We start from the raw sequence: 72,089 nt of genomic DNA, 5'->3' as shown, positions 1-72,089 counted from the left end.
AGTTTCTTATATAGTTTAGCATATACTTACCATGTGACCCAGCAATCTCATTACTACATAGTTACCCAAGAGCAATGAAAAGATACATTGAAAAAGAGTACTTGAATGTCAATACAAATTTATTCATAATTTCCAAAAGTTCAAAACAACTCAATATCCATAACTTGGTGGATAACCAAATTTTTGCATATCCATACAATGGAACATTATTCCACTATAAAATTAGATGCATTACTAATACACACATAGATAAGAAATAATCTCTACATCATTCTAGTAAGTGAAAGAAGTCAGAAACAAAAGACTGCTTACTGTAAATGTATATTCCATTTCTATTAAATGTCCAGAAAACACAAATCTATAGAGATGGAATATAGATCAAGGGTTGCTAGGAACTATGTTTGGTGAGCAAGGATTTACTATTAACGAGCACAAGAGAACTCCCTAGTGTAATGGAAATGTTTATATTATGAATATAATAAAAATGCACCAAACTGTACATAAATTGGCAAATTTTATTTTATGTAACTTCTACCTAAAAAAAGAATAATTAAATATAATTTTAAAGATGATTTCAGAGGGCTTCCACATATTTGGTAGATTAGAGGGGATCCATGTAATACCTGCCTAAATTTTGGGGCCATTCAAGTATGTTTTCTGCAAGGCATCCACATTGTACATCAGATACTCACAGACTTCTTCCTGCTTGTGACTATAGAAATAACTGACATGAATGAACATCAGGATATAGCTTGATCATATTACTATTTCTAATATGTGAGACTGCATAATACACAGTTCCATAATGTCTGAGTCTTGAGATGGAAGGCTCCAAATCTGGGGACTGGAATAATCTGAAGACTTGTCACTTATAGATCTGGCAATTGAAGCTGGCTGTTAGCTGGTCCCTGAATTGGAATTGCTGGCTGGCCAGAACACTTGTATGTGGTCTCTGTATTATAGTTCTGTTCCAACAGCAAGCACCGTGAGAGATTTACCAGGTAGAAATCACGTGGCCTTTAAAGACAAAAGTCATAATCACTTCTGTCCCAGTCTATTCATCATGGAAGTCACAAAGTCCTCCCTTGGTTCAAGGGGGGTGGGGGAGGAAATAAAAGCAGGCTCTTAATAGGAAGTGGCAAGGTTTTAGAAGAACTTGTAAGACTGGAAATACCATCATGGCTATTTTTGGAAAATACAATCTACCTTATCTTCCTATGAAGTGTCTGTGGAATATTACCCCAAACTGACCAAACATTTCACAATGGAAGCCTCAATTAATCCCAAATGGTATGAATAGCAGAGAACAATTTCATATCACATGGTGATAAAATTAAGGACAGAAGACAAAAAAGAAAAAGTCCTATGTGAAAGGAAAATAAACCATTTCTTAAATTACCTTGCATAAAAGTGAAAATTAAAGGAAAACTTTCATAATATCTAAACAAACTGATGATAAAAAAAAAAAACTTTCCGTAGGGTCTATAATACACAGTTAAAGACATGCCCAGAGGAGAACTCATTATCTTAATTTCTTATATGAAAACAAAAAATAGATGAAAAGAAATGAAAAGTACAGACCAATACTTCAATAATAAGAACTGCTTTCCAAAAAGAAAAGCTAAGGAAAGCACAAGAATGTGTTGTTGGAAAAAAAAAATAGAGCTTTATAAATTAGAAAACAAAAAACCTTAAAACAGAAAAAAAAATCTAAAATTGTTCTGTTTTTTTTGACTAATCTAATGAATTAAAAATTGGGGAAAAAGTTGTAAGAATTAATTCAGAAAAGTTAACACACTATAGTAGAAAATGAATGAACATCAGAAACTACTTTGTTAATTCAATTTAAATAAATTTAAGAATCTGTATAAAAATGATGATTCTCTAGGAAAATATAGATTTCCAAAATAGAGCCCAGATTAGTTTCTAACTAGATCAATTGCCAGAGAAGGATGTTGAAGAACAACACCTTTCTCCAGCCTATCCCTGCCAAAAACAGTGTCTTCAGATTCATAAGATTTTAGAGGGGAATTCTAAAACACTTCAAGGTACAGACAAATCTAATGTAATGTAAAATATTCCCAAGTTAGAAAAATAAGGTAAGTTTCTAAATCTTTTTTAATAAATGAGTGTAACATTTAATAAATTCTCTAAAAAGTACTAAAAAGAAAACTATAGTACAATTTAATTTATAAATGTTAAGGCAAAATCTCTGAATAAAATACTAGCAAAATGAATATATGATTACCCTGTAAATATTTAAAATACATTTAATAAAATGAAATTTAACATTCTTTTTTGTTTTGTTCTAGGGGAACTAACAATGCATGTAGAAAATAGAATGAAATAAGCATTAGAATCAGAAAGTAGGTACAATATTCTTTATTTGCTTGTGATATGATTCTTTATCTGGGAAATCCAAGAGAATCCACAGAAAAACTACTAAAATAATACTACAGTTTATTATGGTGTCAAGGGAAATATTAATATTCAGAAATCTATAACTGACAGACAGCTAGAAGATATAATAAAAGATACAACTCCATTTACACGAGCAGTAAAACAGACAACACAAGGAATGAGCAAAATCTCTAGGAAAAAAACTTTAGAATTCCACTGTGGAATATAAAACGATAGAAAATACATACTAATTAGAAAATACATACTACATATCTGGGTTTAAGAAAGAGTTTAATACCACAAAGGTGTTAATTCTCCCTCTGTTAATCTGTAGTTTTAGTGTGAACTGAATTAAAATGAAAGGAGGGTTTTTGTTTTCTGGTAAGGCAAGCTGATCCTACTGAAATCAGACTACGTCTTATGACGGCAGTGTTGTTCCAAGTCACTATTATATCTCATTGGGTCTACTGAAATAGCTTTCCACATGGACTTTCTGCTTCTACTCTTGCCCTCTTCCACTCTTGAAATGTGTTCTCTACAATAGTAAGAGTGTTTCTTTGACAGCATCAACCAGATGCCACTATTCCCTGGCTCCTGTGGCCTTCCTACACACTTAGAATATAATCCCAAGGTCTTAACACGGTCTGCAAGGCACTCTAGGACCTGGCTTCTAGCCCACTCTCTTTTCTACCACCAACGCATTTGTTCACTTTTCTCCAGTCCTGTTCCTCAAAAAATTGTTTCAAGCTCTCACTTATCAGCCTTTGCAGTTACTGTTCTATCTGCCAAGAATTATCTTACCTTATGTAGTCACATTCATTCTTATTTCAAAGGTCTTATTTCAAAGATCACCACTCAAAGAAATTGTCACTGCTCAAAGAAATTGTCACTGAAAACCCCATGAAAATATTGGTATTCATCCTGCTTTATTTTCCTCATATCATAGATCAATTTTCTTTGAGGTTGTCTCCCCTATAAGGAGGAGTATTTCCATGAGGTTAGAAACTCTTTTTTTCCAAACATTTAGAACAGTATTTGGCAACAGCAAATGCTCAATAAATACTGAATGAATGAGTAAAAAAATGAGAGTAATTCTGAAAAATAGCATATCATAAAACAACAGTGAAATGGCATACAGTACAACACAGATAGAAGGCTCAATCAATGGAATAAAATAGAAGACCCAAAAACTGACGCAAATACAAGTACAATTTAGTGTAATGACATTTCACATTAGGAGAAAAGGTTGGGTTTTAATGATTGGTATTTCATCAATGAATACCCATCTGGAACATCACAAAAATTAAATAGGTTCCTTATCTCATACCTTAAAACAAAATGTATTACATATGAAGTAAGTATTTAACTATAAAAAAGAAAAGAAAAAGACATGGTAGAGTTTTTCACCTCAGAAACAAGATGAGTTTTATAAATCAGATACAAACATAAAAATCTGCTCAACTGCATAATAATAAAGAATGTAATTTGACTGACAGAGGCATATTCTTATTCATCTATTCATTGGCAAACTTTTAAAAAATAATGATTCCACTCTGTGTTGGAAAGGATATAGGATATCAGGCACTTCATACTAAACTATAGGAAGTATAAATTGGACAAACTTCTATCTCCACAAGTTACCTTCTGCATGAAATTTGGAAGCAATTTGGCTATGTAGATAGCTCTGGCCCAGGGTCCCTCACAACTAGGTTGCAGTCAGCATAGTAGCCATGTAGTTGCAGTCATCTGAAGGCTTGACTAGGGCTGGATGATCCACTTCAAAATTTAAAAAGTGGCTCACGCAAGGCTGACAAGGGCGGGATGTTGGTGGGAATTCTCAGTTCCTCTCATGGAATCTTCTCTTAGGACTATTTGAGTATCTCATGATGTGGCAGCTGGCTTGCCCTAGTGTGACAGATCCAAAAGAGAGCAAGATGGAAGCTACAATATTGTTTCTGACTTAGATACTATAGTTCCATATGTTATTTTCTCAATGTCTGATTGGTCATACAGGTCAGAACTATTCAACATGGGAGGAGGCTACATGGAGTATATTTTCTAAGAGGAAAGGTCATTGAAGTTCATTTTGGAAGCCAGCTTCCACAGGACAGTTTGCAAAATATCTTTCAAAATAATAATTGCCCATAAAATACTGAAACAGGAATTCCACTTTAGCTATCTTCAGACATACACTGAAGTGTATAAAAGAATATATTCATTTTAGCATTGTTAGCAATAGGAAAAATTTGAAATAATCTAAATGTTAACTACTAAGGATCAGATAAAATAAATTATAATGCACCCATATATTGAAATGTGTGTGTGTGTGTGTGTTTAAAGGAGTAGAATCCTTTCATAAGATCCACAAGAAAAAGAAAAAAATAGTATTACCTTCAGGAAGAAGAAATGATGACCAAAGTGACAAGGGAAGAGAGGAAACTTATTTTTCACTCTTCCGTACCTCTTGTATTTTTTAACTATGTACATAAATTACTTAATTTAAGAAAGTGGAAAAACACATGAGTGCAATAACTATTGCAAAACATCTACTTATTCCCTAAACAAGCATATTTTGCACTCCATAGACCTTTATGCTTGATCTTAGCTAAAGGGCCAAGAAGCAATTTCATTGACATGTATGACTTTGTGGTTTGTATTTTAATGACACATTAATAAATTTTCTCTTTTTATTTTTGCTTGAAATTTCAACTCAATTCTTCTTTGAGATGTCAAGCTTCTTGAGTATATGATGGTCTGATTTATTTTGAATCTTCACATGTTCCCAGCCCACTATCAAGCACATAGGAGTTGCTCAATACGTATTTGTTGAAATCAGGGTTGCTCAACCTCAACACTATTGATATTTTGGGCCATATTAATTCTTTGTGTGTATGGTGGGGAAGGGGAGGAGTGACTAACCTGGTCATTTGGAATACTTAATGGCATCCCTGGACTCTTACCACTAATTGTCAGTTGCACATCCCAAGTGGTGGCAAACAAAAATGTTTCCAAACACTGTCAAATGTCCTCTCTAAACCAGACAACCGCTGGTTTAAATTAATGGCATATCCAATCTTGAGGCGTAGTTTCAGAATTTTTTAAAAAAAGCAAGCTGGATGTAGTTTGCATTTCATACAACAGTGTAATAACATGCTCAATATTACTGGCATAAGTGAATAGATTTGGAATATAGTATGTCATATACTATAAAGACTGAACTTTAATGCTTTTGTCATTATTGATTTATTTTTCTTAATTGTTCCTATAATTTTTTTTCATGCTAACTGATTTTTTAAAATATACTCTAAAGAAACTTAGATTACACAAAATGTTACACAGAAAAATATAAGGGATTCCCATGTGCCCCACTCCTCACACCTCCCACCTTTTCCCACATTAACAAGTTCTTTCATTAGTATGGTACAGTCATTACATATATATGATGAACACATTTGGAGCATTGCCACTAAGCATGGATTATAGTTTACATTATAGTTTACACTGTCTTCCACTCAATTCTGTAGGGTACAACAGGGTATATAATGGCCTGTATCTGTCTTTGCAATGTCACTCAGGACAACACCAAGTCCCAAAAATGCTTCTCTATTAAACCCATTTCTCCTTTCTTCCTGCCCTCAGCACCACCAGTGGCCACCATCTCCACATCAAATTCTTCCATTGCTAGAATCACAACATGTTTACAGCAGAACACCAATAAGTCTACTCTAGTCCATATTTTAATTACACATTAATACATTTTCTATTATTATTATTACTTGAACTTTCAACTCAATTCCCCAATCCTGAGGGTTCCAGGATGGCGATGCTCACTCCACCTCCAATTGAGAGGAGGCCTCGATTCCAAATGGCTGATAGATGGGATCTCTTGCTTGCAGTTGTAGACTCTTCAGTTCCTTGGTATGGGGGTTGTCTGTCCTCACCTCCTTGTAAGTTGTCCTGGGTGGGTCCAATGAACAGGAGAGTAGGTGGTGCAACTCCACGAGGCTCAGGGCCCAGCTAGCACGTGGACAGCCCAAATGTACCTGTAATTTTATATCAAGAAATGACCTTGCATAGGAAGGTAAAGAATTCAGAATTCCTCATTTGGTGAATCTGTATGATTTGCAACATGATGAAAATGATCTGTGAGATACATCATTTTTTCTTTCCCCTTTTTTTTAGATGATAATAATGATAGTAAAAATTGATTATTAGTACACCAAGAGTATGATTTGGAGTAAATATCCCATTCATTGATGCAGATCACTTCATCAAATAGGGATTAAACTTTATAAAGATTGATCATTCTAGCCAAAGAGTTAGTTCTGCATGATCTCTTTTAATTGATAACCAGTGGTTTACAAATCAGAAGTTTTCATCTGTGAAATTGAATAAAGGGCCTTACAGTGAGAATGATAGGCAAATATCTAAGAGAGATAATTGACATCTGACAAACAGCTTTAATGTGGGGGGGGAGGGCCTCCAAATTACATGGATAAGTGAATGAACAAATCTTTTCCTATCTTAAATTGTCATTTTGTTATTGAAAGTCTTTGTAGTAATTAGAGCATTTCACATCTCTCCTATTCAATCCATTTTTCTCCTTTATTTTTCTTCCACTAAAGAGAGAAGGAAGGAATGAGAGAAGGAGGAAAGAAAGGAGAGAGGGAGGGCAGGAAGGATGGAAAGGAAGTTTTTTGTAGTAGAATAAAATAAAGTTGCCAGTGATCTCTAGTCTACAAGATAAAATTAAATTAGTGGCCTAATTTTATAGTTTCTTTTCCTGTCTTTCCTCTAGAACAATTTAGCCAATATCAATAAAGCTCATTTTATAAAACACTTAAGAAATTAGCAAAAACTAACCAAGTTTATTTCATTTCCATACTGTAATTTGAAAAATGAGTTATGAAAAAGCACTATAGACAGACTTCTTAGTGTTGTGCAATCTAACTCCAAACACCATTGTCTTAAAACTTTCTGCTTCTTTTAATTATAAAATGTTTTGCATTGCTTTTTCTTATCTCTCTTGATACCTGAATATCTGCCAGCAAATACCAAATGTTTTTTTATATTTAGCAATATCCTCAGCATTTAAAGAAAATAAAGCTAAAATTATTTTCAATGTGTTTTTCATATATCTCTCAACCCTAACCTGGCTATGGTACAAAATATAAATATTATATACATTTTTAATACTAACTCCCATTTGTCTGCACCATCATTGTGTAACAGTTCATCTAGTTAGAAAAAAAACAAGAAGAGTGAATCAATAGATACCTAGTAATTCATTATTTTCTATTAACAGAGCATCATTACAACTTATCATTTCCCATTATTTACTTAATTAAAAGTCACCTACTTTTACAGTCTCACTGTTTATAAAACAAAAGAAGAACATTATGGAATCATTCTATCAAGGTAGTTCACCTATAATAACTAGAAATTTTCACTGAATCTATAATTCAGTAGATTGAGTGACAGGTCATTCATCAAGCTTTAAAGACAAAATAATTACTCAAGAATGAATATGCTTTGTGTGTTTTGAGGTAGAAATATTATGCTTTCTTTGAAAGCTAAATGTGATTTCACAGTAAATAATAGTGTCTACAACATGATCAACCTCAGATGAGTTGATCTTGGGGTCTGGATGAAGTTAAGTATATGTTTACATTGATGAAGCTAAATTTAATGTCTGAATAGTAATTCCAATTTATCTTTCTTTTTCCAAGAAAAACAAATGACATTAGGTATTATTCATTGGATCTTCAAGGACAAATATACTCAGTATTATAAAGTTATCCATTTCCCATTGTAATTTCTCTTATATTCATTTGAGCCAAATGAAATTGCCAATATTTGATCATTTTGACCTGCAGGAATTATAATTTCATATGGTTCAGTCTACTTGTATGAACAAGAAAGCTATAAACCTGAGATAAGAGAAAAAATAAAAGGTAAAGGAGAATGCTGGCTTAGCAAAGACAGACGAACCTCTTTAATTGTATTATATTCAAATTATTTGAAAAACAACTAGGGAAAACCATAAAAAGTATTAATCCAAATGGCTTTTACTTTGAATAACTTACATAAAACATAATGAGATTTAATAACGAATGCACATGTGATATGTAAATTTTACACTTTAGCTTGGTGTCATAACCACCAATCTAATGGATAAGAGATTAATAAATTAAAATTTTCTATTCAATGCTGAATAGTTAAGCATAATGCACTCAAAATTCTGATAATAATTTATTTAAATTAGCAAGTCATTTGCAAGGTAACAAATCTTTATTTTTCTTTAAAATTTGACAAAGGCAAGGCTTTATCACCCTATCATGATTTGGATTTTAAAATCATATTTCAGAGACAAATGGATGGCCTATGACTCCTTACATCACAAACTGCTGCAGCCAAAAATCTGGAAGCAATCTGGCATAGATTTATTAAGAATATGAATGTCCATAGTGAAGTAACAAAATAATTGATAAGGTTTGGATGATATAAAGGTCAATTATCTATGCAGATTTAGGATATTAACACTTGCCTGAGAAGAAGAAAAATGATGAAAATGCAATTTATCCCAGATTCAGTTTGATAACTTATAAACATAATATCAAACCAAATGAAATGTAATCAGGCAATTTGGGAAATACTGAATAGGGTAAGATCCTTGCAGTACAGTGTTCAAAGCTTCAAATATGGAATGTAAGTAACACATTATCCATTTCAAACATTTCTATTTGAGAGCTGAATTTTGGTTATTTCTCTAAAGGGCAGAATCACCTGGTAATGGTTGAGGTTGAGAGAATGACTCAGGTTTCTTGCTTCATCCAGTACTGTAACACTAGAGTTGCTAATGTTGACTCCTTAAAACAAAAAACTGAATGCAGTGAAAAACTTCATTAAAATTCCATCTTAAAACTTCATTAAAATTCCATCTTAAACTTATCCTCTAAACAGATTTATTAAGGTCATCAATGAATTTTATTTTTGGATATTGCCATACAGCTACCTGCAACAATGAATAAATAGATGTCTCAGGATTTGTAAGTACCTAAAATGGCAATATGGCTTAGAAGATGGGAGTGTACTGTAGATCTCAAAATTGTAACAATGTACAAATAAATAGAGCCATATTACTAAAGTCACAGCCTACCGGCAGTTCATGACCTACATCACATAACAATTATTTGTGAAATTTTGAAATTCTGTAATAATCAATTTATAAGATATTGTCTGTGTTGTATTGCTGTTATTTTAATGGTTTAATTCTTACATTCCTAGAGTGTTTTTAGTGTTGTGTTTATTATAAACACAATATTACAACTTACAGAAAGTTTGAAAATAGAAGAAATCAACATACCACCCTAATATTTTGGAAAATTTCCTTCCAGACTTAGTCTATACAAAGCATTTAAAGTTCTGTACTCTGCATTTTCCCTTCATATTATACTTAAATTTCCATATTCCTTTAGAGTCACTTTGGAAAAGAGTTTCAGTGAGAAGATCTATGAATACTAATTTAGTTACTCCCCTATTTTTCAGTTTAAGTTTGATTTCATTTTGTCATTTTAAAAAATAATGAAGGGTGAGTGGGTATAACTCAAGTGGTTAAGAGTCTGCTTTCCCATGAGGTGACAGGTTTGATCCCCGTAACTCCTAAAAAACAAACAAAACAAACAAGCAAGCAAAAAACAACTCTCACTGGGGAGCAGATGTGGCTCAGTGCTAGATTATCTCCTTCCCATGTACAAAGTTCTGGATTCAAGAGTAGAGTAGAGTAGAGTAGAGTAGAGTAGAGTAGAGTAGAGTAGAGTAGAGTAGAGTAGAGTAGAGTAGAATAGAATAATTTAGTTATGTTTAAAACTAAATATTATTTTAGATTTTTTATTATGAAACTTTTCTTTTTCTTGCAAAAATTTCAAAACTGTTGCAAAGTAAAATGAAAAAAATACAGGTACTCATAATCTCACTACTTAAACATAAAAACTGAAAACATTCATCTTTAGAATTCATTACTACATACTACCATTAGTCAATTAAAATAAAAATTCATAGATTGTAATTTTTCACAGAACACTCTTCATGAAAATGAATTGATGTATTGCTTCAAGTCTGAATAATTTTCCAGTGGACAAAATTTGAGGCAATCTTCCTATTTCATTATATGTAACACCTTTATTCCAGAGAAAAAGAAATGAGTTTGAAACTGTTAGTTAGGATATATGGCAATTTATAATAAGAGAATTCTCCCCTCTTTTAGTTCTTTCTGTTTCATATGATGAAGAGTGAGTAGGCCACCAAAACACATATCCTCTCATTTGTTGGTAGTTGTTCACTTTCTCTGAGTCAAAAGTATTTTGATATCTGTTTCACCACCACTATCTCCGTGTCACCAGTACATCAACCTTCTCCTTTAGCCAGCTTCCTCTCCATCATCCAATTCCTTATGGTCATTCTGATAAGATAACCTCAGCACCAAGTACTCATCTTGGCACCCACAGCCAACTAAATCAGTTGTTGCTGCTTATTTCTGAGTCCATACACTTCCATCACTCACCCACCCAAGAGAAAACTGGAATGACCAGATAAACTCACAAACCTGCTTCTGGGCCATACACCTGTCCTCATTAGAATACCTATATTGCTTGACAAATTGAAGTATATATGTTTCAAGTGTGTAATGCCAGATTAAAAGATTCTAGTGTTTTGCCATTACTCAGGTATTCCATTTCTCTACTCAAAATTAAAATGCATTTTGTTAGTCAGGGTTCACCAGAGAAATAGAACCAACAAGATATGTGTATGTGTATATGTGTGTATGTGTGTATGTATGCATGAACATAAACATTACTAGATTTGTTATAGAATTGGTTCACAGGACTGTGGGGATTGGCAAATCCAAATTTTGTAGGGCAGACTGTAAGTTAGGAACTCTGAAGAAGTTTTCGATGAATTCCCCAGGAGAGGCTGACTAGCTGAAGCAGAGAAAGAAATTCTTTCTGACTGCTCAGATCATCAGTTCAGCCATTAAGGCCTTCAACCGAATGGATGAGACTCCTCTCATTGCTGAAGGCAATCTCCTCTGTTGATTATAAATTTATTCAGTCATTCATACATGCAATTGACTGACTAATGGTTTAAAATTTATTTTCTTTATTAGAGAAGTTGTGAATTTACAGAACAATTATGTATAAAATAAAGGAATCTCATATACCACTCCCTACAAACATCTTGCATTGGTGTGGAACATTTTTTATAAATGATGCTAGCACATTTGTAAAATTGTTGTATTAACTAAACTCCATGGATTAACTTAGGGTTCACTGTGAACCATTCTTGATTCCTACCCTGTCCACTGGAAACTTATGATCTACCTCCTGGCTCCATGAGTTTGCTTATTCTGATTTTTCAGAACATTGAGGTCATACAATATTTGTAATTTTGTATCTGGCTTATTTCACTGAACATAATATATTCAAAGTTCATCCATGTTATTGCATACATCAGGACTTTATTCCTTTGAACAGTTGAATAATATTCCACAGTCTGTATATACATTTTAATCAATTCATTAGTTAATGGATACTTAGGTTGCTTCCCTCTTTTGGAAATAGTGAATAATGCTGCTATGAACATCAGTGTACAAATATCCATTTGAGTTACTGGTTTCATTTCTTTGGTGGCAATACTAATAGTGGGATTTTTAAGCAAGAAGTAGTTTGCATTTCATACAACAATGTAATAACATGCTCAATATTACTGGCATAAGTGAATAGATTTGGAACATAGTATGCCATATACTATAAAGACTGAACTTTTGGCTCAAGTGATGGAACTTCTGCCTACCATATGCGAGGACTGGGTTCAGTCCCTGGGGCATCCTGGTGAAAAAAGAGAAGAGAGGGCATGCCTGCACGGCAAGCCAGTGCCCACATGAGTGACCATGTGAGTGCCTGCATGGTGGGCTGGTGCCCCGTGTGGGTGAGTCGAGTGGCAGGATAATGATGCATCAGGGGAGAGACAAGGGGAGAGTCAGGGTGGGGTGCAGCAAAGGCCAGGAGCTGAGGTGGCGCAATTGATAGGGATCCTCTTTCCCCATCGGAGGTCCCCAGGATTGAGTTCAGATGAATCCTAGAGGAAAGAGGATGGGAAGAGATGACAACACAGACAGCAAAAACAGCAGGGCAGGAGGAAGGGAAGAGGGGGAAATAAATAAATAAATTGATCTTTTTTTAAAAAGACTGAACTTTAATCCTTTTTTCATTATTGATTTATTATTCTTAATTGTTCCTGTAGTTTTTTATCATGCTGATTTTTAAATATATATATTTTAAAATACTTAGATTACACAAAATGTTATATAAAAAAATATAAGGGATTTCCATATGCCCTGCTCCTCACACCTCCCACCTTTCCCCACATTAACAAGTTCTTCCATTAGTGTACATTCATTGCAAATGATGAACATATTCAGAGCATTGCCACTAAGCATGGATTATAGTTTACGTTGTAGTTTACACCCTCTTCCACTCAATTCTGTAGGGTACAACAGGGTATATAATGGCCTGTAACTGTGTTTGCAATGTCACTCAGGACAACACCAAGTCCCAAAAATGCTCCCTTATTAAACCCATTTCTCCTTTCTCCCTGCCCTCAGCACCCCCAGTGGCCACTATCTCCACACCAGTGATGTAATTTTTTCCATTGCTAGAATCACAACAAGTCTACTGCAGAATACCAGTAACTTTACTCTAGTCCATATTTTATTCCCCAATCCTGAGGGTTTTGGATTGGCAATGCCCATTTCACCTCCAATTGAGAGGGGGCCTCAATCCCAAATGGCTGATGGATAGGATCTCTTGCTTGCAGTTGCAGACTCTCTCTGTTTTTTGGTATGGTGTGTCTATCCTCACCTCCTTGTAAGCTGTCCTGTGTGAGTCATGTGGTAGCTCTATAGTTAGTTTTCTGAGAAACTGCCAAAATGTCTTCCACAGTGGCTACACATTTTACATTACCACCAGCAAAGAAAATAACACTTGTTATTTTCTAGTTTGTTAAAAATATTAATAGCAGTTATTCTATTGTGTGTGAAGTAAAATCTCATTGTGGTTTTTATTTTCATTTCCCTGAAGTCTAATGATGAAAAGACAGCATCTTTTCATGTGCTTTCTGGACATTTTTATATATTCCTTGGAGAGTTGTCTATTCCAGTCTTTTGTTAATTTTTATATTGGGCTGTTTGTCACTTTAATAGAAGGATTCATTTATATATTCCAGATATTAAAAATTTATTGGATAACTGATTTCCAAGTGTTTTGTCCCATTGTGTGGGTGTCATTTTACTTCCATGATAATGTCCTTGAAGCACAAAAAGTTTCATTTTGATGAAGTCCCATTTATCTAATTTTTCTTTTGTTGCTTGTGCTTTGTATGTAAAGTCTAATAAACCATTGCCTAACACGTTATCCTGGAGATACTCCCCTAAATTTTCTACTAGGTGTTTCACAGTTCTAGCTCTAATATTTAGGTCATTGATCCAATTTGAGTTGATATTTGTATATGATATGAGGTAGGGCCCTCCTTTTTTTGGCAATTAGAGATCCAGTTCTCCCAGCACAATTCGCTAAAGAGACTATTCATTCCCTATTGTGTGGTCTTTGCCACCTTGTCAAAAATCAGTCGGCCATAAATGTGAGGGTTGATTTCAGAGCCTTCCATTTGATTCCATTTTCTATATTTATGTACTTGTAACAGTACCATGCTGATTTGATTACTGTAACTTTGTAATAAGTTTAAGATTGATAAGTGTGAGTCCTCTAATTTCATTCAAGGCGTGCTTACCCTTCCATTTTAATTTGATGATTGGTTTTTCCATTTCTGCAAAGATGGGTGTGGCAATTTTGACTGGGATTGCATTGAAAATCTAAAAATTTATTTGAATAGGATTGACACCTTCATGATGTCTAGTATGCCATGCATGAACATGAAATGTCCTTCTGTTTATTTAGATCTTCTTTGATTTCTCTTAGCAATGTTTTGTAGTTTTCTATGTAAAAGTCCTTTACAATTTAGTTAGATTTATTCCTAGATATTTTATTCTTTAGTTATTATTAATGGATTTTTTTCTTCATTTCCCACTAGCTTGTTCATTAGTAGTGTATAATCAATAGAAACACTACTGATTTTTGCATGTTGCTTTTGCACCCCACCACTTTGCTGAATTTATTAACTCTGGTAGCTTTCTTGTAAAATTTTCAGGACTTTCTTGATATATAATCATGTCATCTGCAAATCGTGAAGGCTAGATTTTTTCCTCTATGATTTTTTTTCTATTTCTTCCCTAACCGCTCTGGCTAGAACACCCAGTACAATGTTGAATAACAGTGATGACTGTGGGCATCCTTGTCTTGCTCCAGATTTTAGAGGAAAAGTTTTTAGTCTTTCACCATTAGTATGATTTTTGTGGGTTTTTCATATATGCCCTTTCTATCATGTTGATGAAGTTTCGTTCCATTCCTAGTGTTCTGAGTTTAATTATCAAGAAAGGGTGCTAGATTTTGTCAAATGTCTTTTCTGAATCAATTGAGATGATCATGTGATACTTTTTCAATATGGACAAAAATAGTTAATATTAATTATCTGTTATGATGTTTTAAACTTTCAGTCTTTTCAACATAAGAAAACAGCTACAAACCTAAAATGCAACCTTAAAATAGAATGAGGGAGGATTGTGGAAAGATGGCAATGGAGTAACAGGCAGAGCTGAAAACTCTCACAAAAACAATAAAGAGTCAAAAGCTACCCAAGGGACCTGACTTGGTTGCCAGGAGACCAGGACAATGCTACAGAACTCCCAGAAGAGTGAGGGACAGGAAGACTAAGAAGATGAACCTACAAACATGAGCTACCAAGCCCCATAGCAGCAAGGAAGGACTCCCCTTCCCCACAACCAAAATATTAAGCTGCGGTAATACCCCAGACATACTGCAGCTAACTGATTTGGGAACAAACATCTTCCTCCCTGTCAGCTCTTTCAAGAGAAAAGGGAGGGGCAGTTGGGTGCTTTTCTTCAGTGAATTTGGCCAGCAGAGCCCGTTTTGAATCTCCAATATGGAGATTCAACACAGGAACACAAGTAAGCGCAGACTCGAACACCTCAATGGAAAGGTACATTGATGTGCGCCATCTGCCGGCCAGTCTGGAAATTGCATGGGCAAAAGCTACTGTCAGCATGGTCTGTATCCAAACCCTGGGAGAAAATCTGTGCCCCACTAGTGTGTCCCTAGATCAATTTTGAAAACTTAAGCTGAACACTTTTAGACCTAGAATAAGTTGAACCAAATATCAAAGAAGATCTGTGGAAAAAAACAGGCAAAATAGAAAAACTGACCATCAAAGTAAATTCACCAAAGTATTCAGATACCTAGACATCAGCAAAAAATTACAAGTCATACTAGGAAACAGGAAGAGATGGCCCAGCTAAAAGAACAAACTAAATATCCTGAAGATATACAGGATTTAAGAAAATTAATCAGTGATAATAAAACAACTCTCCAAAATCACTTCAAAGAATTTAAAGAAAATATGACTAAAGAAACAAAAGATATTAAGAAGACACTGGGAGAGCATAAAGGACAACTTGAAAGCCTGCAAAGTAACAGATCTTATGGGGATTAAAGACACGATGGATGAGATTAAAAATAACTTAGAGGTATATAAGTGCAGATTTGAATTGCTTGAAGACAGAAATAGTGATTTCAAAGACAGGATATCTGAACTGGGAAAGACAGGAGAAAAGAAAGAGAAGAGAAAAAATGGAACAAACTCTCAGAGATTTTAATGCCAAGTCAAAATGTACAAATATATGCATTATTGGTATCACAGAAGGAGAAGAGAATGGAAAGGGGGCAGAAAAATATTGAAATAAATAGTGACTGAAAACTTCCCAACTCTTATGAAAGACATAAAAATCAATATTCAAGAAGGACAACACACTCCAAATAGAATAAATCTGAATAGACATACCTACTATTCAGAAGGACAAATTTCAGGATAAAGAAAAGATTCTGAGAGCAGCAAGAGAAAAACAAAGCATCACATACAAGGAAAACTTGATAAGGTTAAGTGCAGGCCTCTCATCAGAAACCATGGAGAAGAAGTGATATTATGATGTATTTAAGGTACTGAAAGAGAAAAACTGCCAGCCAAGAATTCTGTATCTGGCAAAGCTGTCCTTTAAAAATAAAAGTGAGTTCAAACTCTTCAAAGACAAAGAAAAACTGATAGAAGATGTTACCAAAAGACCAGATTGACAAGAGATACTAAAAGGGTTGCTGTAGCCTAAAAGGAAAAAAAAAAAAAAAAGTGAGAGATTTGGAGAAGAGTTTAGAAATGAAGATTACATGAAAGGGTAAACTAAAGGATGAAAAAACAGACAATAGAATGATATGACAACATAGAGCTGAAGGACAAAATGGACAAAATAAGTAATGCTTTTACAGTAATAATATTGGTTATTAATGACTTGAACTCCCCAATCAAAAGACACAGACTACTAGGAATGGATAAAAACACATGAGCTGTTTATATGTTGTCTACAAGAGACCTACCTCAGACATAAGGACAAAACTAGGTTAAAAGTGTAAGGTTGGAAAAGGTATAATATGCAAATAGTAACCAAAAAAAGAGCTGGAGCACTGATATTAATATTGGACAAAATAGATTTCAAATGCAAAACTGTTATACAGGATAAAGAAGGTCATTTTATATTAGTAAAAGTGCCAATTCACCAAGAAGAAATGACTCTACTAAATATTTATGCATCTAACCTGAACGCCACAAGATACATGAGGTATACACTGGCAAAACTGAAGGAAGAAATAGATGTTTTTACAATAATAGTAGGATATTCAATACACCACTCTCAGTATTGAATAGAATGTCTGGATAGAGGATAAATAAAGAAACAGAGAGCTAAGATAATATGAAAAATGAACTAGAACTAACAGCATCTACATAGCATTGCACCACAAAACATCAGGATATACTGTCTTTTCAAGTGCTTATGAATCCTTCTCCAAGATAGAGCATATGTTCGGTCACAAGGCAAGCCTCAATAAATTTAAAAAGATTGAAATTATACAAAATACTTTCTTTGATCCTAACAGAATGAAGCTGGAAATCAATAATGGACAGAAAAAGGAAAAATTTGTAAATAATATGGAGATCTTCCAATGAATGGAAATGAGAACATAACACATCAAAATCTATGGGACACTGCAAAGGCATTGTTGAGAGTGTAATTTATAGCCCTCAATGCATACATTAAAAAGAAGAAGGAGATAAAATTAAATATCTAACTGCACAATGCAGGAACTAGAAAAAAAACAGCAAACTAATCCCAAACCAAGCTGAAGGAAAGAAAGCAAGGGATCAGAACAGAAATGAAATCAAGAACATAAAAACAGAGAGCAACAACAACACCCTAAAGTTGTTTTTTTGATAAGACCAACAAAATTGACAAACCCTTAGGTAGACTGACAAAGAAAAAAAAGAAAGAAGATGCAAATAAACAAAATCAGAAATGAGAGGGGGGATGTTACTACAGATCCCACAAAAATAAGAGAGATCATAAGAGGATACTAGGAACAACTGTATACCAAAAAAACTAGACTACAAAGAGGAAATGGACAAATTCCTAGCAACATACAAGCCACCTACACTGAACCTAGAAGAAATAGAAGATCTCAACAAACCAAGCACAAATGAAGAGATTGAAAAAGTCACCAAAAGCCTCCTAAAGATGAAAAACCTGGGACCAGAAGGCTTCACAGGTGAGTTTTACCAATCATTCAAAGATGATCTAATACCAAACTTGCTCAAGCTTTTCCAAAAAAAATTTGAACAGGAAGGTGTGTTACCAAACTGTGAAGCCAATATCACCCTAATACGAAAACCAGATAAAGAAACAACAAAAAAAGAAAATTACAGACCAATATCTCTAATGAATAGAGATGCAAAAGTCCTCAACAAAATACTTGCAAATAGAATCCAAAAGCCTGTTAAAATTATTCAGAAGAATTGAGAACAGAGACACAAACAGACATCTTTACACCAATGTTCACAGTGCATTATTCATGATTGCTGAAAGTTGGAAACAACCCAGGCTTCCATCAACTGATGAATGGATAAACAAATTATGGTGTATTCACCGGATGGAATACCATGCAGCAGTAATAAGAAATGAAGTCGTGAAGCATATGTTGAAATGAATGAACTTGGAGGATGTTATGTTGAGTGAAGCAAGATCTTCTAACATTAAATAGGCTACAAGTTCACTTAGACTTCTCTTTCTCCAGTAAGTTAAAGCTATGTTCAATATCAAACTTCTGCTGAACAAAACTTGTGCAATTGTTTCATTGTTCTGAGAAGCCTCAGGGGGAAAAAAACACTATATTTTGATGATGGGCTTTCTTCTGTGAAGAACCAGGTATCACTGGAGTTAATCAAATATGTTCGACTATCATAGTGTAATTTTCAGGCAGTGGGCTGGCACAAGTCTCTTGGTTTTCTTTATTTGCAATCTCAGTATCTGAGGGACTATTTTCTTCTGTAACAAGGATTTGGAAAAGGATGATGAACTTTCTTTCTGTGATAGATCACCTTATGTAGGTTATCTGTGTTTTTCACAGCTTGTCCAACTGTTCTATTTAGGTAAGGAGCCAATTCTTTTGAAGATTTCTTAACCTCAGCATATTCTTATTAGTGAAATTAGAGATCCTTTCTCTAGGAAGATGAACGGAATTATCCTCAATATTATTACATAAGTTCCATTTTTTAACCGTGTGGGCTTCAGATGCCATAATCTCTTAAATAGCAGCACTTCATGATAACTTAGCACTTCAGTTCAGCCCTTGTGCTGAGTTACCACGTTTGCCCAGCTACCAAGAGCATCCTTCAGGTCAGGCCTGGCCACACTCAGGGCCATTCAAACACAGGTGCATGAACCTGATGGTGTGGTTTTCTTCTTTCATTCTGTTAATGTGGTGTATTACATTAATTGACATTCTTATGTTGAAGTACCCTTGCATAACTGGAATAAATCCCAAATGATTGTAGTGTAGAATTCTCTTAATGTGCTGTTGGATTATGTTTGCTAGTGTTTTGTTGAAGATTTTTGCATTTATACTCATAAGGAATATTGGTCTTTAATTTTCTCTTCTTTTGGTATCTTTATCTGGCTTGGTATTAAGGTGATGCTAGCCTCACAGAATGAGTTATGTAGTGCTCCCTCCTCTTCAAGTCTTAGGAAGAGTTTAAGCATAATTGGAGTTAAATATTTTGAATTGTTTGTAGCAAACAATTTAAAGTGTTTCCACTTTAAAATCACCTTGTCATGAGATTTCCTTTGTTGGGGGGGGGGGTTGGATTACTGATTCAATCTCTTTATTAGTAGCTTGTTGAGATCTTCTTTTTCTTCTTGAGTTAATGAAGGCAGTTTGTTTGTTTATAAGAATTTGTCCATTTCATCTAGGTTATCTAATTGGCATAGCATCCTCTAATATTTCTTTTTATTTCAGTGAGGTTGGTAGTCATGTCCACCTCTTCATTTCTGATTTTCATTTGTATTCTCTTCGTATTTTTCTTGTTAGTCTAGTGAATAATTTGTCAATTTTAATCATCTTTTCAAAGAACCAACTTTTGGTTTTGCCGATTCTATTGATATTTTGTTTTCTATTTCATTTATCTCCTCTCTAATCTTTCCTTCATTCTGCTTGCTTAAGATTAACTTTGCTCTCCTTTTTCTAGTTTTTTTTTTGGTTTTGAGGTTAGGTCTAGCCTTGAAGTCTTTCTTTTTTTTGAAATGTAAGCATTTCTAACTATAAGTTTCCCTCTCAGCACTGCCTTCACTGTGTCCCATGAGTTTCAGTGTTTTGTATTCTCATTTTCATTCACCTCAATATATTTTATAATTTCACATCTGATTTCCTTATAAACCCATTGGTTGTTTAAGAATATGTTGTTTAATTTCCACATATTTGTGGATTTTGCATTTCTTCTCCTGTTAATATCTAGCTTGATTCCATTGTGGTTGGAGAATACATATTTAATGATTTCAATATTTTTGAATATATTGAAATTTGTTTTATGACCTAACATATGCTCTATCCTGGAGAAATGTCCATGTGCACTTGAGAAGAATGAGTATACCTTTTTTGTTGGGTGAGGTATTCTATATATGTTAGGTCTAGTTGGTTTAGAGTATCATTGAAGTCTTGTACTTACTTATGTAACAATTATAAATATATACACTCCTAATAACAGAGCTCCAAAATATATGAAACAAATGCTGAAAAAATTGAAGAGAGAAATTGATAGTTCTATATTAAAAGGAGACTTTATAATTGTCACATCTTTCTATTTTATTGTCACCTTTATCAGTATATAATGACCATTTTTGCCCCCTCAAAACTGTTTTTGACTTAAAGTCTATTTTATCAGATATAGTGTAGACACCCCAATTCTCTTTTGGTTACTAATTGCATGGTATATTTTTTCCACCCTTTCACACAACATATTTATATCTTAGAATTTAAGGTGAGTCTACTGAAGACAGAATATAGAAGGGTTATGCTTTTTTTTAATCCTTTCTACCAATCTTTGTCTTTTGACTGGAGAGTTTCAGCCATTTACTTCTGCCATTTTGCTATTTAGCCTTTGTAAGTAGTTTAATTTTTTGTCCCTCATTTTCATTAATGCCACATTTTTATTTATTTGATTTTTTGTGTTGTACCATATTGAGTACCTTCTTGTATCTATCTGGATCTATTTTTCATTTATTTTCCTTGTTACCATTGGGTTAAAATTTTACATCCTAAATATATAACAATCATATTTGGTTTGATACCAATTTAGTTTCAATAGCATGCACATGTACTTATTAGATATATGGTTTCCAAACATTTTCTCCCATTGAGTAGGCTGCCTTTTCACTTTCTTGACAAAGTTCTTTGAAGCACAAAGGCTTTTAATTTTGAGGAAGTCCCATTTATCTATTATGTTCCTTCTTTCCTTGTGCTTTGAGTGTAAAGTCTATGAAACCATTCCCTACCACAAGTTCTTGAAGAGGCTTCCATACATGTCCTTCTAGGAGTTTTACAGTCCTGGCTCTTATATTTAGACCATTGATCCACTTTGAATTAATTTTTATATGAGGTATGAGATAAGGGTCCTCTTTTGTTCTTTTGGATGTGGATATCCAGTTCTTTTGGCACCATTTTTTGAAGATATTACTCTGTACAAGTTGACAGCCTTATGAAAATCAACTGACCATAGATATGAGGGTCTATTTCTAAACTCTTAATTCTATTCCACTGGTCAATCACTCTATCTTTATGCCAGTACCATGCTGTTTTGACAACTGAGCTTTGTGATATGCTTTAAAGTCAAGAAATACACAAGACCTCAAACTTCTTTCTTCCTTTTCAGGGTGTTTTTGGCTATTCATACTTACTGTCCAAATAACTCTGATAATTGAACTTTCGATTTCTGGAAAGTAGCCTGCTGGGATTCTCTTATATAAGTATATATGTTTATTAGAGAACTTGTGAATTTACAACAGAATCATGCACAATGTGCAGAATTCCCATACAAACACAAAAATATGGAACACTTCATGAATTTAAGTGTCATCCTTGCACAGAGGCCCATGCTAATCTTCTCTGTATCATTCCAGTTTAAGTATATGTCCTGGCAAAGTGAGGACAGGCTGTTGGAGTTTTCATTGGAGTTGTGTTGACTCTGTAAATAAATTTTAGTAGAACTGACATCTTAGAATATTTAGACTTCCAATCAATGAACACAGAATGTCCTTCCATTTATTTAGGACTTCACTGATTTCGTTTACCATTGTTTTGTAGATTTCTATTTAGGTCCTTTACATGTTTGGTTAAATTTTTGCCTAGATATTTGATTCTTTTAGTTGCTATTGTAATTGTAATTTCTTTCTTGATTACTCCTCAGCTTTCTCATTACTAGTGAATAGAAAAACTACTGATTTTTGCATGTTGATCTTTTTTCCCACCACTTTGCTGAACTCAAGTAGCTTTGTTGTAGATTTTTCAGTATTTTCTATATATAAAAGGAGCAATCTGCAAATAGTGAAAGTTTCATTTCTTCCTTTCCAATTTGTATGCCTTTTATTTCTATTTATTGCCTAATTTCTCTGGCTAAAAGTTCCAGTACAAGGTTGAATAACAATGCTGACAGTAGGCATTGTAGTCTTGTTCCAGTATATCAGAGGGAAAGCTTTCAGTCTTTCACCATTGAGTATGATGTAACTTGTGGGTTTTCCTTATAAGCCCTTTACCATTTTGGGGAAGTTTCCTTCTATTCCTATTTTTCAAAGTGTTTTTGTCAATAAAGAATGCTGGATTTTTTTCAAATGACTTTCTGCATCAATTGAGATTAGCAAATTTCCTTCAATTTGTTAATGTGCTGTATTACATTAATTGATTTTCTTGTGTTGAACAACACTCACATATCTGGGATAAAGCCCACTTGACCATGGTGTATAATTCCTTTATTTGATATTGGATTGGATTTGTATGTGACAGATCTCTTTTCTTTCACTGCTTTCAGGATTCTCTCCTTATTTTTGGCATTTGATTTTCTGATTAGTATATGTCTTAGATTAGGTGTAGTAGGATTTATTCTGTTTGGAGTACTTTGCACTCTTGAATATACTTATGCCCTTCATATAGTTTGGAAATTTTGGAAATTTTCTGTTGTTATTTCCTCAAATATTCTTTCTGTCTCCTTTTCCTTCTCTTCTCCTTCTGGGACACCCATAATGCATATGCTTGTGAATTTTGTGCTGTCATTAAAATCACTAAAACCCGTCTCATTTTTTCCCATTCTTTTCTCTATTTTTTTCTTTTATCCATATGATTTCTACAGTCAAGTCTTCTAGCTCACTGATTCTTTCTTCTGCCCATTCAAATCTGCTGTTTTATTCCTCTAGTGTATTTTTCATTACTTCTATTGCCTTTCATTCTCATCATTTGTTATATTTCTTTTTATATTTTCAAATCTTCTTCATGCTCACACAGTGCTTAATATCCTTTTCTCTCTAGCTATATTTTCCTTCATCTCCTTGAATTGATTTAGGGAATTTGATTGAACATTTTTTATTAGTTTTTCCAAATTCTTTGTCTTCTCTGGAGTTTTACTTTCTTCCTTTGACTGGGTCATATTTTTCTATTTCTTAGTATGACTTGTAATTTTTTATTGGTGTCTAGACATCCAATTATTTTGATGACTTTACTCTGGACATCAATTTCTCTCTCCAACCTTGAATTTTCTTATTGATTGCCTTTGTGTTAAGGCTTTTCTTCAACATTTGGTTCAACTTACTCTAGACCTATAGAATAGCCCAAGTTTAATAGATCAGATTTTTATAGCTTTAATTCATCTGATTCTTGCCTTGAATATATGGTACAATTTTTGAGATTGCACTATTTGTGCAATTGTTTCACCCCCAGTAGAAAACTTTCTTTCCCCTGCTCCTTCTCCAGAATCTGTTCTGATTGTTTTTTATTTGCCTCTATAGATTCTTACCACTCATTTTGTTGTCTCTGGCTGCCTTTCCCTGGAGAGGAAATTCTGGGAGAAGGGTCACCCTTGAAAGGACTTTTCCAAGTCAGTATTTCCCTGTCAAAACAGGGCCAGGACCCATTAAGAGGGCATAGATTAGTTCCAATGTGCTCATGTGGAGGAGACCCAGAAGAGTGCTCTCCTGACATGCCTAGCAGATGGCACTCTTCAGAAACCTGCTCCCTGTAGCCCCAAAGTGATACAGTGTTTTTTATGTCTCAACCAAATCCACCCCTGTTGGGGATACGGTTGAAAGTGAGACTGCCAGCTGCATTTGTCCAGGTTGGGTTGAAAAGTTAACTCAGAGCCAGGGCTCAGCAATCTTATTTTGCTAATGAAAAGCTTCAAACATTGCTGAGACTTCACCTCCCCTTTTCTTGTGGAAACAGAAAACTGTTCCCTGAAGCCCCTAGAAGGCACCATGTCTTTAAATCACTCCTTTTTCATCCCTGTCAGGGGTTGGGTTGAAACAGAGGGTGCTGGCTGCTTTTTGTTCTGGACTGGTGGAAACTATAGCTGCCCTTAGAGCCAGGACACAGGGATCTGAATTCACTATTCAAAAGCCACATTTGGTGCTCAGCCATGCCCCCCATGTTCTTAGACTTAGTTCCAGCCAGGGACTGGATACTGAGATGGCCTGCCACAAGGTTAGGGGATGGGTCTCTGCAGCATGGGAGGTTCTACCCAGTTCTTCACCACAGCTTCACCATCAGTCTCTTCCTTCTGCTCTTCCCTGGTTGGTGTACATTGTTCTTCTGACCTCCGAAGCCCCTGAACAGTTGTTTCAGACAGTTTTTGGCTGTTTACTAGCTGTCCAGAGGATAATCCGAGTCCAGGAGCTCCCTACTCTATCATCTTACCCCCTGCAGTCCTCAAGTTCACTGATTCTTCTGTCAGCTGTAATCTGTTCTTGAAATCTTCCTAGGAATTTTTCATTGCAGTTGTTGTGGTCTTCAACCCCAATAGTTGGGTTTGTTTCCTTTTTAAAATTTCTTCCTCCTTATTAATACTGCCGTATTGCCCATTCATAGTTTTCCCCATATCTTTAGTTTTTTTTTTCTCCCCTCCCCCTCTCTCACCCTGCTGCTTTTGCTGTCTGTGTCCATTCGCTGTGTGATCTTCGCTAATTATTTATCTTTTTGTCTTCTCTTCTCATCTTTCTCCTCTAGGATTCACCAGGATTTGATCCTGGAGGCCTCTGATGCGGAGAGAGGTCCCCAGTCAATTCTACCACCTCAGTTCCTGGTGTCTGATGTACTTCACCTTGACTCTTCCCTTTGCTTCTTTTTTGTTGTGTCATTATCTTGTTGCATGACTCACTTGTGTGGGCACTGGCTCACTGTATGGGCACTTAGCTCGCAACATGGGCACTGGTTCACCATGTGGGCATTGGCTCACCATGTGGGCACTGGCTCACCATGTGAGCACTCACATGGGCACTTGGCTCTCCACACAGGCACTTATGTGGGCACTCGAATCACAATGTGGATACTTTGTTCACCATGCAGGCACTTGGCTCACCCTGTGGGCACCCACGTGGGCACTCAGTTTGCTGTGTGGGCACTCAGCTCACCATGTAGGCACTTGGCTCACTGTGTGGGTATTTGACTCACCACATGGGCACTGGCTTGCTATGCAGGCATGCTTTCTCTTATTCTTTTTCACCAGGAGGCCCCAGGGATTGAACCTGGGTCCTCCCATATGTTAGGGAGAGGCCTTAGCACTTGAGCCACATCTGCATTCCCATTTGGTTTTTTCTCTGTATTTTCCTTCATCTCCCTGAGTGTTTTTAGGATAATTTTTATATAGGCTTTGTTCAGCATGTTCACACTCTTTTCTTCTTTGTTAGTGTTTTCTGGATTTTTCCTCCTCCTTTGGATGGGTCATGATTTTCTGTTTCTTTGTTTTGTAGTCTTTTCTTTCCACTATATATTGCAATATTTTAAAATATTAACTCTGGGATTTATTCCCTGAGACATCTGTTTATATTTTTATTTATTTTGTGAGCAGCTGGTGATAAGATAGAAACTTTTTCATGCTTCAGCCCTTTTATCAGGAAGGTCTGCCTAAGGTCAATGCACTGTACAGCATTTTCCCTGTATTTCTAGGCCTTTATCTTGTCTGAGGCTTTGATTTTTATTGGTTTTGGAGTTCCCCTGTTTACAGGAATTTGGTTGTCCTCTCTGTTTCCCAGGAGACAGAACTTCCTCTCCCTGTTGTTTGAAGCCAGCAGGCCTTTTGTCCAGACTATGTGTCTCAAACTGTTTTTGCTTGGAGGGCAAATTCTGGGAGGAGGGCAGGCTGGAGGGACTTTCCCAAGTCAGGCTTTCCCAGTCAAAATAGGGCCAGGCACACACAAAGGTACACAATAGCTCCGAAGTGTCCCTACAGGAAATCAGGAATTTCTCCAACAGCTCCCTGCAGCTGAGCTTTCTTGGCCTGCCCAGCAAATGCAACCCTTCATCTAAAGTCCCCTTAAGCCCTGAGGAAGTTGTAATGTCTTTAGATTCTACACCCACTGCTGCCACTCCTACCTGGGCAGGTTGAATCAATGGCTGTCTCTGCCTTTTTCCAGGATAGGTTAATATAATAGCTGCCTTCAGAACTCAGGCCCCAGCCACCCAAATTCACTAATCAAAAGCGTGATCAGTGATCAGCTGTGCCTATCTCTGTTCTTGGTGATGAGGATTTTCATGTCCCTTTCTATCACCAGCAAGCTAGCCAGTGGCTGGACTCCTCAGCAACCTTCCACAAGAATGAGGAATGGGCACCCGTGGGTGCAGGTAGCCACCAAAAAAGAGAGCAATTTACTGTTCTTTGCCATAATTTACGAGCCTCTTCCTCCCACTCTTTCCTGGTTGCTGCATTCCTAGAATTTCAAAATAGTTGTTTCTGACAGTTCCTGCCTGTTTAATATATTTTGGTGGAAGAACTGAGTCCTGGAGCTCCCTACTCCACCATCTTCCCACAATCCTCAACAAACTAATGATTTAAATCCACGAAATACCATCAAATAATAATAAGGCCAGTACTTGCTTGATCAAACAACTGGACATCATAATCCAACCAAGTTGACACATCTGAATCATCACACACATGTGAAATAATCTTACTATTAAAATTTCATTATTATATTACTTAGCATCTTCCTAACAATCATACTTAACATTGACTGTGTCTACTTTTTATTTATCATTGATGCCATTTTCATACTATATTTATATTAATATGATTAACAAAATATTATTTTGCTATACTATAATTACTACTGATAGTACTCTTCACATATAACCTAGGTGGGTCAGTGTAAGAAGGCCACTTTCAAGGCATTTCTACTGTATCAAAATGTCAGTGGTTTTTTTGCTAAGATAAATTAAAATTTATATTTGAGAAAAGAATCCAGTTCAACCTATATAAAATATTTTCAGTTTGTGAATTCTATAAGAATTAGAAGATAAAAGGCTTTAGAGACATTTATATAATCTAAAGTTTCTTTAAAAATAAAATAATAAATAAATAAAAAGAAATACAATTATCAGAACTAAAGTATTAACAATAATTCCTTAACATCCATGATCATTTTTAACACATGGGGAAATGAATCACTTCTGATAAATGATATCCACATAAATGCATATAAAAGACCCATTATATAACTTCGTAAACATTAAAAAATTAAAATAAACTAAAAAGAGAGAGAAGAAAGGCTTTGGAAAAATAGGAAGAAAGGAGACTGGTAGAGTAGAAGTCTGGATGAGGAGAGCAGTAGAAAATTAAGAAATTGAAATCACAATCATATGAATTTTATTCTTATATTTAGAATTATAATAAAAATCCCCTTTCCACTGGGAGGTGGGAGAAAGTTTTGAGGAAAAATGTTTACTAGATTTTGGGTGTTCTAAATAAGGAAAGGGATATATATCAAATTATAAGTAAATCTGGATTTAGGTAAGGATACTCTATACTTGAAAGGATTGTTCCAATAAGGGGAAGGGACTATTGCCATAAGGAGAACTTTCCATCCTTGAAATATGCAAGCATTTCAAAGATTAGGCTGAAAGGAAATTTCTTTTACAGGAATGGGTAAACAAGGATAGAGAGAACCTGGTGTGCATGAGTGGGATGTATGATGTGACAGTAGACCAAGTAATGTCTTACTTGCAGTAAATTGATTCTCTAGAGCCGACAGGCTGTTTGCTGGTTAAGGGTTAATGTAGGTCAAATTTGAGGGACCTGGAAGAAGTAGAGAAGCATAATGGTTGGTCAATTCAGTTAATGAACACTTTCTTCTGATTGATCAGTGCTGCAACAGTTTGGCTAAACTTTTATATGGCAAAAATGGGAATTTGGAAAGTTTGTGTCTGACCTTGTCTTAGGTAAACAAGGGGAACATCTTTGAGTCTGATCTGAATCATATGGGGAAGGGTTGTGCCTTGTAGTAAGTATGCTAAGGATTTCTTTAACCACTGCTGTTTTTCAGGTGTACAGGACTTAGTTAAAGTTTAACATTGTCAAATAGTTCTCCTTGTCTCTGCCTCTATGATATAAGTGTTATCTACCTTTACAGCAATGCAGTCAGAAAACTGTATGTGGCTATTAATTAGCATGTTTTATATAATTAAATCTTATTATCATTTGGTACTTTATAATTGGTTCCTTTCTTCATTTTTTTAGAGTACCCTTTTTGAATATTATGGAGAAGCTCAAGTGGCTTACAAAGGACTCAATGCAAATAATCTAGTTTATTAAAAATATTATGTGAGAGAGAGCAAAAAAATATATGAAAGGATTAATATTGATGATGGGTGGGAGTAAACAATAAACAAGCCAATAAAAATGGTGATAACCGGCAATAATCAAAGATTAGAATAATGCCTACAGGATGGATGGAGTTGGTTGTTTAGTTTTCCATATCTTGAGCCATAGCACCATTTTGCTGGAGGAAATATATACACCTCAAATGATGGAAAAATTATTTTTCCCCTGAAATTCATTTATTCATTCTCTTATGTTATGTCAGTCAGTGAAGTCTTGGATAAATTTTTGTTTCAAACTTTCTGATAAATAAACATGAATTTTAGGTTCCTAGCCTTTTGTACTTACACAGGACAGGTATCTTCTGATTTCAATTTGTGGGAAACTTTTAAAAGGTGGGTGCAGCAATATAATCAAAGTAGAACATCATCGCCACAAATTAAAAATACATGGAGAAATGTGAATTTGAAGTTTTTGATTTGTAACACCAGGTAGAGAAGTATTCCCACAGGGCTACATTTTCACTTAGGAAGGATACATGTTCTGTTCTCTTGCTACATCTGAATGGTTCTAGGCTATTTATATAGTTAATCAATCAATCCACAGATCTGCAATCAATGTAGTCATCAAAAATTGTTTTCTGAGATATTTTTGTCAAACAGAAGCACATTTTTATTATCATGTGAAAGAATACTAATTGAAGGAATAGTTGAAAATAGTGTAATTTCGTATCTAGGTTCTATATGGAATTCTAAGTTATTATGTCAAAAATTACAGTGCCATACCATTTAAATATTGCTGTTATCACCAAGTCACTCATCCTTATGTAAACAACCTGAAAAAGCTGAAAAGAGAAAGGGGATTTTTCAGAGCCAAAGGAGTCAAACAAATATTTAAATAGAAAGAATTGCATCTTTTAAAAAATCAGATTGTTATGGTATCAGAGTAGATTCCAGAGTGACTACTTACTATGCATACATGGAGTTACATTAAGATGGAACAATAAGAGGAAAAAAAATCCCTTATTTATTTATTTAAAAATCAGATGATAAGGGCAAAGAATGAAATGAAGATGACAAATACTATGAAATGCAAGGGTGAATGATGAAAATAATGCACTATATCTAATAATTTTCGTCAAATATAAAAATAGAATTTCATACTTTTATAGAGACTATATAAATTTAAAAACATTTATATAGAAACTCACATAGACAAATATGAATTTAATGTTTCTACATGAAATTATTTCTAAAGACTTAATCTTTTTGCATTTTTCATTAAATAGATTTTTTTGGACAACTTATATGTTATAGGCAATGGGTAATTAATTATTAGAATTAGAAAGAAAAGTCCAAATAAATGCAGTGCTTTGGAAGTTTTGGAAACTTTCAAAAAATGTACATATATTAAAAATAACTTGCATTCTGATAGTCCTGACATGACATAACAAGAATTTCTTAAATATCTTTGATCATAATCAGCTTCATCTTCAAAACCCTCCTCTGTTTTCCCTTAATCTGACATTTGGTGCCATTAGAACATCCATAGGAAACAGATCAGTTAAACTTTGGAATAAAGGGGAAGAATCATCTTCACTGTAAAAACAACCCAATTAAGAATGCAGGCAAACCTATCTCTGGTACTTGCTTCCAAGATAACAAAGAAAAAAAGAAATAATGTCTGTGCCAAAAAGGGCTGAGGCCACGTACAACCTATTGGCTGCTTGAACTGTGTTTGCTGCATGCCCAGGATAAAGTGGTTAAGAAGATCCTTATTTGAAACATAGTAGAAACTGCAGCCATCAGGAATATTCCAACGGTTTTCTAAGCTGTACGTGAATCTACATTACCTCAGGTCTTGAAACATTCACAGCAAGGTAGTCAGGAAACATTCTCATGAAACCCAAAACGACTGTATACCTTGACCCCAGTTTACACCTGTGGGTGCTGCCTCACAATCTCTGGCAAATTCATGTAGAGAGCTGAGTCCTTATAGACTGAAGAAAAACTATCTTCTAGGAAGAAAAAAAAGAAATGGAAAGTTAACTCAAAAACAACTGTGGACAATTACTTAAAACATATCATCTGTCAACAAGTGGAGTTTAATATTTAAGAAGAAATCTTTCAATAATTGTTTTATTAGTTTAAGGCTTTAATTAAGTCATGTTTTCAGATATTGTGGGGAAAAATATTGAGAATCAATAAGCTATTATAACTATGTTCAGAATTATTTATAGATAATTTACATGATATCAACATAAAATAGATTCAAAATTAATACCCCAGGGGGATACTTGGTATTACACAAAAGTATCTTGGTAAAAATATTTATGCTTTTTTCAAGTTGAATAAATTCTTCTTTCTTTCAAATTTTGTAGAATTCTGTACTCTTCCTATCACTTTAATATGAGTAGGCTACTGCTAGCTACCCAGAGAACACAGAACATTCATATTAGAATAAAAAGATAGGTGCAACACATTTTTTCCCAAAAGAAAAAAAAAAGGATTTCCTGGAAATATAAAACTGGATAACCAGAGAATGAAAAGTCCATAAAAAATATGTCAACCCTTTTAGAAATATGATTAATAAAGACAATGTTAAACTTTGGAGACTTGGAATAAGAATTTTAAAAAGTGGCAAAATCAACATGAGACTAAAGCTTTGAGAGAGACAAAAGACCTAATAAATTTGGAAGTTTAAAAAAAATGAAAAGGTAATATCCTTACATACACCAAGTTACATTTTGATGCAATTTTTTTTTAGGTACTGGGAACCTGTGATTGAACCCGGGACCTCATATGTGGGAAGCTGGTGCTCAGCCACTGAGCCACACATCAGCTTCTGTGAGTTGTTCATTTGTTTGTTTGCTTTGCCTGTTGTTTGTTTTTATTTTTTCAGGAGGCACCAGGAACAGAACCTGGAACCTCCCCCGTGGGAGGTGGGCACGCAACTGCTTGAGCCACATCTGCTCCCTTAATGCAATTTCTTAATGGAAAAGGAATCTGGAGACCCACTGCCTGTTGCACATGCCTAAGTTCCAAATTGATTGAACAATAAAATTTATATATTTTTTCATTCCACAGTGAGTTCAGTGGTACTAAATATCAACATACAGGCCTCATATGGTCCAAAGAAAAGAATCTTTCCAGGCATATTTATAGCAATAACCTCTATGGGATTACTGTAGCCAAGTTCTTGTGCCAGGAACAGGAAAATAAATTACGTAGAACCTTTTCACCGATGATTGCTTCAACAAGGTTTATTTTCGTTTGGGTGTTCTCCTTATTACATATGCATGCCTGATCTCTTGTGAAACTAACGCCTTATAGGACTGTCAAGGTTAGAAGTTGAAGCACTGTAATTTTCCCTTAGTCATTAGGTACTTGATTCAAGCAGCAGATTGTATGTTTCCACTAGTTTACTTAGCTGATGCCAAAGTCTATTCAAATGTTCCCTGAGTTTTGTTTATGTTTGTATTTGAGACTCAAAGAATTGTTGCCAAGTATTCCATGAGCCTTCCAAAATATTTCAATGAAAATACGTTGAAAATGTCATAAGAATGATTGTATTAAGGAAAGAGTTCAAGTAATTCTATAAGCCAGTGGAAAAAAGCACTTCCATGGGAATCACTGATTCTTAATAAAGAGGATAATAGAAATAAGTTACTGATACTATGCTGCGTATTTAACATTAACTGGGAAATAATGATTAATCAGTAAAACCATATAAAACTGCAATTGGAAAGTGGTGTGCACATTGCAAGCAGAGAGCAGAGCAGGAGTGAAACCTCAGTGGCAGGATGAACAAATAAGCTAGGAAAGGCAGAGAAAGAACAAGGGCAGCAGAGTCCTGGCAGCGTGTTTGCAGTTGGATTCCCTTGCAGAAGGCTTTGACACCCTGTTAAATAGCCATCCTAGCAAACTGGCTCATGTGCCCAGGGTCAAACAATGAGGGCTAAAAACTGCAACAAATATAACCAGTCAAGCAAAAGGGCACTTGTGTGGAATTAATTGGCCAGTTTTGCAAGTCAGAATTTTCATTTCTTCATTCCAATATCTGACAGCATTCTAGATTAAGGGGCAGATGGTATGTCCCTATCATCATCTGATACCAGTTCCTGAAAGCGACTGTAAACTTTGCTCTTGGTTCATAGGATTCAGTCTGCATCTGTAGTCTGCTCTTAAATTCCAGATACCACAACATAAGACTATTTTATGTCTCTTAGTGTCTTTTCCAGTTAGGTCAATGACCTGGACTTAAAAATAAATCAGAAAATAACAGATATGAAAGAATTAAATTTAAGATAAATAAAATGCCATCACTTTCATGAAATTCACTACTGAGGAGATAATATGCATGGAGTTTAAAAGTTTCATCCCAATAAATTATGATGAGATCAAGCCAGTACAGGAAAAATTGTATATGTTCAAATACAGAGTCATAGTTTCAAATTACACTTATTATTCACCCTCTTCATTTATTAATATTTTTCTTAAAAGCAATTTCCTTCAAATTTATAGTATAAAAATATTTATTTCAAAAACGGCATAGCATTCCCATATTTCATAAAACAGAATTGTGGATATAGTGTAATGATAAGATAAAAGAAGGGACTTTAAAATTCAGGCAGGTACTGAGGGTCAAAATAAACAATAGGAACAAAATTCAGAAAAAACAGTTTGGGCAATAGAGATTAGTAAACAAAAGCCAAAAGGCTGAGCAACATGGGCCAGAGCACATGCACTCCTTGTACACAAATAGGAATTTAGATTCCAGCTTTGAATATTGACAGCAATTACACAATAATGCGTTAGATTTATAAACTTATTCTCTGAGAGAAAAAATACGAAGTATTCATTCTCAGTATTGAAGAGCCAAGACAAATGGACACCTCCAGGCTTGAAGAAGTAAGGTCAAGAAAAAGAAAATTGTTGACATTCATTATGTATTTTTGTATGAATATGTTTATTGAAGCACATGATGGTCTGTAGGTATATGTACCCCTAAAATCACATTCTAAAACTTAATCTATTCCTGTGGCTGTGAACCCATTCTAAGTAGGACCTTTTGATGAGGTTACTTAAGTTAAGGTGTTTCTCATCTCAGACAAAATGGGCTTTAATTACTGGAGACCTTTATAAGAGAATGAAATTCAGACAGAGAGAGAAGGCCATAGAGGGAACAGCCAGAGGTTGAACATCAATGGAACCCAGAAGAGATGGGAGAGACCAGAAGATGCTGTCATGTGACTTGTCATGTGACATGCTAAGGATATAGGCTCACCAGCAGCCAGTCTCAGAACACTACAGTCTTCAGGAAATAGTATTGCCTTGATGATGTCTTGAGATGGACTTTCTTTTAGCCTCAGAACTGTGAGCCAATAAGTGCCCATTGTTAAAGCTGACCCATTGCATTGTATTTGCAAGGAACTAAAATAAAGTATAATTTACAATTGTACATAACACCATAATTATCACCCAAAACAAGATACAGAGCATTGGCATTTGCATAATCCTAGAATGTTCTCCTGGGCCCCTTCTCCTGTCTATTTCTGCTTCCCACCTGAGGCAACCGCTATTAATTTCTATCACCATATATTAGTTTTGTCTTTTCTAGAAATTCATATAAATGGAATCATACTGCATGTATTCTTTTTAGATCTAAATGATTTTGCACAATGTTTTTTGAGATTCCTTTATCAGTAGATTGTTCCTTTTTATTGCTCAGTAGAATTCCATTGTATGAATGTGCATCTCTTTCATTAACCCTTTGGTGGATATTTGGTTTGTTTATTTTTTTTTTTTTCCTGCAAGTTTTGCCCTAGTAAAAGTAAGGCTGCTATGACTATTATTATACAACTGTTTTTGTGGGCATATGTTTGATGTCTGTACAGATTGCTTGGTCATGTGATAAATATAAGTTATGGACTCTGACCTCTGATACCTTAAAAAAATCTGTAAATTCTCCTTTCTTCTAATTACTAGAACTTCAATTTGAATAATCCATTGTCCCCCAAGTCACTTACTATAATTGCTGTCTCACCTGAGATTGCTGTTCTGGTTAACACATAACCTTAAGATACTAATACAGTATACTTCTAGAGAGATTTGAATCCTGAATCTCAATAATCTTCAATTTGCAAAATTGGATGTATTCTGAGTATAGCAGGCTGCTTCTATTCCTTGACAACTACCAGCTATTATTAAAGACAAACTTGGTCTGCCAGCCACTTCAATGATTCTACTCCACTAATTTGTCAGAGAATCAAATACAACTTCAAATTAGGTATGCTAATTCTCAGGCACATCACCAATTTATTCAAGCTGCAAAACTCCTTTTTCCAAATTCCAATCTACTTACTCCTTCCATATTCTATCAGGAAATATTCAATGAGTACTATATCCTTCTGATTCTATATTCCAACTTCTTCTACTTACTCATCTTTTCCATCCTCCAGTATCATTATTTCTGTCCTAGATCACTGGCATACTTCTCATCTGGTTTCTCAGCCTCCAATATCTCTTCCATTCCATTCCCCATTTATTTATGGGATGATCCGGAATACACTTTATCAAAAGCATACATGGCTTCACCCTTTTAGAATCCTTCAAAGATCCTCACTAATGATCAACATTAAGTCAATACTCCTTAATGCAAGGATTCTCCGTAACAGATTAGCTTTTCCCTTTTTTGGCCTAATTTCATTTTCTATCCTGCCCTTATACACTTATAGGCTTTGCTTCAGCTATATAGATACAGTTTGGTAAAATATACCAAACTTTTCCATACCATAGAGCTTGTGCACAGGCTATTCTCAAGTATCTCTTCTAAGAAGTCTTCAATAATCCCTTAGTCTCAATCGCCTGACATTTCTCTATGCATCCTGTGTAAATTCTTACCATAGTGCTATCATATTATTGATCTAATTAATTGTCTTCCCTACTAGACTTTAAGGAATGTTGATGACTTTGATTTCATCAAAATTAAGAAATTCTGCTCTTTGAAAACAGTTAAGAGAATGAAAAGACAACCATACACTGGAAGAAATATTTGCATAGCACGTGTCTGATAAATGCTTATATTCAGAATATATAAAAACTCTCAGAACTCAGAAAAGAAATGAACAAAAAAACTAACAATAAAAAAATGGGCAAAATTTTGAACAGACATTTCATCAAAGATAGCATGATGGTGATAAATAAGCACTTGAAGAGATGCTCAACCTCATTAACTATCAGAGAAATTGTTCTTGATAATTTACCTGTCTACCATATTAGATTTTAATTGAAATGAAGGGAAAGATAGTATTTTCGAGATTGATTTCTTAGAAAGGAAACATGCTGTAACAGTTTGATATTGTTCACAAAATCCAAAAATAGATACTGGATTATGTTTGTGAATCGGTCTGTTTGTCTGGGCATTTTAGATTATATTGGATTCAGAGGTTTCACTTTTACTTGATTAAATAATGACTAAGACTTTGTGCCACATCAGAAGATGTTGAGTCCCCACCCCCTTGTTGGGCAGAGACTCACAGAGAAAACGACATGGCAGAGGAGAAAGTTAGAGTTTTGATATTGAAGTAAATACACAGAAAAGCAGACACATGAGGAAGGAAAGAAGGCTCCATTAGACATGGCAGAGGCCCCAGAAAGACAGATGAGCCATATGCCCCTACAGCTGGCCTTGTGAAGTGAGCAGAGAAGCTGAGTCTGGAGAGAAATGAGCCCCAGGAAACAGAAAAGACCTCTCCCAGCCTGTGGCTGAGATTGGAAGACTGAACCCTTGCTGACATCATCCGCCATCTTGCGTCTACACGTGGCAACAGACTTTGGTGAGGGAAATAACTTATGCTTTCTGGCCTGGTAACTATAAGTTTCTACCCCAAATAAAGACCCTTTATAAAAGCCAACAGATTTCTGGTACTTTGCATTAGGACCCCTTTGGCTGACTAATACACATTAGTCTTTAGTCCAAAATAGAAAACTGATTTGAATGGTTATTGTCGTATACTGATGCCCAATGTTCACTTTTATATACATTATCTGTTGTGTTTTAAAACCACCATTATGAGTTGCTGGTGCTTGAAATTTAAAGAGTAACATTGATTGACAGGAGATTCAAATCTCTATTTGACAGGGCATTCATAAACTTTGACAACTTGGAATAAGAACTTTAAAATTTATATTCTACAATAGATCTTGTAGGTATGTCAGCTTCTACCTGACTCCTCTCTCTTAATTCTGAAAATAACCTGGTCATTCTGTGCACATCTGTGGGTTCAAGAAAACTCTCAAGAAAATTGTTTAGGGAGCTCATGTTAAGAAATATAAGAAACAACAATGCTGATAGGCATGGCTGTGTCTACCTGCCATAATTTAGGAGTCATACTGGGGAGGAACTTTAAAAGGCAATGTTTAGGAAGAGACACCAACAAGAACAAGGAAAAAAGTAAAGGAAAAATTGGATTTAGCACAAAAATCTCTTTAGTCGTGTGAGGTATAAATGTTACTCTTTTCTCACAAACTAAAACTTTTAACTACAGGTAATCAAAAAATTCTAGGAATTCTATTAGAGTTTTGTGTCAGGATGGAATTATGCTGTCCAAAAGAGTAGGTTTTAGGCACATGTGCTAATAAGCATGTGTCTACTCTGCATTGAGATGTCCAAATTTCAACTTATTATGAAAAATGTAAGAGAAGATATCTCATTAATAAGTTTTATATTGATTACATGTCAACATTATAATATTTTTGACATATTGGGTTATAAAAATTATATTTCCCCCTTTCTTTTTACTTTTTCTAAGATGGCTGCTAGAAAATTTAAAAATTACCTACATGACTTGCATTTGCTGTTTGCTTATTTTTCTGTTGGACAGCGCTGGTATAGAGAATAAACAATCTCTTTCAGTACTTGAACTGAATATTGGCATTTCAGAGGGAGAATTTGCATATTTATAGGTATTTTATGTTTTAGTTATTCTGTTTTGAATAGAGGAACAAAAGAAAGAATTCCAAATATTAAAATTTTAGGTGGCACTGCATTCTAAAAGATAGCCAGGAGATTTTTGTGCTTGCTAACAAACATTAGGGGAATTTTTGGTTATAAAAGAGAAGTATCTAGGCTAGTTTGTTAAGAAAGAGGTTGAGAAAAAGAGCCAAAGTGCTCTAAGAGAAATTTTCAGTTTTCACCTGTAGCATCTTGAGAAAAGAGTAGTCTGAGCCCTAAGATGTAAAGAAATGCAGTTGGGAAAAAGCTCATTGGAGAATCAACCTGGGCCCCTGGTGGAAGGAGACTACCACATTTATGACTGTTGGCAGAAAAGGAAAAATGAACTTTAGTAAAAGCAATGTTTGATATTCAGTTGTAACTCGTTTCCTTTTTTGTGCTTCAGTTATTTTCTGTAAACCTTTCTGTTCACGATGACTTGTGGAATGATCGAGAGGAATATTAGTATAACAATAGATGCCATGCATTCAATGTTAACCTCGCCACAGGCAATGATTTTCATTTTCTAAATGAGAAAACCTAGGTTTAGAGATGTTGGGGAGAGCCCGAAGTCATAAGGATGAAATGATGTAATTGGCTTTGGGAAGAGTCTCCTACACTCCTATAACTAATCACTGAGTTAAGGCTCACTATCAGGTCGCAAGCCAAAGGAAAAAAAAAAAAATATATATATATAATATAAAATATTAATATAAATGATTTGTGTAATTTGTATTATATATAATGAGCAAAACGAAAACAAGAAGCAGAGGACCTGTCCGTTTGGAGTTTTTTTCACCAGGGGTCAATAGGTTCTAAGCTAAAATAAATACAATTTTCAGTCTTCCAGAGGTGTGTCCCAGATGTGTCATGGATGACTCCCAGAGAGTGGGGCGAGGGGCTTGCTCAGCTGACGGTTGAGTCAGACTGGGCAAGATTCCCCCCTTGCCAGAGGAAATGACCTCAAAGGAAAGAAAAGAGGAAGGGCTATTCTTATTTCTTTCAAGCGTGGCCAGATTTTACTTTTAAGTCTAGGGGGACGAAGGTAACGAAACCGCAAGAGAGCGAAATCAGCAAGCGATGCTTCCTGGCTTCCGGACGACAGAGTAAGTACGCAGGCGTCTCGCGGCCGCGGGCGCACAGGTCCTGGCTCCTGGGAGCGCGCTGCGCAGGCGCGGCTGCAGGTTGCCGCAGCTGCCGGCCTCAGCTGATGCCGTCGTCGCGCAGCCCCTCCCCCACTCGCTGCCCAGAGACTCCAGGGTTTCCAGCCCCCCTGCTCTAGCCCTGGGTTTAGGGACTGCGGACCTCGTGATCCCGTCCTCGGGCCTCTCCGCGCCGGAGCAGCCCGGGACTGAGCAGTGCCCCGCGTGCCGGTGAGAGACCCCTGGACGCGCGACCTCCAGTTCTCCTTCTGGAGCAGGGCCGAGCGGCGGCGACTTGGGAAGAGCCGGGCCTGGCGAGCCGGGGAGGCCGCGGGGGAGCGGGGTCTGTGGCTCGCAGAGCCGGGTGGTGGAGGTGTTGTGATATCTCCTCCTGTCTCGGCCGCGCGTCCTGACAAGGGGCTCTTGGTTCGACCAAAGCTTGACCTTCGGGGTTGATTCCAGCCTCCACTCCTTGAGTGGCCAGCTGGTCCTTGTTTTGCTGTTCTTGAGTTTTTTTACACGGTTGCCTTGGTATATACATATACATTTTAATCCTTACCGAATAGGCTGGGTGCTGGTGTTTTGTTTATGGAGCTTTTTGTCCGTGCTGGTTTACCTCCTTCCCAAGCCCTTTCACAACTAAAAGCAGTGTTTGCACAGGAGATCACCACCCACTAAAATGTAATGGGTTGCTGTACCCTCCTCTACCGCCTTTCTCCACGCCCCGCGTCCTTCCGAAGACTTGAGTCTGTGATCTGTATATATATATTTTTTCTCATTAAATTAAGAGATTAAGATAGTAACATTGAGCACAGGGAAAAGAAAGATTCTAGCTCCTTTTTAACCGAGTGTCCAAGAATAAAACTAATGGAACTTTTTTTTTACTGATCGCTCAGACGATATTCTGACAAGAAGGGCAGGCAAGCCGGGTACCTGACAAAGCCTAGGTTTGTCCAGGCGCTGTGACGAAACACACGTAGGCAGAACCTATGTAGGCAGCTTTTAGGTAGGGGAAAAGAACAGGCCCAGGGTGAGAGTCACTTGACTTTCCCCCAAGGCCTTCCAATGGGGTGCACCTGAAGCCCCTGCTGTATTAACAGATGCTGGAAGAGGTGCTTCTGAGGGCTTGCCGACGTCACTTGCCTAGCTCATCTAACACCCGACAGAGGCCTGTAAATCTCGATGTGCGGGTTAGTAATGTTAATTCACCTGGGAGCCACCTGTGGCTGGCGAGTATTGCTTGTGCTAGGATTTAAAGTGAGCCAACCCAAGAAAAGAAAATGCTTTTTTTTTTAGAAGTCAAAGGCCATTTGTTTTTTAACTTATATAGGTAACTTGTACATATATAAAAATATGTAGTGAAAATGCTTCCTTATTTTACGGTTTTGTGTAGTTTTTTATCCTACTGTTTGTACTGTGTGTGCAGCAAATGGATTGCATGTCAATTTTAAAAAGTTTTCGTGGAAGTAGAGGATGAATTATTTGAAGAGTAAGTTTTCCTATTCAAATCAATGAGGATTTTTTTAAAGACATGTAATTTACCTATTTTATGAATGTCTATGATCAGTTTTTAAGAACAGATAAAGCATGTGGTCAAATTTAAAAACAGGAAATATATTGTTTTTAAATCCTGCTTTATTCCTTTATTAATTTTCTCTCAAAATATTGGCAGATTGGATTATATGACTTTAAGTTCGTTTCAGTCTTAAAATTCTGTAACTTTAACTGTAATGTTATTGCATTACCTACCTGCTGAGGTTATTTTTGTATAAGAACTACTTAGTACTGATTACTTTTTCTTACTTTGCTTTTATATTTCTATTTAATTTTCCCCATGCTGTTTTTGATTCTGTTGTCCTAAGTTTTTGAAGTTAATGTTCTAAGTTTTGCCGCTTTGTATTGCCGCTTAATATTTTGGAATTTAGCTTCATAATTTTAACTCTGCCAACAATTGAATGAAAGAAAAGTCTGTAGAATATGGTTTTTGAGTTGTTTGTTGATGTGAGTATTTAAATGTTTAAAGCAAGAAATCTGAGGATGGAAGTGAGCATGGAAAGGATTGTGGATTTTATCACAAAGGGGCATGAATTTTAAGACTGAAAAATATTACTTTAAAATTTTGATTGAATATAATTGCAGACCAAAAAATAATTTGAACACTTCATTAAATTTGTTCTAAATTAATTAGCTTGGTGTAAATAGCCCAAAATGTTCTTGAGTGTACCTTTTACCTGAAGTTTGCTGTAAGGTTTTTCTTTTTCTTTAGACATGGGGAAATCTTTTTCTCATTTACCTTTGCATTCAAATAAAGAAGATGCTTATGATGGAGTAACATCAACTGAAAATATGAGGAATGGATTAGTTAACGGTGAGGTTCATAATGAAGATGGAAGAAGTGGAGATGTCTCTCAGTTTCCATATGTGGAATTTACAGGAAGAGATAGTGTCACTTGCCCCACTTGTCAAGGAACAGGAAGAATCCCTAGAGGTATGTGTTTTTTGCATTGTTTTTCCTTTGAAGAATGGTTACAGGTATTTGCACAAATATTATAAAACCCCTGGGTCTAAGCCACTATGTTCTAAAAGACCCTTAGATTTAAACTTAAAACTTCATGTGAGTTATCTTCAGTAAAAAGGACACAAAGAAACAAACATAAAAATATTGAGATTCCTAAAGCAGTAGTAATGGAAAGCACTTCTTTACCCGCAGTATTTTTTTTTCTTTCTCACTTGCTATTATAGCAGATATGTACTATATCTCTAGTGAAAATTTTTAGTCCTATCTGGCAACTGTGAGGACATATCATAGTCTCTTTGCCATGTTGGGTATTGTGATTATTTATTTGATTTGGTGACCTAATTTTTTAATTGATTAAGGAATAGTAATAAGTTAGGCATGCAATTACCATATGCTAATCCATAATTAGTTATTTCTAAAAGGAACCCTATGAAAAGGTATGGTATATGAAGATGAGATATGTAGGTAAATAAATCACTTTGTGGCATACCAGAGTGGAAGTCAGAAGGGAGTAATCCATTAGGTGGTATTACTAGGCTAGTTAAGTGGCAGTGACAACAAGTAGAAATAATAAAAGTAACTTGTTCTATCTATTTTCATCCTCTGGTTGATAAAAGCTAGAGAGATACTGAAGAAGAAGGGACAAAATGATTGTGTTAGGTAGACCTGAGTTTCTGAGAAATGCCTTGGGAGGAGGGAGGAGAGTTTACATTTGAGCTGGCCTTTGAATATTATAGCTTCATCTTTGTAGGAATATTATTTGTTTGAGAATAAAAGGATTATTGTAGTTAAAGGGATTTTTGCACATGGCTGAGTCAAAAAAAAAAGTACTGTTTTAGAAATTTGGGTATATTTTTCAGGTATGGTTGATAAGATAGGATTTTTTGATAGCCTGGATGTGGAGCGTAGAGAAAGAATGTACTCTTTCACCTCAGCAACTGAGAAGAATGGAGCGGCCATTTAATGAGATGGAAAAAACAAATTTTGATTATGTGCCTCAGAGGAAAGATCAGTTTCAATTTTTAAAAACTGCTTAATTAGTGAGTAATTGTGCAAGAATAGCCAGAAATAGCAGCCATGTACAGCAGGGGAAACATAGAGAGGTTGAGAGGTGAAGAATTTTCTTGTTTGTCTGGTTTTTGTTTTTAATTATTGAAATAATGAAAATGCGCTAATAATGACTGAAGCGATAAATGCACAACTATATGATTATACTAAATACCATTGATTGCATGCTGTGGGTGAATTGTGTGCTTTATTAATATGTATCAATAAAATGGATTTGTTTAAAAAATAGTTCAATTTTGGACGTGTAAGTTTGAAGATGCATATTTAATATCTAAGTAGATATATTTAGTGCCAGGCCTAGGCTCAGGTCATCAGCATACAGATGGTACTTAAAGCTGTGAATTGAGTGAAAGCACTAAGCCCCTCAGTGTTGACAGAAAAGAGAAGAGAACTTAGAACTGAACATTGGGACATTCCAACATTTTGAAGTTAGTGAGATAAGAAGGAATTAGCAAAGGACACTGAGAAAGAGCAGCTGGAGTGGGTGCGGAAATCCCTGTTTGTGTGGTGTCCTGAAAGACAAGTGAAAAAAGTGTAACGAAGAGGAAAGAGATGAACTGTGCTAGACCAAATAAAGTGAGGACTGAGAAATGATCATTAGATTTAATGAGTTGGAGGTCACTAGAGACCTTTACAAGAGCAGTTTTAGTAGCTTGATGGGAGCAAACACGTGCATGGAGTGGGATCAAGAGAGCATAGGAGCATAGGAACAGAAAAGTATTGTAGAAAGAAAATGGCTTTTTTTTTTTTCTTTTGAGGAGTTATACTGCATAGAAAGGGAGAAAAGAGGCATTAGTTGGAGAGGATTATAAGGCCAGAAAAGGGATTTTATAAGAGAGAATAAATAGCTATACACTAATGAGAATGACCCATAGAGAAAATACTGATGATACAGAAGAGAGGGGAGAATTTTTGGAGCAATGTCCTCAAGTATGTACAAGGGGATGAGATCTGTTGCACAAGTGCAAAAGGTTGCTCTTACGAAGGAACACAGGTAGTTTATTCTTAGTGATCGAGAAGTTAGGGTCTCTGGACATAGAAACAGGTAGATAAGTAGATATGGTGGTGGTAGATTATTGATCATTCTCTTCTGTTTGCCATATCATGAGCTGAGAGTGGGAATAGGGGAGAAGATAATAGAGGTTTAAAGAAAGAGGTAAAGTTAGGAAATTGCCATCTTGGAGAGTAAGAGTGAGGATGGAAAGTAGGGAAATACAGTATGATTGCTAACAGCATTAAGGGAGACTTGAATCTGAAATGAGACTAAGTAGTATAGTTGTGCTTTTTTCCATATTTAGCAGGGTTGTAGGCATAGTAGCTAGAGAGTTGATTTTAACCAGGTTATAATTTAGCCAAATGAACACTACTAAACAAGATAAGCATATACACAAACACAGGTACATATATACATACTATGTATGTTCATTTATATGTGGGTGTAGTTGGGGGACTATTGATGAACAGAGGAAAGTAGAGTAGGCAGAGAGGAATAAACAGCATTTTGAAAAACTTAAGGAGACTTTGACTGCCTGGTGTTTTAATAGTTAATGTGAAGATGAACATCCAGCTTCCAGGAAGATTGTAAAATTGCCATTTAAAAGTAGCATATGGATATAGCTCAACCCAGGAATGGAGTTTGAAGTGACTTAATGTGGAGAGAGGTCTGACATGAAAGAGCTCTGGAAGACTCATTATGTAGGGACTCTTGAAGCTTGAGACTTAGTATGTGTCAGTTTGTGTTTTTAAGGGGGACAGTGTAAGAAGACCTAAAGGTGTGGGGGTTTGGGGACATGTAAGTAGCAATATGTTTCTTTTTTACTGCTCTTGTGCAGATAACCAAATCCAAGTCTCAGTAGAATGCTATGGAGGTGAAGGAATGACCTGGTAAATTCAGATCTTCTGTAAGCTGGGACTTTTTAGATTTTTTTTTTCAGTGGAAGAAAGAGTAATGGAGCCCTCATTCATTATACTATGTTTGCTTAACTTGACATCTGGTTATAAAAAGCATAGTATCTGCTCTGAAACCAAACTTTTGCAGGACAATTTTTGAAGAATTACAGAGAAATTTCCTAAAGGAATGAGATGGCAGTTGTATGATATTCTCGTCTTTCCAGATTGTAATGGGGAGCCACTATATTTTTAATTAATCATGTTAATAAATTTCTAAACCTACTTCTCTTTTAGGGCAAGAAAACCAACTTGTGGCATTGATTCCATATAGTGATCAGAGATTAAGACCAAGAAGAACGTAAGTGATTATAAGAAAATGACAATTCTGTTTTTGTTTTGTTTCTGGGTTTGTTTGTTTCTTTTTTATTTTTGGCTGAAACATTATGTATGAATAATTCCCTAATTAAAACTATTAAGAGTAGAAATACCCTCAGGTTAAGTTACAACATCATAGGTATTTTTTTTTCCCAAGAGGTACTGGAGATTGAACCTGAGACCTTGTACATGGGAAATAGGCATTGAACCATTGGGCTATATCCACTCTCCCATCATATGCTTTTATTATACAAAAAAACAAAAATAGGATTCCTGGTTGGGGTAAGGTTTTGAAGACAGCAATGGTATTTGAATCTTCTCAAATCTATTTATTAGGACAGCTCAAAAATAGCATCAGGAAAAAAATCTACAATATACTCATGCAGACAACATTTCTTAAAAACATGGTGATATTTTCTCCAACCCCAGAATAAAAATGGGTATTCAAACCTTGATGACAGCAGGGACCTAAACATGCTTAGCAGCTGTATGGAAGTTGTGAAAGGAAGCAAAAAGGGAATTCTTAAGAGCCTTGATACTCAAGGCAAATACTCTGCCCTAAAAGTAGAACACCCACTTAGAGGACTCCCAGTAAATACCTTCAAGAATAACTTGTTTAAATGGAAAGACACTGCATGCTCCAATTTGGAGAGAGTGCAAAAGATACCACAGAGATTCACTAAAGAAACTTGAGAAAATCAGAATGAACTGGAGCATTATAAACCTTCAAGAACCTTAGGAAAACTCAACAAAAACTCTCTTCCAAAGGACAGAGATACATCATGGGGGTGGGGAGGGTGTGGGAACCTGCTAGAGAGAATCCAGTTTGCACAGGGCAGGAATGATGGGGGTAAAGGAGAGAAAAGATTCAGATATGGAGACAGTCTCAGAATTATGAATGTGGATAAGTATGGTGGTCAAGTTTTTTTAATACTTTTTGACAACAGAGGAGGTAGACCTTGAGCAGTGAAGCTAAGAAAGCAATATTGGCCCATCCCCATCCCTTAAACTGGAACATTCTCTTGAAAGTACAAGAGCTCCATGTCATTTAGTTAGGCATCATGCAAGGATATAGAACCCCCCCCCACCTCAAAAAAATAAACTGAAAAACAGTTAACATGATAAAATCATAACAGAAAAGCAGATAAACACTTTAATATTTTCAAATGTTCTAAAAGAAATTTAGAAGACTTTAGAAGCTATGACAGAACAGTTTAAGTGGGAAATTGAAAAGTCCAAATGTGATGACTAAACAAGGAGGATGTAAAAACTGAGTGTACAGCTCTCTGGAAAGAATTAGAAAATAGTACTTTCAGAAATGAAGACAAACTGAAGGAACACAAGTGCAAATAGATAACATGGAAAGTACAATAAATTGAACAGGATAAAAAGGAAGAAATGAAAAAAAAACATAAAAATTAAAGAAAAGGATTTGAAAGGAAATGAAGAAAGCCAAGAAAGATTGAACATACATGTAATTGGAGTCCCTGAAGAAGAATATAAAAGAAGTAGAACTGAATAGATATTAAACATTTAATGTAAGAACACTCTTCTGAAGTAAAAGGAAGCTTTTATATTTAGATTTTAAAAAGACATGACATAGCGTGACCCTGGGAAAATCAACCCATTCCGGTGACATTACTGGACTTTGAAGGTTTTAAAAAAACAAACAAACCTTTGTGCGCCTAGGCACAGGATCAATTAATTTATAATTGATAGAAAATCAAATTGACATACCTCTTCTTGACCACATGCGTTCCAAACAAGATGACAATAGAGTAACATATTTTAATCTAATCGTGGAAATAAAATGAACTAAGTAAGGATTTTATAAACAGTCAATCTGACCCTTAAGTGTAAAATACATAAGTAATTATTATCTTGTAACCCAAGAATTAGGAAAACTTTTCTAACTATGATTTCCTATGCACAAGTGATGAAAGAAAAGATGAATAAATATGACAAATTATGGATAAACTATATATAATAGTATATATAGTATATATATTTATGTTTTTTAAAACTTTAATTGAAGTCCATATACAAATGGCAAACTAGGAAGCAATATCTAACAACTTACGTCACAAAGGGTTGATCTCTAAAGAGTGTCAAAAATTGAGAAGGAAAAGGCCAAATGACAAATTAATAAATATGTGCTATAAACAACTAGTTCCCAAAAAAGAAAAATGTCCTTGAAACTTATGAAAAGATTTCTTATAAGGGAAATGCAAATTAAAAACTATACTGAGATACCATTTCTCATTTATCAGATTAGCAAAAATGCAAAATTTTGACAACATATTCTTCTAGCAATGCTGTATGACAATAAGCACACTCATGCATTGTTTGTGCAAAGGAATTTGTATTATGAAACAAAATTAAATGTATATTTACCCTTTAGCTCAGGAATTCTACTTTGAAAAATACTTTCTAAGGTGTTGGCAAAAATTCTAAATGGCATTTGCTCAAGTTATTCATTGTGCCATTGTTTATGATACTAGAAGATTAGAAACAACCTGAATGGCCAATAATAGGACACCAGTAGAATAAGTTTTGTTACACCTGTACAGTGTTAATATGGAGAGGAAGACATATTTATTTTACAACTGTGCTATCCAGAGCACATATTTATTTGAAAATACATACACACACAAACACGTACACAGAGAGAAAGAGAAACACTGGAATGAAAAACCAAAAAACTAATAAAAATTGGATACTGCTTTTAGGTGGGAACTTGGGAGAGAGAACAAATAAGCAAATGGAGTATCTATACATAGTTTTGACTTTAGAACCATGTAATTTGTTTACATATCTAAAAACATTAAAACAACTCCTAAAATTGAAGCAAATAGGAACAAATGTTTCTAACTCTATATCAAATTGGTGGCATAACTATATGTAAAGGAACTTCTTTGAGTGACTTGAAAGCATTGTATTTTGACTGTCTAGTGAGATGTTCTAAATGAGAACCATAATAAAATTTAAAATTATACTCAAAAGTTGCCTTGCTTGTAGTAATATTGGCATTATAGTGAAATTATATAGACTTTGTAGAATAAAGCAAACAAGTAATTATGTACATCCTATTGGGAAACAAGATTTTCGTTTTAAGAGCAAAGAGATGAAAGTAAAAAATACATCAGATTCTTATTTCCAATCAAGATAGAGTTATAGGGACTAGGTTCACCATCCCACCAGAAACAACTAAAAAACTGGACAAGTACATGAAAAAATATTTTCAGACAGTGGAATTAGGCAGCAAAGGACAATGATCACTGAGAAAGGGCAAACAAACAAGATGAGCCCTACCATTGCACCAGCTTACTGTCTGGAAGAAGATTCGAGTCTGCAGCACAAAGGAAACGGGACAGTCTGGCATGCCAAGTGTTAGCAAGGCAGAGTACCAGAGAGAGAACTGCACAGAGAGAAAGTTCCAGAGATCTGCTGAGAATACTTCTAGAATCTTCAACTGTGTATTGATCAACACATATGTGTGAGGAAAGAATCTGAAGCTGGGAAAATAACTTCCCAAAAGGAGCAAATAAAACAATCCTCAGAGTTCATATGGCCAGTGTGGAAAACCTCATTCACAGGTATTCATTGGGTGGAGTACTTAGGATATTGCCTCAGTGATAGAGGATAAATTAGCTTTAGATTAAAGGCTGCATTGCTTTTGCTTAACAAAACCTAAAAGCAAGCCTCACAGATTAAATTGTTTCTAAGAAACTTAAACTACATCCCAGTATAAAGTTCAAGAGTATTTGTAGGAATACTAAAATATCTAGCACCCAACAAGGTAAAATATGATATGTGGCATTCAATTAAAAATGACCAAGCATGAGAGAAAGATAATCAATAGAAACAGACCCAGTAATGACACAGATGAAGGAATTATAGACAAGGACAGTAATATAATTATTTTAACTAAGTTCCCTATTTTTACAAAGATGTAGCTTGTTAAGAATAGACATTGAAGATATAATAATATCCAAATTGAATATTTAGAAATGAAAACTATGTCTGAGATAAAAGAAATACACAGAGTGAGGTTAACAGCAGATTAGACACTTCAGAAGAAAAGAGGGGGGAACTTGAAGACCTAGCAATAGCTACTATCCACAGTGAAATACATGAGGAAAAAAGACTGGAAAAAATGAACAGAGCATCAGTAATCTGGGGGGCAAATCTGGGCAGCCTATAAACATGTAATAGGCATGAAGGGGAAGGGTAGTGGAAGGGGAAAGGAAGGGTATTTTATTTATTTCATGAACTCTTATAGGGGCAAACTAGACATTTACTGAGTACCTGTTATATCAGTCCCTATTTTAGAGTCTGGAGATGCAATCATGACAATGACTTCATCGGTATAAGGAAATCATGATCTTGTAGGGGAGACAAAGTGAGCAAGTGATTCCAGTATCTATATTGTACCTGTAAGAGGTATGTCCAGTGTGTCCTAAGGGCAGAGTAGAATAGTACCTAAATTATTCTGCAGAATGAGGAAAGACTCTAAAGATGAAACAGCTGAGTCAGAGCAGAGGAGAAAGTAGAGGTGGCAATGCAGTCAAAATACCCTGTGTAAGGGCAGAAGGAGTGACTGTTAGGAGTAAATGGACAGTGATAGGGATGAGGCTAAAGAGGATGACAGGGACCAGATCTTTACATTTCTAGTAAGCTAAGAAATTTAAACTTAATTCTGAAAACTATGTAAAACTCCTGAAGAATTTTTAGGAGTTTCAGGTTTGCACTGAAAAATAATTACTTTTAATTTGTGGTAAAACTATCATTTTGTGAGCAACTCTGGTTCTCTGGTCCTACAAGGTAGGGGAGCACGTGGGAAAGTAGAGAGAAAATTATGTATGTATTTATTGTGCTATGTACATTATCATTTAATCTTCAGAATAAAACTATAGAATTTACAGTTGAGGAAGAGTAAATTGCCTGAAGTATTACATCTGGGAAATGGCAGAAGCAGAATTCTGATCTAACTCCAAATATACCACCCAACTCTCATAATTTCATTAGTGGTATAAACCTGTCAAGATTCAGTTACTATCCCTAGAGCCACGAGAAAAATTGACAGTTGTCATTGATAAGATCTATATACATATGAATTAACATGTTTTTCAATTTGGGATGAAATAATAGGCAGATTGTTATTTTATTCTCCCAGCGGACTCAATATTTTGTGTGGCTGTAAACTTGGGTGCAAAGTAATTTAGAACACTTTCACTATATTTATAACTAGGGCTAACTAACAGGCCCTGAGCACTGAGTAGATTATGATGGGCTTTTACCTACTCAAAAATAATTAAAAATAAAATAACACAGAAGTTTAAGAAAATCCATACAAGTTGAAGTATTTTATTATGGTTTTTGAACTCTTTTTATGCCACTTTTGGGTGTTTCGGTGTATGATAGGTATCTTAAACGTGCTTAAATTACTTATTATGTAATTCAGTAGTGAGCAACTCCCTACTCAAGTTGAAAAGAAGTCCAAAGTGAGTGGGAAGGTGCTTTACTTACTAAAGACAACAATATAGACTTGGCAACAGTATTTCAGCAAATTGTTTTTTTGTGTTTTGTTTTTAAGAAACCATTTTGCTCTCTTCTCAATTTAGGCTACTTAAAAATACTTAGATAATCTATGAATCATTTGTCAGAGGCACTTTAAAAGCTTTTGTGAGGCATACAAAGATTAGATCCATCAAGGCATTTAGAAGGGGGATTGTGGGGGGTAAAGAGTAGAAGAAAGGATAAAATGACCATTTTTTGAGTGACTAGAATATAAGGAAGAGGTAAAGTAAGTGACATGCAATATAGAAAGAAACAAAAAATGGTATTATAGGCTTTCAGCAGAGGGCATTATATAGGAAATGTCAAGAAATAATTTCTTAAAACTAGATATTAATTTTTTTTTCTTTTTTTAAGAAGGTACCAGGGATCGAATTTAGGACCTTGTACATGGAAAGCAGGTGCTCAACCACTGAGCTACATCTGGCTCCCCAATGAGAGCTGGTTTTTTCTCTTTTGTTTGTTTCTTGGATGTCCTGGGGATTGAACCCACGACCTTATACATGGGAAGCAGGTGCTCAACCACTTGAGCTACATCTGTTCCCCTGAAACTAGATTTTGATGGTAACTTTGAAGATAAGAATTTGTCACCTTTGGAGACTGGAAAGAGAAAGATAGTTTCATTTCAGGGGGAGTTAGAAGAGCAGCAAAGGTGTAATATCTCCTTTTTTGATTTAAAAGAAACAGTTTAAAAACATCTTCAAAGCAGAGTTGATCAACGTAAGCAATATTTTAGTATTTGAGTGCAGAAATACTTTAGGATGAGGAAACTCAAAAAGGACTGATCATAGTCTCAGTGAGGTTGATGAGGCATGTGATTCTGTCTTTTTTTTTAAGGGTTTCCCAGGTGGTTCTGATGAGCAGTCACTTTAGGCCAGGGGTTCTTAACCTTTTTTGTTCCACAGACCCCTTTACCAGACAGGGGATAAGTATGGACCCCTTACCAAGCCCACACTATATACTATGTATTATTTAATAAATATATCAAACCCACAATAACACACCCCCACAAAAATAATGTTTTTTGAATTTCAATTCAAGCTCATGGACCCCTGGTTAAGAATCTCTGCTTCAGGGGATCATTTAATGATTAAACTCTGCCAGATCTGTTGTGGTAAGTTCATAAGGAGTCTTGAAATCTGTATTTTTATAAAGCTTCCTGACTTCTTTCCAATATGCAACCTGATTTGGGAATCACAGAACAAGTGTTCCATCTACTATAAGTCTAAAATTTTTTAACCTCCAAAAAAAAGGAATTAATCTCTTAAAGAGAAAATTTTAACGTTTAATAGATCAGAGCCAACCTCCCCCAATAGTTTTAAAATGTGAAAAGTTAGTGAAAATATAGATCTTTTCCTGTTGGTATAGTGTATGGAGGAAGAAATTCAAGTTGAAAGTATCTGCCCTAAATGTTTCCTTATGTAATTTTTTAATGCACATATATCTAAATATCTCACTTTCCTTTCAGAAAGCTGTATGTGATGGCATCTGTGTTTGTCTGTCTGCTCCTTTCTGGATTGGCTGTGTTTTTCCTTTTCCCTCGCTCTATTGATGTGAAATACATTGGAGTAAAATCAGCCTATGTCAGTTATGATGTTCAAAAGCGTATGATATATTTAAATATCACAGTAAGTACAAAATTATATTAAAAATATTTGACTATGTTCCTTTATCCTACTAAGTAGCAGTTGGTCTCTGTTAAGAGGATGTTTGTTAAATGTGACATTTGTTGGTTTGCTTTCTGAATGTCTTTGCCATATTCAACTTCTCTGCCATTTCTGGTTTTGCTGAAAACGGCAAATAATAAATACTGGCTATTCTGTGTATATGAAATGTAATACAATAGCATTTAGCATTTGAAGGTGCTGTCAAGTGGGCAAAATAAACAAAACATTTCATTACTGGCAAAACAAAACAAAAGTATTTCCAAGCATATTTGCTTTGCAACATTTTACTGTGACTAGCTTTGGCAAGCTGTTAATATTCTTCATTCAATAGATGTTATAAATGTAACATTTTTATTTTCTTTCATTTTGTGAAATGATTTTTTTCCCATTTTTAATAGAGCTTTCCTTTATTTTGTTTGATTTCTCTGTTGTGAATTAGAATGTATGGAGATGTACTTTGTGTTTCCCAGGGCAGTGATTTTTAGTGGGACTCTACAACTGCCCACCCCAGGAAAGAAAAAAAGAGGGAAAAGAAAAGAAACTTCAGAGAAAGTTTTTATCTATAGTATGTATTAACATTTCTAGGAAAAAAGTATGGTTTGCAATCTACTGCATTAGGAAAAAAAGACATTGTATATTTTAAACATGCTATTAGTAATCATTTATTACTTCGAGCTCCAGGGTTTATCTTTGTGGCAAGTGTTATTTTTGTTTGTTTTTTGTTTTTGAAGTGTGATATTGAACGTAGTTGGCTTTCCTTGCAGAAGGGCTTGGTAATGGTTGAGATTGAGACAGAGTTGTCTTTGATGGTAGTTAGGAAGAGGGAGAGACAGAGGGACAGGGAATGAAGGGGAATGGGAGGTTAAAGTGGAATTGCTTCTTAATTACAGGGAAAAAAAGAATTCCCACGGATCCATTCACCTTCAGTGCTTATTATCAAAAGTTGCCAGTCTAAGGGATTTTTTTTAACTATATATAGAAAAGATATGTATATGTACAAACATTCATTACAAAATGTTAATTTTAAATCATTTCATATGACCGGGGAATTATTGTTGGTTATTTTCTCAATTTAACAGCCATTTGGAAAAAAGAACATGTTTTCCCATTTAAACAACGCTTAAAACAGTGACTGGTTTTTGGTGGTCCTTTGGCCATCCTCCAAAGTCTACCTCAGTATCATATACTGTGAATTTGTAATAAAAAATAAAAAGCCATGTGGCATTTCCTCTTAAATATGAGAAAATGTATTTGAATATAAATATAGTACTTCATTTTAAATAATTAGGAGTTCCCATATTTTGGAATGCTTGCCTTTAATTGAGAAAAAAATTGAACATTTAATAAGAAATGGAATTATTATCTAGATGAACATTAAGTTTAACAAGAAGACAATTAGATATAAGGCTAACATTTTTGGTAGATAGTTTGAAAAACTGAATTATATAATTCTTATTTCTTAAAATGAGTAGTATATAGTACTACTACTTAATTATTATAATTATTTTTTCTTAGGAGGTATCCAGGATCAAAGCCAGGACCTCATACGTGGGAAGCAGGTGCTCAAACCACTGAGCTATGCCTCCTCCCCTGATGCCAGTTTTTAAAAATGGGTTGTCTTCTTTTTATTGAGATATAAGATTTTTTACATATGCTAAATATTAAACTCTTATCACATAATTGATTCACAAATATTTTTTCCCCATTGAGTAGGCTGCCTTTTCACTTTCTTGACAAACTCCTTTTGAAGCACAGAAGTTTTTAATTTTGAGGATGTCCCATTTATTTTTTTCTTATTTTTGCTAGTGCATTGGGTGTAAAGTTTATGAAACCATATCTTACTGCCAGGTCTCGTAGATGCTTCCTTCTATTATTTTCTAAGAGCTTTATGGTTTTGGCTGTTATATTTAGGTCTTTGATCTAATTTGAGTTGATTTTTGTATAGGGCAGGAGATGCTGATCCTCATTTATTCTTTTGGAAATGGATATCCAGTTTTCCCAGCACCATTGTTGAAGAGACTATTTAACCCCTGTTGATTGTTTGATTTTGTATTAAGAGTCCTCTTTGATATTTGGTTTCACTTATTCTGTGTTCTTGTAGCTGTCTGTGTTCATTTTCCCACCGTTTCTGGGGAGGAGTGCAGCCTGCCCTTCTCTACTCCTCCATCTTGGATCTATTGAGCCTGATGATTTTTGATTTAACATTTTTTCTTTATTTTCAATGGTTGTTTATAAAGTAATTCAAAATTATAGTCGTAAATTAGAAATGCACACGCTGACATCAGCTGGTACTGAAGTATAAAAATAGTGTAATCACATTTCTTTCCAATGAAGTAAACTTGAATCTATTCAATTTCTTCTCCATAGTGACCTGGCATAAATCTTTGTTAGTGTATGAGTTAAAATACCAGTTTCCTTTAAATACAAAAAGATATTTCAAGTATAATTTTACCGGTCATCTTTGTACGTAGTAGGATAGGAAACCACTTGTTAATGTAGTCTGCAGAAATGTATATGTATGCTTTGTAAAAATTTAAATGAACTTTAAAGTTTACTTTAATTGAACTTAATTCATAAATACATTTTCTAACATTCATTTTTCTATATTCCTGTACTTTACATTTTCTAGGCCATTTTGTTTATGGGTTTGTATATGTTTATTGTAGGCATATAGTGCTTATTCATAAAGTCAGATAATTGGTTCATTTGATGTTCTTTGATATTTTTGGTAATACTGTTTTTCCTCCTAATGAATGATACATTGCCACAGCTGATCATATCTGTATTAATTTTTAATGTGTATTTGTTATGCTTGTTTTCAGATAACTTCTACATTTTCTGCCTTTTATCTTTTGCAGAACACACTAAATATAACAAATAATAACTATTATTCTGTTGAAGTTGAGAATATCACTGCACAAGTTCAGTTTTCAAAAACAGTTATTGGAAAGGCACGCTTAAACAACATAACTAATATTGGTCCTCTTGATATGAAACAAGTAAGCCTCAGTTTCAGATACTTTTGAGCAGTTAAACAAGTTTCAATTATGTGTATCATATGAACTTGAGGGGATTGGGTGAATTCCTCAAAAAATTGAAATGTGTCTTACCTATGTATAAGAGGAAATCTTAGAATCCATCCCATAAAGGATAAGATTCATAAACTCTTTTTAAGTTGTAAAGTGCACTAAAATACTTGATATTTTGATCCTATTCTCTTTTGATTTTTTTTTTCATTTTTTTGCTTTTCAGATTGATTACATGGTACCTACTATTATAGCAGAGGAATTGAGTTATATGTTGTAAGTTCTGACTTTTAAAAATAGCTTTTTATTAAAAGGTAAATTAGGTATATAGAATAAAAATGTACTTGTTTGTTTTTAGCTTTCTGTAATCATATTCATCAAAAAGAGCCTCATTTTGGAATAGTTCCTTCTAGCCTCTAATCATATCTGTTCTTCTAAATGTACATAACATTTATGAACATATACCTATATATATAAAATGTTTTCTTTTTCAGAATTTGTATCATATTTAATATTTCACTTTTTATTTACTATGTTATATGAACCATCATCTTTTATGTTCTTGTATTTGTTGATGCATCAGCATAAGAGGACTATAAATGGTAATAATGTATGATAATCTTAATATTGGTTTGAAATTCTGGAGCTTTTAAATTAGGTATAAATTATTATTTATTCTTGCTAAGTAAAACAATAATTTAATTTCAAAAAGTGAACAAAAAGTGTAGGTAATTTGTAGCTTATATTAAAAATGACTACAACTCTAGTAGTATGAAAGCATATATATTTTTATAATAATCATGAAATATATCAATCATTGAAAGTATAGAAATACTCAACAACAAATGTTTATTATATACTCTTAATAGTATCTTTATTAGCTTTAACATAGGAAAAGGATCTATAATTAAGAAAAGGACCAGTAATTAAACTATTTTAAATTTGTCATAATTTGCATTTATTTCCAATTTTTTCTTTAACAGTGATTTCTGTACATTGTCATCCATCAAAGTGCATAACATAGTACTCATGATGCAGTAAGTATGATTTTTTTTCTTTGAAAGAAAAATTTCTTATTAGAACTTTGGATTTATGACATTGGCTTACAGCATATACATCATCTCTATAAATACCATCTCAATTGGGTTTTAAGACTTACAAGAGAGTTATGAAATAGGATAAAAAATTATCTCACTTTAAAATGAGGAAATGGGAGCTCAGAAAAGCTGCGAAGGGTCATGTGACTGATAATATTGAATCTGGACATTGAAAGGATTCAAGGAAATGGCAGGGGTTGTAGTAGAGAGGATGACTGACTTTGACATGCACTTCCTGGCTTCCTGTGGTAAATGATTACTAATTGTAATGCAGGGGAGAAGATAGAAAAGCCAAGGATGATGTACCCAAAAGGGGATATAGATTTTGTTTGAGGATAGTAATGAAAGAAGATGCTGAGAGTAGGTCCTACCCTGTGATAAGTCGTGTGTGGGAGAAAGCAGCCTTGCCCAAAGAGGCTAATTGTTCCAGGATAAACTAGATTTTGGTTTAAGTAAGAAGATAACACTGAGAGGGACTGAAAGGTGCTTCAGAGGGCACAGTGGATAGGAGTAGAACAGTCAGCATTAGGTAAGGTGGGTTTAGGATAGAAAGACACTAGACAATGGAATGGCAGTTATTGAAAAAGGATGAGTAGTGTAAGTGCATGTCTATTTTTTATTTCCTAGTCACTTTAGGGCAGAGAATCATAGATTGGCCTAAAAATTCTCTATAGGGAGTAAGTTGTCAAAATTGTCTGGGGTTTAGAGTAGACAGAGTCATGATCATTGCGGAGCCAGAATTATTCTTCGGGTTCAGAGAAGTGTAATGTCAAAGGGCTAGAACCTTCATTACTTGAAGGCATCTTAGGGTCTGAGCTGCAGAGGCCTTTGGGTCAACTGCTCTTCTTCCTAAATGTTTTTTTTCTCACAGTTAATTTTATTTGTAACTTAAAGATTAGATATAGTACCATTATTTTATTGATTCATCTATACCATGTTTTGTATAAAAAAGAAGTTTTGAATTTTTTAGACCAGAATTAAATTTAAGAGCCTAGAACTCTGCATTGGGATTTCACAGTTGTAAATATGATTTTTATAATCCCTGTAAAAATTATTCTCATACTATCCCACTTTTATAATTACTTTTTCGGAATGTAAGCAAAATGTTCCCAGAATCTCCAGATACTACCTCGTCCTCCTTTTAATTTATTTGTTAACATTAATGAAAAAATTATCTTAATAAAATTTAATTTTTCAAGTAAAAATTGCCACAATATTTTTACTTTTTATAGTGCAAATCTAAGGCAAAGTTTTCTAGCCATGCCATAGATTAAATAAGCATTGTGGGATCTGCCTGAAAACCTAACCATGGTTTTTCTATAGGCATATGCATTGTGAATTTTTTTAAAAAAGGAAAGTTTAAAAGATAAACTTTGGAATGTCATTGGATTGTAAATTGGGTGTTACCTAAGTCAGTAAAACATTGTGGGAAACAGGTTTGGTATATTGACCTTTAGCTGGCATTTAATTAACCCTTTTTCTATCATGTGAAATCTGTATCATTATTTTTAAGTATCTAATGAACTTACATATTATTAACTGAAAATAAATGTTTAGAAAAAATTATTGTGTATAATTATTTGGATAGGACTTTCTCAGTTAACATTTGTGTTTTCTGTTGGGAAAATATTCCCCTAGAGGCCTGTGTCCATAATATTATTATCATTAATCAAATAACCTCTCTTTGTAGAAAATTTTATGTTTAAAATTATTTCCACTTAAGAAAATCCTTTTATTTAACTACCCATGTTTTTCCCGTATATATTATTTTTAGAGTTACTGTGACAACAGCATACTTTGGGCACTCTGAGCAGATATCCCAGGAGAGGTACCAGTATGTTGATTGTGGAAGAAACACAACTTATCAGTTGGGCCAGTCTGAATATCTAAATGTACTTCAGCCACAACAATAATAACTGAAAGAGATGCAGGTGGAAAAGAAGAAATACCTGTTGATATTTTCAAAACTCTCAAAGATGAGGTACTTCTTAACAGGAGATTTAAATTGAAAAAACCTAAAGTTTACACTTCTGTTTTAAGAGTACACTTAAAGTGTGTGGATCTGCAGTTATTCCAACTCTTCACTCTGGTGTTATGATAAATTTGTACCAGGTCTTTTATTTGATTCTATACTATATTCCACCAGTTAGTTTGCGTCTTTCTCCCCACAAAGGGGAAAATTCCCCTCTAGGGCAGTACATAATTATTTAAAATTCACAGCTCCTATCCCTACTGAAAATATAATTTTGGTGAAAAAAATTTTATTTCTGAATTTTTTTATAGTGTTTACTCTGAGCCTGTTATTCATGGAAGGCTTTTAAAACCTCATATTCCTACTTTGTAAATTTCCATCGTTATGTGGTAGTTATTTGAACTACCTGGATATTTTAGCTTTTAATGAAGAAGTTCTTATCTTTTTATTTGTTGAAATTCTGCTCATTTATATTTTTGTCAGTCTTATCTTAAAAGCCAGTGCTTGCATAACTCTTAAAAGTCAAAATAATCTTTGCAAAATTCAGCAGCACCTAAAATTTTTAAAAGTCCCTAAATAATGTGTCTTATATTAGGTATAGTTTAATGAAATTTTTGTGTTATCTTCAAATATAGTCATTTAATGTACAATATTGTAAATAATCTATGCATGGCTTTTATACAGCTTTAATAAATGTCAAACAAAGTGGTATGGACTCAAAATAAGTTGCTCATAAAAAAATGAAACAGGAAAATGAAATCCAGAAACCTGTAGAATGCAGATATGTTCCAGTTACATATTGCATCTAGCATAACATAAATTTGAAATCAAATACTTTGATGCTCCACTTTTTTATGTTTCTTTTCATACAAAAAAAAATTATGCAGACCCTGGCTTCTCACAACTATTAGATCCCAAATTATCAATTTTATGAATGTTTTAGAGAAGGAAATTATTTCTTTGGTAGAAATTATGCAAAAAATCCTGTCATTAAGTGATAATGGCTTAATTAAAATGAATTCTGTATTATGCTTTTAAAAATTTAATCACTTTGTTCATCACATGTGTATAATGCCTCAGCTATATTGTTAAAAATTTTTTCTACTTTTAGTTTTGATTTTATTTAAAATTTTTTCCAAGTATACATTATTGACTAATTGACTTTGCTATTTACATTTTCAGTGCATTCCCATTTGGTCTTTTTGCCTTTTCACTCATGTTCTATGTACTTTTAAAATACATACCACTATGCTAGGGGCTAAGTGTAACACCGAAAAAAGTAAATGGCTTGAGGTAAATTTTTTGGTTCATAGATGACAGAATTCAGTTTTTCCCTCCTACCATGTGCCTGACTTAGGTCTGAAACATAGCCTATTTATCAGTCTCTTTCACTCTCAGCCATAAAATGTAAGCTATATTTAATAATTTAGAGCAAACAAAGCCCTTTCTTTTGTCTTTAAACACACTCATTTCGCTTTTTAACTTTTATATCATTTTCTTCAAGTTTTTCTGAGTGATCTTTTTAAATGGGTAAAATGTGCCACGTAACTTCTTTTTCTTATTACTTAGTCTTCCCTTTATGCTAACTCATCCATCCTTACTATTAAACCAAAATCACCCCTTTAATTTATTATGGACTTTTTAGTAATCACAATTTTTGTTTTCTTTTTTCTTTGAGCTGTGTTTTCTGAATGCTCCCATTCTTGAAACTGCATTCTTCTCTGATGTATTGATTTTATTTATATTTTTTCAAATCATTCTCATTTCGTTTTCCCATCATTCTCTGCCTTTAAACATCTTTTTTTAAAAGATTTATTTCTTTATTGATTCCTCCCCCCCCCCCCGCCCAGTTGTCTGTTCCTGTGTCCATCTGCTGCGTGTTCTTGTCTGCTTCTGTTGTCAGCGGCACGGGAATCTGTGTTTCTTTTTGTTGCGTCATCTTGCTGTGTCATCTCCCCGTGTGTGTGGCACCATTCCTGGGCAGGCTGCACTTTCTTTCATGCTGGGTGGCTCTCCTTACGGGGCGCACTCCTTGTGTGTGGGGCTTCCCTACACGGGGGACACCCCTCCGTGGCAGGGCACTCCTTGCGCGCATCAGCACTGTGCGTGGGCCAACTCCATACGGGTCAAGGAAGCCCGGGGTTTGAACCGCAGACCCCCATGTGGTAGACAGACACCCTAACCACTGGGCCAAGTCCACTTCCGTTAAACCTCTTTTAGTGAGTATGTTCTGGGTTCCCTTTTGCCTTTTTCTTTTGTGACTTCTGACGCTCACCCATATCTTGATTAAAGCTTCCAAATCTGTTTCTCCATACCTGGAAGTTTATAAAGTTTAAATTAAACATGGATATTCTTGTGATTTGTGGTTCTTGCTTCCTTTCAGAGTATATGCATATTATCTCCTGAAGAGGCAAGGAAGTAGAGGCTTGCTTGCTTTAAGTGACTAAATTTTGTATCTTTATTATCTTTTAAATTAAAAACCTACTATCAATGAGGTTTGTTAGGAAAAAAAACCTAGAATTTAGAACAAGATTTAAAAAAAAAAAACATGGTAAAAGAAAAAAAAGATTGCCTGTGACTACTGTCAGTTAAGTAACTGCCAGGATAGGTCTGGAACAAAGAAGTCTGTAAATAAATAAAACTATAAAGGCACATTTGGGTGAAACAACATTATAGCCATTAAATGTCTGGAAAGAATTTTTTAAAAAGTCTGGAAAGAGTGAATTAGGGTTTGATTTTTCTTCTCTTAGGAGACTTGAAACTTTAACCTAATTAATCCTTTATGGTTCTTAGTCTCATGATTTTTATAACATAACTGCATTATTTCTGGCAGGCATGCTCCCAATTCTCTTCCACCTTTTTGTTGTGTTTTTAGGTTTGTTTAAAGTTCTTAGAATAAAAAGTTCTTTATATAATGATAATTTAGAAAAATAATTTCGGTTAGACACTTGACCCTAAAGTAAGTCACTGCTCAGTATTGCCAATATTTATTGGGGACATACTGTGTTTCAGTTATTGTGCTGATGTTTCATGTACACTATCTTATTATTCCTTAAAACAGTCCTTTAAGGTAGATACTGTTATTCTCCCCTGTTTTATACTTAATTAAATTTTAGAGAATTTAAGAAATATGTATCAGCTAGATAGAAAATGGCAGATTTGGGATTCAAACCAGGTGTTTGACTCAAGTATCACTGCTGTTAGCAATTAGCATATTTTCTTCCCAACCTTTGAATATGTTTTTATTAGTAAAAATATATTTGTTTCTGTACTTAATATGTAAGACCTTGAGGTTTTTGATGATACTTTCAGAAATGCTATTAGGATATTTTATTATTTTGTAGATTTTTCATATAATGAAAATATTTACCATTACTTTTTAAAATAGCCACACTTATTTGTTCTCTGTAAAGGATACAAAATTTTAAATTTACAAATATATATCCATCTCCTTTGTTAGCAATATGAATTGAATGTCAAATTATTAGATTATAAGCAGTATAGTATTTTTCACTATAATGTCATAACATCTCACAACACCTGGAAGCAGCAACTACTTGGCTCAAATATATCTAAGGGTGAATAGTTTTATTTCTCTCTTTCTCTTTCATAATATCTAATTTTAAATCAAATGTTTATCTAAATCTATTTTGTTTTATGGAAAAATATTGCATTTTTGAGAGAATAGGTTAAAAACAAGCATTTACTTTTAAAATGTGTTTTTTATTTTTACATTAAAACTATATTTAAGACATGCTTGGATCAAAAATTTAACTTCTATATCACAGATTTACTTATCTCAAAGAAAAAATTTTCACTCAGCTAAACTTTCTGATTAGAATTAATCCGTGTATATTTTTGTGTATAGAATATAAATTTCAGAGTGGAGTTTTGAAGTTTATCCTTCATTTGGATAAAAATAAATGGTACATTTCTAAAGGTACTATATGGATAAAAATAGTAATTTTCCATTTTTTAAATGACTATATAGTTTTGTTTGTAGTTATTTTTACATTGAGTGCAGTCTCTCGATTGAAGAATACTATATGGTCTCCGACCCTAAAAATATTCCATAAATTAACAACTATATGGCAAGATTTTCATAGCTAAATCTAACTTTTATAGAAAGAAATTGTTACTTTCTGTTTAATCACATTAATTGAAATGTGTTTAAGAGAAAAGTTTTCAGCATATTTTGTATACTAAAAATACAAAGTGGATTAGTATTGGGCCAGTGGCCAAGAGATAATATTACTACCATGTAGACTATTACAGTTCAAATTGTCCCACTTCCCCCAGAATTTTAGAAACTAGAAGTCTGGGAGGTACTGTTTTAACTGTAGCTCAGTGATTCGAAGTGCTGTAGTAAGTACTGTTCATCTTTTGATTGTTATATAAGATGGAACAAATACCAAGTTGCAAAAGATATATTTTTCCTAGATAAAGAATTTCATTATTTAGCAGCTTGTTTTAAGCATAACTTGTGCAAGCCATGTCGTGAGTTTTGTCATATATTTCCTTTTAAAACTAAAGTAAGATTTTGGAAAATAATTTGGCATGGTTGCTGACTTGACCTGCATGGTCACATATTTGAATGATCATATAAAATTCTAGACTTTGATTCTAACTGTGGAATAAAGGATAATCTAGAATGTGAAAATATGTTTGAGCACTTAATATCTGTTTATATTTTGTAGTTGCCTCCACCATGACACACATTAAATTTACAAATTGAGCAGTTCTGTAATTGTAACCTTTGTTGTTCTTGTTAACAAAATATGCTTATGATAGTAATAAATGAGTAGAAATGCCCCCTAATGCTAACTACATATTTCATTCAGTTGAACTGTGCTCTTGTAATTGTGTATTAACAAAATAATATTTGTAAAATGTTAGCATGGACAATAAAATTTGTACCAGTCAAATATTTTGATTATACTCTTGAAATTCTCTTGATATAAACAAATTAATGTAAGATATTTCCTGTCCTTTAACTTCAAGCTCTTAAGTCCTACAATGCTTACCTTCTAAATACCAGAACTTCACTTTAGTATCTATCTTGATTACTCTTTCTTTCATCTACTTAAATTTCCAATCAATTGCTGAATTCTACTTTCTACACCTGTAATATCTCTGGAGTCTTCCTGATACTTGAAATCTCTGTTGCTATTACTCCTTAATTTCTTATAGAAAAAAACCTAAGTCCTTACTGTCATGTTGAGAATCTTTCATTATCTGACCACAAGTTAAATTTGCAATCTTACTTCCTTTTACTGACTCTCAACCGTGTCCCAGGCAAACTGAGCTGATGGCTTTTTCTTGAAAACATTCTTTCCTTTAGCCTTTTACTCATTAATTTTCACTTTCCTTAGAAAATTATTTGACGGTTTGTTTTTCCCTCCCAATCCAATCTATTTTCAGTGCCCAGCTCAAGTGTTCTGTCCTTCAGAAAGCCTGTGAATCCTACCTGTTCCATCTCTCTCTCAATATATTCTCAAAAAACTTGATAACCTTTTTCCTGTATGTATATCTTTAAAGTAATTGCCCCATCAAAGAAAGATTTTTTTTAACTCCTATTTTAAAATTTTTGTTTTAATCAACACTTATTCCAACAGCTTTTGCTATAGATTTAGTGTTTTGAGTACTGTTTTTAAAATCTTGTATCAAGCAGTATGATTTGAAGTTAGATGAAATATGCCCAGAAATATTGTGGTAGAATAACAGGAAAATGCATATCTATTTGCTGGAGATATTTTACCTAGCCAGTGTCTCAAGAATCATTATCAAATTCATGAATTGTTCTTCTGGTTTTCAGAGTGTTAAAAAAAAAAATTTAGGTGTGAAATCTATTTTATAAGCAACATTCTAACATAAAACCCCAATATGCGACAAAATGCTGCTACTTTGATTTCCCTGGGAACAAAGGATCTGCAGCCTCTTCTGATCATCCCTGTGGTCCCTGAAGCCCCTAGTGGTTAGGTATACAACCACTTCTGTAATAATAACTTTGTGTAATTTTAGCTAGTCATATTGCTTTGGTTTATAACAGAAGCACACTTGATAATAGGGCAAATACAAACTTAAATTTGTTTTATTAATAGCTTTGAAAATGAAAGGGAAAAAGTGTAATTCTTAAATTTTAACAGAGTATTTTCATTTTACTCATATTTTAAATAGTCAAAAGGATCATTAAAATATATTTGAGACTTTGTGCAATGTGTATACTCTTAAAATCATTTTATATAAAATCCCAACAGTTAATTGTCTGTTTCACAAATCCAAGATTTAGAATATATCGATAACAGCATTTAAAAAAAATGATTACCCAGAAAACACTGGAACTGTGTTTTAGTTTTCTAGAGTGCTCAAAGCAGATAGCATGAAACGAGTCAGGTTAAGCAATGGGAATTTATTCACCCATGGTTTTGAAGCTGGAAAAATGTCAAAATCAAGGCATCATCAAGGTGATGCCTTTTTTCCCAAAGACCAGCTGCTGGTGATGCTGAACTCCTGTGTCACTTAGCCAGGCCAATAGTGACATTTGCTGGTCTCTTCTCAGTTTCATCTATTTCAGCTTCTTCTGTGGCTTTCTCTCTTTCAGTCTGGATTTCATTGTCTTATAAAGGACTCCAGTAATATGATTAAGACCCATCCAGATTGAGGTGGGACATGCCTTAAATGAAGTAACCTCATCAAAAGGGCCTACATACAAATAGTTTTAATCCCACAGAAATGGATTAATTTAAAGAACATGTTTTCCTAAAGTACGTCCAACTTCAAACCACCACATTCCACCCTCTAGACCACAAAGAGATGTTCTTTCCATATGCAGAAATACATTCATTCTGTCACAATATCCAAAAAACCTTAAGTCATTTCAGAAACAATGCTTAAAACAAAGTCTCATCAAAATCAGTTATTGATGTGGTCTATCCTGGGACAGTTTATCTGTCTTTGGACCTCTGAAACCTAGAGAACAAGTTATCTGCTTCCAATATATAATAGATGGACAGGCATAGGATAAAAATTTCGATTCCAATAGAGAGAAGTTGGAAGGAAAAAAGGGGTCATGGGTCCTCAAAAATTCCAGAACCTTACAGGGCATGCTCTATTAGATTTCATGGCCAGAATCATCAAAGGAATGATATTTTGTCCTCCAGGACTGATAGTGCAGCAGCTCCAGTCCTTCCAAGTGCTTGCATAGCAACCATGCTCTCCCTGAATACAGGGGTGAAGGCTGTGCCCTCTTCAGACATTGGAATGGCAGCCAGGCTCTCTGCAAGTTCCAGGGCACACTCTCCATCCTCCCAGAGTGTTGGGGTTGCAGCCTGTCTCTCCTCAATCTCCAAGGCATAGCACCCTCTAAGAACACTGGGATGGTAGCACTCTTCCTGAACAACAGAATGGAAGGCCTACCCTCTTCAAACACTGGGGCAGACTCACTTTTTGCACGCAGATTGGTGGCCCGCTCTTTCAGCCTGAGAGGATGTCTTCGGTTCTGACCTCAGGTTCCATGGTTCTGCCTTTGAGGTCATTTTTCCTTCAATCTGTCCCTTTTCTGTTTCTTTTTTTAATCCTGGTTGGCAGCATTTATGTTCATACAGATTTCACAGAAAACTTGCTGGTTTTGCATTTAATGCACAGGGGTCCAAACCATCAGACAAAATAATTTTCCGCAAATCCTTCCTGAAGAACTCCACCTTCAATCCTGACTTGATGGAAATTTCTGGTTCCATGTTCAGTTAAACCCTCACATGGAGCAGTATTCTCTAAGGACTCACTTTTTGAAAACTCAGAATTTTCCAAACCATCAGTTTCTTGTTTCTTTGTGCCCAGGAGTTCAGTTCTCAGTTTATCCATTTCCTCTTGCTCTTTACTGTCAGCTGCAAGAAGAAACCAGTCTGCATTGTCCATGTTTAGCCTGGAAATCTCAGCTAAATATCCAAGTTCATCCTGTTCAAGTTCTGCCTTCTATCTGACATCTCAAATTTGCCAGGTTCTCTGCCACTTTAAAACAAGGATCACCTTTCCTCCAGTTTCCCATCACACATTGGTCATTTCCATCTCAGGCACTGAGGCAGGTTAAGATTATTTATGAATCCCCAAAAGAGAAGGATTATGCTTGTAACTCAGCTATTCCTCTAGATGTGATCCCCTTTGCTTGTATTAGATTCACCTGAGAGGTCTTTGATTAAATTACCTGTTAATATTAGGGTTTTGATTCGGCCACATCAGTAGGGCTTGACTCAGGGATAAGTCCCTGCCCCCTTGGTGGGCTGATACAAAAAGAGACACTCACTTAAGAAGACATACGGAAGAGGAGAGAACTTGGTCATTTTGGTCCTGCCACAGAAAGGAGCCGGTTCAAACTGGTAAAGCCCTGGGAAAAGAAATGAGCCATTTGCCTGATAGTTTGCAGCTGAAGAGAAAGAGCAGCTGAGCAGTTGAGAAGGATCGAGAGACCATGCAGAGATCATCTGCCATCTTGCTTTAACACGTATCAACAGACTTTGGTGAGAAAGCAGCCTTGAGTTGGACTCTTCAGGGCCTTGTAACTGTAAGCTTTTACCCCAAATAAATACCCTTTATAAAAGCCAATAGCTTTCTGGTACTTTGCATCAGCATTCTTTTGGCAGACTAATATAGCTGTTACCAGAAGTACCTTTAGTATCCATGTTTCTACCACAGTCTCTTCAAAGCAATCTAGGCCTTTAGTATCAAACATCTCACAAATATTACAGTCTCTACCCATTACCCAATCCCATAACCATTCCCACTTTTTTTTATGTTTGCAATAGCAGCACCCCACTCTTGGTTCTAAAGTCTTTTAATTTCCTGGGCTCCTCAAAGCAAATACTGTGAAATGAGTTGGGTTAAACAATGGGAATTTATTTGCTTACAGTTTTGAGGCTGGAAAATGTCTAAATCGGGGGTCCTTTTTTGTTCCACGCACCCCTTTGCCAGTCAGGTGAAAGCCACAGACCCCTTACTAAGTCCACACTATACTGTGTATTATTGAATAAATATTTCACACCTGCACCAACACATCCCCACAAGAATAATTAAGGTGATAATTTCTTCCAGAATACTGGCTGGTGGCGATCACTGGCTCCTCCTCCACATGGCAGTATCTGCTGGTCTCTCACTTCTAGGTTTCATTCCTTTCAGCAGCTTCTTCTATTTCTCTCTCCCCCTCACTCTCCCCCCCTCCTCTATCTTAACACTGTCTTTTAAAGGACTTCAATCATAGGATTAAGGTCCATCCTGATTGAGGTGGAACATACCTTAACTGCAGTAACCTAATCAAAAGTTCCTACTTACAATGGGTTTATATTCACAGAAAATGATTAGATTTAAGTACATGTTTTTCCGGGGTACATACACCTTCAAACCACCATAGACTGTAACAAATTCTAATTCCAAATCTGCTTGGCATATTTCGTTCTTAAATTATGAAAGATTTCCTCCTTCCACACAACCAACCTCTTTCTGCGCTATTGAAATTTAATTATTCTTTCTACTGCTTATTATAATCTAAATGGAGACATCTGTGGTATTTGTAACAACCTTTGTAAAATTCAGAATAAGGTTAAGAATAGATTTTCACAGGGAATGTTTATTCAAATGTAAACTTTCATGTATCTGATATTGTCTAATTTGAGTAAAAAAAATGTATTTTATCTTAGAAGTTATTTCTTTATATACAAACAAATTTTTAAAAGTCATACAATTTATATATTAACTTCTATGGAATACTTACTGGATAAGTTTTCTGTATTTAAGTTAGAGAATTTCCAAAAATTACCTTCATGCTATTTATCATACTTAAGCCTACCCTTTCGTTCTTCAACCAGTATCTTTTTTCTTCCTGAAGGAGTATTGTATACTCCTGTGTCTGGTTAAAAAAAAGAAATGAAGTACTTTCAATACCCCTGAACTGTGGGATTTCCTATTCCTCTTCATGCCTTTTCTTTTTTTCATAGTACCTATCACCATGTAAAGTACTATATTTGTATATACCTTCTTTGCTAGTTTCAGTTAAGTTTTTCATTTTTTTATTATCTTTTTTTTTAAAGATATAGATCACACAAAATGTATATACTTTTTAAAAGTCTGTTGTATTCTATAATACTTGTATTCATTGATACCTGCTAAAAATATGAATATTATGTAACAGACTTTGAAAAGTTACTTGAGGAGCCAATGTGTTTAATGGATTATGGTCAAGGATGAAAAGAATAGCTAAAATGTTAGCACCTTTTTCTATGCCAAGCATTGTAATAAACATTCTTTATGTATTCTTTCATGTAATCTTTACAGCCTTATGTCAGGTACTATTATAGTTATGTTCTATTATAGAGAGAAAAAAATGGAGGCTTAGACAAGGTAAGTAATATTTCTAAAGTCATACTACTATGTTATGTTCTATTATAGAGAGAAGAAAATGGAGGCTTAGACAAGGTAAGTAATTTTTCTAAAGTCATACAGCTAGAAGTAGTGAAATTATGATTGGAACATGAGCCTGAATCTAGAAACAGTACTTCGAACACTTTACTACACTGCCTGTTTTTCCCTAACAATAATACTTGCATTGAAATATAGTTCTCCCATATTTCCTGCATGTAGTAATGCTTATATTTGCTGCTTATCATTCACTCATGTTAGCATTAATTATATCATCTCATTCATTTCAGTCTTTTGCTATTTATAGTGCAATATCTAGTAGTATCTTTGAACATGTGGATTTTGATTTGCTGAAGTAGACCTGGCAACAGAATATATGCAGTTTTTATAATGGTTCATTAGGAAGGTATTTTGAAAATTGGAAAAGTTTGCATTGAATTGGCTCCTAGGATAAGACTTATACTTTATTTTCATTCTAAAAATCAACTTGAGGCTTTAATTTTGACGTGACCTTTCAACTAAAAAGCTACTCTTAATATTGGAGAAATGATAGATTGCTTTTGTTGCATTCTACTCTAGTTTTTAATTTAAGTCTGCATTTTATCCTTTCAAAATATATTGAAGACAAAGGTGTTGTAAATTATCACAATCTCCCTGTTATTAAAAATATTTTATTATAATTTTCAAAGTATGATATTTAGTACCATTTTATAATACTTACAGTTGCTAGAACTCAAAATGGTGAGGTGGTAGCTACACAGAGTTTCTTTTTTTTTTTTTTTTTAAATTGACTTTGTAATAATATTACGTTAAAAATATATATATATGAGGTCCCATTCAACCCCACCACCCACACCCCACCTCTCCCCCCCCCCAGCAACACTCCTTCCCATCATCATGACACATCCATTGCATTTGGCAAGTACATCTTTGGGCACCTCTGCACCTCATGGTCAATGGTCCACATCATGGCCCATACTCTCCCCCATTCCATCCAGTGGGCCCTATGAGGATTTACAATGTCCGGTGATTGCCCCTGAAGCACCATCCAGGGCAGCTCCTTGTCCCAAAGATGCCTCCACCTCTCATCTCTTCCTGCCTTTCCCCATACCCATCAGCCACCTTGTCCACTTTTCCCAATCCAATGCCACCTTTTCTATGTGGACATTGGATTGGTTGTGACCATTGCACCTCTATGTCAAGAGGAGGCTCAGATTCCACATGGATGCTGGATGCAATCCTCCCACTTTCAGTTGTAATCACTCTAGGCTCCATGGTGTGGTGGTTGTCCTTCTTCAACTCCATCTTAGCTGAGTGTGGTGAGTCCAATAAATCAGGTTGTAGGTGCTGGAGTCTGTTGAGGCTCAGGACCTGGCTATCACATTGTCAGTCCAGAGATTCAAATCCCCTAAATATATCTTAAACCCCACACTAACTGCACCTCCAGCACATTAGCATGAAAGTCTTATGAAGAGAGATCCCATCTGAATCCAGATTCATCACACATAAACACCAGTTCCTAAGAGGGGCCATCTGACCTGGTAGTTAACCCCATCTGCCATGACCATAACTCCCATGGGTCTCTTTAGCCCTCAAAGGAACCAATACCTGGGGGTTGTATCTGCTTTATCTGTCTCTCAGGCTCTGCTCAGTTGTGCATAAGGGCAATCCTTCTGCCAGCCTCCAGACTCTTTTTTAGAGACTCGTAGCTACACAGAGTTTCAATCCAGAAAGCTGAGCAACAGCTATTTACATGGTGCTATGTTTGACACTTTCAGGTATAAAAAGATGAAAGTAATACAGTGCCTACCTCAAAAAGAGACAATTCAGTGGATATGAATAAAGTGGTTCAGCCACTTCTATCTCTTGGGTACTTTACTTTCCTCTGCTCTTCAGAATCAGTGTCAGTATTAATGTTGACAAACCAGAGTTGAAGGTTGGCAGGAATGGACTACACGGCTATGAAGACCATGAGGAGTCTAAATAGAGTTGTCCAGTCAATATACTGCAAATGGGTTGCAGGCACTCCTGCCCCTCTAGTCACAAGGTGGGTCCTGGGGTGGTTGGTTGTCTCAGACTGTGAGCATCCCTGTCAATTTGTCCTAATGTACTGAGCAAATCTTTTATATGAATGCAGTAGAGGAAAAATGTTTGGAAGCCCAGTACTTTAAGATGACTAACAAATTTCTATTTGTTAGTCCTGTTAATTCTGACAAAAGTATGTGACATATTACCCGAACTTTCATTAGAATAGTCTATACTATAATGCACTTCATATTTTTCATTAAATCAACTGATTTTTAAAACACCCATATACACACACACATATATATATACTCATGCATAACTTAATTCTAAACAATACTAAGATAAAAACTGACTTCTGAGGACAACAATTTCGCTTACCAATTCTGGGTGTATACACATAATAGTTTACAAGAAGGTCAACATGGCATTTTATAAGGTGAGTCAGATAAAATAACCATTTTGATGCAATATAACTTTTCACTTATTGTAGAAATACAGTATTCAAGGGCACTTGCTGTCAGCAATAAGCATTTTTATTTAGTTTATCTAATGCTGTGGCCAAAATATTGGCAGCAAGCTGCCACTTTGAAAATTGTTTTACAAACTACTTACTGAAAGTTTTAGACAGTTTGCTCTAATAGATTCTTTTTTTCCCCCTAATAGGATTCTGATTGAGTTGCAGAGATATATAGCCAGACCAATGATTATATCCAGAATTAATTGGAATTCTGACTAGTGCAAATAACAGAAGTAATGATGTGTATTTATTTTTCAAGGCTACGTTACTTTGTGGTTGAAAAGTTAAAACAATGCAGCACCTAGTACCATGGTTATTTACAATATGGGCACTATTATCTTTCATATTATAGGTAATGTAATTATTTGATTATTTGTCTTGATTTGCAGTCTACTCATAGGTTTATGATCTTATAATTAAATTAAAAAGGTGAAACTAATATATGCTATAATTCAAATCTGTTTCTTTCAGATATGAATTTTAATCAAGGTGTCTTAAGTAAGAATTTCACTTGAACATACAATAAATGCAAATAGAATGTGATCTCTTTTTCATTCCAACTGGCAAATATTTTTTCAAAAGATTTGTATAACCATTGATGACAGAAGTGTGTAGAAATGATATTCATCCTACACTTTTTAAATTGGAGAAATTTTAGGTTTACAGAAAAATCATTGAGAAAATTCAGAGTTCTCATATAACCCCCTCTTATTAATACCTTGCATGATGTACATTTACTAAATTGATTATTGTAATTATGCTTAACTCTAGTCATGGTTTGCATTAGAGTTCCTATTTGTGTTTTTCAGTCCATGTTTTTTTAAATTAACTTGTTCTACTAACATATACGTCCTAAAATTTCCCCTTTTCATTGCATCCAAATGTATATTCAGTGCTGATTATATTCAGAATTCTGTGCTACCCATCACCATCTTCCATTATCTAAACTTTTTCCATCATTCAAATAGAAACTATACAATTTCAGCATTGACTACCCAT

The 72,089-nt window shown here is 34.8% G+C and overlaps 1 protein-coding gene, 1 non-coding gene and 1 pseudogene across 4 annotated transcripts; 1 reads left to right on the top strand and 2 right to left on the bottom strand.

Annotated features, from left to right (window-relative positions):
• Nucleotides 1-18,613: 18,613 nt before the first annotated feature.
• LOC101420934 (KATNB1-like protein 1 pseudogene) lies at nt 18,614-19,268 on the bottom strand (annotated as a pseudogene).
• A 2,795-nt stretch (nt 19,269-22,063) lies between these two features.
• LOC111764291 (U6 spliceosomal RNA) lies at nt 22,064-22,171 on the bottom strand. The gene has a single exon (XR_002796940.1). It is a non-coding gene; the product is annotated as a U6 spliceosomal RNA (small nuclear RNA).
• A 16,478-nt stretch (nt 22,172-38,649) lies between these two features.
• Nucleotides 38,650-63,066, top strand: TMEM106B (transmembrane protein 106B). Of its 3 annotated transcripts, none has more exons than XM_004459098.4 (8): nt 38,650-38,915; nt 41,218-41,439; nt 44,722-44,785; nt 51,848-52,007; nt 54,905-55,045; nt 55,299-55,348; nt 56,056-56,109; nt 57,944-63,066. In XM_004459098.4, exons 2-8 carry the CDS (start codon nt 41,220-41,222, stop codon nt 58,080-58,082), a joined length of 828 nt encoding a protein of 275 aa, XP_004459155.1. In that variant the 5' UTR covers nt 38,650-38,915; nt 41,218-41,219; the 3' UTR covers nt 58,083-63,066. The 3 variants fall into 3 exon arrangements, with proteins under 3 accessions (XP_004459155.1, XP_004459156.1, XP_004459154.1); XM_004459099.5 differs by having other exon boundaries at nt 38,913-39,182; nt 41,263-41,439; XM_004459097.5 differs by lacking the exon at nt 38,650-38,915 and adding an exon at nt 38,941-39,182.
• Nucleotides 63,067-72,089: the final 9,023 nt, after the last annotated feature.

This window comes from Dasypus novemcinctus, chromosome 5, assembly GCF_030445035.2.
Source record: "Dasypus novemcinctus isolate mDasNov1 chromosome 5, mDasNov1.1.hap2, whole genome shotgun sequence".
Taxonomy (NCBI): Eukaryota; Metazoa; Chordata; class Mammalia; order Cingulata; family Dasypodidae; genus Dasypus; species Dasypus novemcinctus.
Note: the sequence above shows the minus strand (reverse complement) of the source record. Positions and strands in the feature narration are given on the sequence as shown.

Excerpts from the sequence above, each read along its gene's own strand:
- TMEM106B (XM_004459098.4), top strand. The coding sequence starts at position 41,220 with ATGGGGAAATCTTTTTCTCATTTACCTTTGCATTCAAATAAAGAAGAT. Across the intron at positions 44,786-51,847 it reads AGATTAAGACCAAGAAGAAC|AAAGCTGTATGTGATGGCAT; the intron begins GTAAGTGATTAT and ends CTTTCCTTTCAG. Across the intron at positions 55,046-55,298 it reads GTCCTCTTGATATGAAACAA|ATTGATTACATGGTACCTAC; the intron begins GTAAGCCTCAGT and ends TTTGCTTTTCAG.